This window comes from Echinococcus granulosus (genome assembly GCF_000524195.1).
Source record: "Echinococcus granulosus chromosome Unknown EG_S00011, whole genome shotgun sequence".
Lineage (NCBI taxonomy): Eukaryota > Metazoa > Platyhelminthes > Cestoda > Cyclophyllidea > Taeniidae > Echinococcus > Echinococcus granulosus.
Window position 1 is genome coordinate 437,445 of NW_020170391.1, and position 71,775 is coordinate 509,219.

Here is a 71,775-nt window from a genome sequence, read left to right on the forward strand (position 1 = left end):
GTATTTGCCTACAAACAACCAAAAGCATCGCATAAGACCAGCATACCTTAAGGTAAAACTCTAAAACAGCAGCTGTTTAAGCCTTTATTTAAGGTAACTCAGCAGATCGGTAAATAACGAATTTGCACCAAAAAATCTGAGGAGAATCTGCTTTTAAATGGAATGAGTGTAATAAAGTGAAAACTATACCAGAAGCAAGATAAATCCAACATTTCAAATATTAAAAGTGGAAAATTAGTTGACCTGGACCTAAAGAATGGCAAGGTGATTACCAGAGCTATTTTCAGAATAATTTTGAAATCGACTCCCTTTTTCAGAACTTTTATTGAGTAGCACAGATGATTAATAAAGTGGCTGCAAATTCTTCCCTTTATACGAATAGCCTATGGTATCGAGCTCTGCCAATAATAATGCGAGGTTGTCCAATAGGCGATTAGCAAGAGGTTATCATTGTTGAACTTATATAAATAAGAGGGGAATTCAAAGACTTATTGATGCTTAGTTCAAGGCTCCAGTCAGACTAATAGTGCATCAAGATCAGTGCGATTGAATTCCGGTTGAAATGAATTTCCTGTCATCTAGTATTACACATATCTCCATGAGTTTCCATCTGCATTTTTCACAAATGAGAACCCTCCCAAGCCTAAGCTCTTAGGTGACAAGTTGGCGGAGTAATTAACTTTAAGAGGTACAGTACTTGTGAGTGAGTGAGATTTAAGTGGAGATAAATTCAGCCAGTGTATGACTGCGCATGCGTGCGTGTGCTCTCCCTGTCCATTTGTGGTCAGCTAATTTAATGGTTTTCCGGTTACACCTTCGCAAACGTGCGATTTAATTATTTTAATCATCAAATTATCCGCCACCCTATTCCCCCTCTCTCCCCTCACTCTCTCTCCTCCCCTTCAACTTTCCATCTCTATGCTATAGCTGCCGTCGCCGTTTTGCGGGTTGGAGGGAGACAGGCAGGCAAGCAGGGGGAGGGGGACGAGATTAGCATCTCAACCGGGTGTTAATGGCCCACTCCCTATCACACCCTTACACTGCCTTAATTTGAAAATGGTTGTGCCATGCCGCTTGCTGCGCCCACAGCGCTGAGCTGGGGGTTGGCTGATGGGGTGGCGACCACAAGTGTAGGGAGAGGGAGTGAGTGAGAGACGGCAGCGAAATAATAATGTCTAATTGCGTGAATTCTCTTCTCAACATACACATAAACTGTGGGTGTGCGGATACGGTGTGGTGCGGGTGCGGTGCGCAGTTAGGTTAGCAGCCTCCTACTCCTTGCTGCCCCTTTCCCTCTCTTGCCTTCTCTACCTCCTCTGCTATCGAGCGACTTGAAAATTGACAGGCAGCGATTAATTTGGAACACGCGTGCGAAGCACACACATGCGGCGGTTAGACCAGATAATCGGACTTTCGCCCTGAGAGAGGTTGAGAGCTGGAGTGAGGGAAGAAATGAGTGAGAGGATGAGCGATGGGGACCATTTAAGCTAAATGAGATGCGCACGCGCGCACGCGTTTACGTGGACACACGCTCTCATCTAATAACGCATACTCAAATACACACAAACACCGACAGCGGTTCCACATCATTAATTAGTGGTGCAGGGTGCACGCGCGCACACACGGATACATACACACACGCACACATGCATACACGCCCAGAGCTATTAGGAATTAATTAAGGGTAAATGGGAGCAGGGACGAGAGAAACGCTGCCGCGACATCATCACGGCAGCTTGAAGAGCTAACGATGTTCCAAGGGGGTGGTTGCAGCTTATACTTTGTTTCTTTACTAATATACCGTCTCCGGTGTAAGTGGTCATTAATTAAAACAACAGTAATTGGAGGGAACGAGCCAATAAGTAATGGTGCTAGCAGAAGATTATGAATCAATACCTAAAATAGAGAGGTTTGTATGATCTTAACCTATTTTTACCCCTATTCTCAATGGAAGTTGGCCTTTTGCGGAATTTATGTTAATCCCAATTTGATATTCAAGTCAAAAATTCAGTGAATATGTTTGGGTAAAGACTATTCAATAAAACTAAGTGAAATGTTTTCTTCGTGGAAGTTAGAAAAGCGGAGGAAAAAACTACAAAGCCAGCTATAATGTCATTTAAAAGCTTTTAAGCTTATCTGAGGAAAAATCTAATGACGGAATACTATCCTCGCGCTGTGTTTGTCCACGCAAGCCGAGGGCTAACGCCACGTGCCCAGCACGCACAAAACACAACCCAAAACCAAAAGATTTGCATGTAGATAGCCTTGATTGCGTAATTTAAATTAGGCAATATAATTATTCAGCATGGGTATTTCGCATTATGTTATAATAGCATGCCAAGTGGTCAGTCCTGGGGCACTAGTTTGCGATGATAATCAGCATGCCATGTAGCACTACCCGTTTACTCGAATGCACCAATGGCACAGACGTCTGCTGACTGCGTCATTGGCACCGCTTTGCCTCTGGCACAACTCTAACTGCCACGACCAATGTCAAATTTTTGTCAAGTTAAAATAATCCTTTTACATTCTTGCGTTGTTTATTAACCAGCGACTAAGTCAAATCAATTTAGCAGCGTTTGATTGATGGATCATTCAGTTGAATTTTGTAAACTTTATGTAAACTCACAGGTTTCAGAAATGATGCAAATAAATACTCAGGCATTTCTAGCAATTAGTCCCTCTGATCTCAATAAATTTATGGAATTTCCTTCACCTGAAACTGCAGAGGACTCATATAGGTTATGAGCTTTAAATATGGACGCCATTTTTTTGGTTTTTACTGGAGACTTCAGAAATGCCAAGCGAATATGTGCTGAATTCGGCCACACTGCCTCAGCGACGCTATTTTTTCCTGTATATTACTAGAAAGAATGTAGGACCGTGTGATCGATGTAAATAACAGGATTACTCGTTAAAAAAACTAAATAGAAGCTGAGGTGCGTGGTCAATGCTAGAATCTGAACTAACACTTGGTAAGGACTAGCGGGAAATCGTATGGCTGCACCTAGAGAGCAGATTAAGTTGAGGATTTGTTTTACTTGTTAAAACGACAAAACATGGCTCTTTCTCATATGTCAAATGGTAAGTGTAGGGATCGCATGCTTCCCCTTACATCATGGAGGCTTCATCGTCGTCATAATCGCCCACCCGCCACACAACGCCGAAATCCTAAAAACGAACGCCCGCGCCAGCACACACACATGCAGCAACGGTGGTGGTGAAAAGCCGTACTTTTTCCTCTCAACCTGACAAAGTTGTATGAAGAAGTGCGATTACAGTGTTAAGTGGCTTTAAGTGTGAACAATCACCATCGGGTAAAAATTTTTGGTCTAAAATGTATGGGACGCATTCAAGTGAACAATAATTACGGTTGAGGAGTTGAATTATTATTACTATACTCCATTTTAAATAAAACCCCATACCTTTTTAGACAGTTAAGGGTCAACAGCTAGTAGCAATAATTTGTAGCTTTGTGGGGATCTCTGACCGATCAGATACTGAAATGCTTGTCATGAGTAAAGCAACACTGAAATTCGACACCCCAGTAAGCCCAAATATTCGGAATATTGATACTAGATGGATATGAAAGCCACCAATTAAAACTGTAATTTAGTTGTGGATCATACCCAGAGAGACCTACAATACGCTGAATTAACATAGCCCGGCAAATCAGAAACCGCATGCCAAGCGTAGGCCTGGCCCCTGTTCTGCCAAAGTTGATACCCACGACGACACCAAACCTACTATTAGCATTTCAGTAAAATAAGTGTTAGCTCCACGCAATTAAAGCGAGTGGCACCACTAAGTGAAATCGCACCTCCATTATGCGAGGAACCATCGTACCGTTGGATAACAGTGAATCTCCTCACTCGACTAGATAGTTGGATCAAAGACGTAACACCTCACAGGAGCTAACTTACACGCCTCAAACTACTCAAGCTTTTGGTGACCACTCAACTTGCATCACGTGCACCATCATTGAATTACCACTGAAGATAAGGTGTGCCGGGTCAAATGCGTATAACCCAACCTGCGGTATCTCGACGACCACATTTCACAAGATCAACGCCATTCAACTTGGCGGATGACTTGCACAAATATTTACTAGGAAGATTTTGTTAAAATTTTGCAATAAGTGACGGAACCTCGTGGGAGATACAACTAAAAGAAATAAACAATTCATCTGCCACCCTTACCAGCCAGACGACGGCTTTTTGGAGCTTTACCAACGTGCGTACGTTGAAATTTAGGCGAAACCAGGATATCGGTCACCGCAAATAAGATTTGGTGAGCAAGGGATCTAATTTGTAAATGAGAACACACGAGATGCATGAATTAACCAAACAAGGGAGAGGAGCGCAGGCATGGAGGACAGGGAAGATATGCAGAGAACGTTGAGCGTGTGAGCGGAGTTTACACAGCAGACGTAGTTCATTTTTCTGCTTGATACGATGAGCGACAGCGCAGACACGGATCGGCTTCCTTCGCAGATTCGAGATCCGAATAGGCGCCGCAACATTACACTGAGGATATGGAATATTACAGTCATTTTATGGAATTAATGGATGACACATCAAACAGATTTAGGCACTCCACTTAAACGAACAAAAATCTAGATTTAGCACAGCAATTAATGACTTACGAAAACGCCTAAAATGATGATAGAATACTAATTTTTGATCAGGCACAATGTTTCAAAAAGTAACTGAGGTCATGTATTGGCATCAGTGGGGGGAATGTTTGTTTTCAGGTCACATCCAGGCCAAAAGGATGTCAACACACCTCAAATGAAAGTAGACTGCAGAATGCAGATTACGTTGCCCAGTTGATCCGACTATTTGACAGTCATGCCAGCGCGTTAGGAAACTACAAGAGCGCTCACACTCCCAAAAGAAACAAGGGCATTGATCCACGATGTTTTGATCACGCTATTTCACTTGCTCATCTTCTCACACCCACGGAGTCCAGCCCTCGAACATGATCGAGAGGTGCTTGGGGTCCATGGCCGTGCGGATACAGAGATCTGCCTGATCTGTGAGACTCATTACCGGAGCGTCATATTTCTTTGTCAACAGATCATCCACGCCCTGCAGACGACGACAGAGTCGTCGCAACGCTTCAATCGCCTCAGGCGAAATCTGTTCTTGAGTCAGAGTATCGCTCGAAGAAGCAACGATCTACAGAATTCCAACAAAAGAGGATCCAACTCGAAAACTTTGCGATTGAGTTTACTACAACAGCCATCAAGTCCAGGTTTGTATGACAGCATGAATACAGGTAGTGGACGAACTTTCCAATGACAAAATGAATGAATACAGTCAGGTCAGTGTATGAAAGATAACGTGTACAAGAAATTGAAACGAAATTCACACTTTTGAGTTAAGCTGGCATTATGAACAGTAGATAAGACGTACTTTACGATCCTCAGAAAGAGCGGAATCAGATAACTTGGATTCAACGTCGGTTTCTCGGTTTTTCTCGCCAAATCCCAACTCTCGAATAGTTGCGACAATTGTTGCAGAATCCGACTTTTTCAAGGTAACCCAAATGCCTGTTTCAATAAGCTTCGTAAGGAGAGGTGTAAGATCATTGCGCAGATACAAGGAATCGTGAAGAATAAGCCTAACGGAGGAGAACACTGCCTCTTCCCTTTCATTTGAATCGGTGACCAAGTCAGTGAGCAAGTCAGAGAAGTTTTGAACCAATCGACCGGACGTCGCCAGCCAAGCGTCCTGATCTTCTAACCACCTAGACCAAATACGTTCACATTCGGCATCATTGTATAGCTGACTGAGGCGAAGTAATTGCTTAATGTATGGACGCATCTGGAAGGGAAGAAAATAAATTATCAAAAGCATTGACAAATCAACCATCTTTGTTCCCCTTACTAAATGCAGTGACTTCTTAAATAGTTTTAATCACACATAAAAATGACACACCTCCGACAAGAAATTTTTTTCAAAGTCGCAAAATAGCTGGCGAATCAATGCGACTTCAGCGATCTCCCCCTGACAATTTTGATTTTGGGACGTGGTGGAGTTGCTTTTCTTCTTCCTGGTGGCGAACGATTTGGAAGTAGTTGAGGCAGCGCCAGTGGTCGTGAGTGCCAACGTGAGTGAGTGCAGACGTTCGGCAGATTCTTCCAAAGCCTTCTGAGCTTTAACCAGGCGGGTGGATATTGCATCAACAAGCCTCATATTCGTTTCACTTGGACCGGGCACGTCAACTTGGGTCCACTCAGTTGCGGGCCAAGTGAGACCGTACTCCTTCTAAAAATAATCAAAAATTGCGCTAAAAGTAGTGATATGAGTAATGCCAAATAATATAAGATAATACTAAACACGCACATATGGTATAGTACGTACATCAATAAAGTGCATTTTTGATTTCATCGCCAAATTAGTGGGAAAAACCGTAATGGCGTCAAAAACCTTTACATGCCAATGTAAAGAACTTTATCAACAAACTCTGACAGAAAGGTCACATGAAAGTAGAGTACCTTCATATTGAGCATGATTGAATCAAGAACAGTAAGCTCGTCACCAAACCGAGTGTACGCTTCGCATCGAGAATCGTAATCGGCAAAGAGTGGAAGCAATTCGTCCATGCAAGATGACTCGCTAAAACACATAGGGATATATCGGCGCAAATAAACTTGAGCTAGTAAAGCAGACGGATCCTGCTTTATAAAAGGGAAAATGTGTACACGTCACACTATCATAGACATCGAGTTCAGTAATTAGGCACATAAATAGATCTGGAACGCGATCAATTATGTAAAAAAATGAATACGCATATCTAGGCAGCAGGAAATGAAGAATTACTTCTAGGGAGACCAACAATTACTTACCGAAGGCGATCATATTCAGCTGAACAAATGGCGTCCCCCAATTCACAAAGTTCCCTCGTCGAATCATTCAATTGTTCATTTTCTGTCCTCACTTTTGCTATAGACGTTTCAAGACGATTCAAAAAGCGCCGGAGGGATGTTTCTGACTCATCCTTGGAATCGTGCAGCCAATCAAAGACCTGTTTCAACCTCTGAATCAACTTGACATGTGCTTCATGGGCATCGATTTGCTTCGCAGCAACTGCTGTGTACATATGAGAACTGGTTGTGGTGAACATGCTCGCTAACACAGATCCTGTTGTGGCCGACAGTGCATGCACTTCGGGCGGTTGTACACTGAGGAAGTAGAGTTCTGCTGAATGGATCATCCTATCAACGAAAACAGTTGGTGGACCTCGAAGATGCGACAAAGGCACCATACGCTCAATTTCGAAAATCGCTTGTCTAACAGTGAAGCCGGATTCCTCTAAGAGGGACAAAAGCAGACGACTACAGGCCAGCACTGATTCACTCACAAGAGCCAATCGATCTGCCAAATGAGTGAAGAATTGGCTTTCCAAAATGGTGACATAAGGAATGGAGGGTATGGAATGCTGGACCTTTCCATCTCGAATATCCGTCCATAGTTGACTGATTTCGATAGCGACTTTTAGACTGGAGGCCATACCAGCTGCGTACACTTCATTAAGCCATGTAGTGACAGCGCCTTGTTCAGTGGCATGACGCCAACCCCAGAGACTTGTTGCGCCCTGTTCGACAGCACACCGGCTCTGGAGATTGGCGATTGCTCGAGAAATTACATCTACATGCACCCATGTTACCGCAGTGATTGGATAATCAATCAATCTCCGACACAGCTCCTCCATCTCCGAAGTGGCGTTCAAAAAGGCGAGATGAATTGCCAGAAATACTTCTGACAAGGGACCGTTATTATTTTCGGTTAGAAGACGATTCACTTCGTTCTGAATTTCCTCAGCTTCTCCACTGTCATGCATCACCTGTTGGAGGCAATCCAGAAGCTCTAATTCTGCGCGAGAAGCAACCTGAATGGCATCCTCCAGTTTTGGCAAAAGAAGGTTGCATAAATTGTCACGTAATTCAACCAATTTGGTGATCAACTGATAAATGGTGAGGAAAAACTGCAGTTCACAGTTAGCGTCAGCCTCGTGACCAGCCCAGAATGGTATTGCGGATGAATTCCCGGAAGGGTCCAGAACAGAGAAGGCGCAAGCAACAGCACTGACCCGTTGATGGAGAAAATCAATGTGCTCCAGAGGTTCCAATGTAAGAGTAGAATGGATCATAGCAGCGAGATTCTTTATCAATGCCCACTTGAAAGCCGGTAGAATCATCACAGCATCTTGTTCACTGATGAAAGTAGTCAAAGTGGCTTCGCTCTGAGTAAGAAGAGAGGGGAAGTCGTTTAGAGCAGACGAGGATGGAATGAAATGTTGCGACTTCAGAGCACTAAGATGCGTCTTAGCCTCCGTCAGTGCGCCCTGGAGACGTGTGTATCCAGATCTATTGAGCAAAGAACGTGGAGGGTGGAAGAATTGTGCGAAGGATGACTTGATATCGCTCTTGAAAATGGAATTATCAAGAGCCTTCCTGAGTGCGTGGATGAGTTGGCGTTTGGTGGAGAACCATAGGGTATTTTCGATGGTAAAATGAAGTGAAGAATCGTTTGGCACGATGTATGCTCCGGCAATATCTTGGTAATCATTAATAATCTTAGCAAGATCCTTATTGGCATCCTCGGGGAGGCTGAAAACTCCCGAGCCCTTAGCGAGCCATTTAGTTAGAAGATGTAGGGCGCTACCAATGTCGTACTCCATGTTATCTGCGAAATCAAGCAGACATTTCTTTGCTTCCAACACCTGATGCTTTGCCTGTTCGATATCACGCCAACGCGACTCGAACCCTGCGAGCTCCTTGCTTGAGTTACCTTTCAGAATGGCAAGTTGCTGCTTAAATTCTTCCACCTTTAATTGCTTTTCTCGGTAGGTTTCCCAAACTCTAAGATTGCTCTCAAGCACATTCATGGCCGAATACAAATGCTCACACAATCCCCTATTTGGAACTACGAGTTCTGCGAATCTGGCAGCCAATAGCCCTAAAGAGAAGAGACCACTCATTAAAACAACAGAGGCTAAATAGACGACTGCGTTGTCATAACTTACCCGAAGATCTCTGCAATTCCACAAGCAGCCTCTCAAACACACGTCGTCTCTTTGTAAAAGGCTCCCGGCCACTGGAAGATAAAGTGTCGGCGGAAGTTGATAAACATCCACCCCGATATGCGGCAAAGTATGTGAGATCAAAAGTGCTCCAGGCTGGCCCTTTAGCAGTTGCTCGCATCCAATCGGTGAGAGGATCAATTGCAAAACTTTGCAGTTGGATAAGGAAGAGTTCTTGAATTGATGCACAAGTACTAAGGGTTTCGAGAAAATTAGCTCCGAAAGTACCCCCACCACCCGAGCTAATAGAAGAGGGGTCACACAGCGGTCCCAGAGGATGTCGGAGGATTCGTGTGAAGCGGAAGGGAACTAGCTCAGGTACCCGCAAGGAACGACCCTCATCAAAACAGACGTTGAAGTCGATGTGGATGAGTGTCCCCGTTGTAAGATCAATTAGAAGGTTGTCCAAATGTCGATCGCCAAGACCGATGAGGTAGCCAAAAGCCGACGTGATTCCGAGAGAAGAGGCAAAGGTTTGCGAGGCTCGCCACCATGCAGACATGTTCGGACTTGCCGCCCACAGTTCACGGGTCAATAAGTCGGCCGGTGTCTCCGATTCCAGTGTATGGAAGACCTGAAATCCATTTCAGTTATCAGTTAGAAAAAAATTAGTAAATACAAACATTTTAGTAGCTAAGACAAATTTTGCCATTTACATACTGAAATAACGGTCATGTAAAATCGCTCTAGGTAGGAAGAATAGTATATAGGTAACTCAAAACCACCCTCACTGTCTTAAGAGTATGAAAACGAAAAATTACCTTAAGAAGGACGTCCTTAGGCCATGACGAGCGTGAGCTGGATGAAGTAAGAGGAGGTGGTAAAAACTCTTTCAATTTGTTGTAGAATAATTCAGAGGGTTTCGGCAGCGCCATTTTAAAGGACTCAGAAACTATGCCATAGGGAGCTGCATCGATTGCCTTCCTCTGTTGCCAGCGTTTGTAGAGAGTAAAAATAGGGATTGCGCCCTGCACCATCTGAATCAGACCTGCTTTTGGGCCAATGGGAGTTACGGAGTACGTGCGCGCTGTGGCGATAGCGCGCGCACGAGACCGAGACCGGAAGGCAGTGTTAGTCAGTCGCATGAGGCCCATTATGCGCGCGTCCAGGCGCAGATCCTCGAGGCACTTGAGAAGGTAGGGGAAGGACTGACCCTCCTCGGTCCAAAACACCACGCGCTTGGGACGCGTCTTCGTTGGGTATACGCTGATTTTAGATCCAACACGAGCGAGGTGAAGGTGAGCCCTACCAGGTAGTGGGATTTCCAGACTTCCATTGAGGGCAAAGAGATTAGGCGAGATTTGAAACAGACTCAGAAATCGGCTTGAAATAGTCAGATGGCGAGCCTTTTCATCATCACCTTTTTTGGTCTTCTGATTGAGCGTCTGGAAACGTGAGAGTAGTCGCTGCAGAGGTACAACGGGCGATGTTTTCCAGTTTGGTATTGATGGACTGCAGAACTTTTTCAGTGATACAACTGTTTCGTCGATATGCTAAGAAGGAATGAATACATATTTAGTAACGATATTAATAATATATGCAACTTTGCTCTGGTAGGAATATTCACTTTCATTATGAATTTCACTTTCATTAACGAAATCAGCTAAAGTAGAGACAAAACTGAGTAGTTACATTTTATCAAGAAAAGTAAGAGCAGTGCTAATAGATCAGTTGATTGACCACATACATACCATGACCAGAATTGGCGCGAAAAAAGCAAAGTTTTAAAGTATAGAACAGAGCAAGAATGATGTCAAGTAGACCGAGCCAATGATACAATGCGGTGTACGTAGTGAGGTAGAACTTACCTGCTTGAAGGTGCTCTGAAACCAAGCCTCGTGACTCGTCTGGGCAGGAGTATCGAGGGTCAGGGTGCGAAGCTGTTGGAAGATAGAAAAGGTAGGTGCCAAAAGAGCTTCGTAACGCAGTTTGTGGATATTATTTAGGCGGACCGCATCGTCCCCTAATTCAATCGGAGACTCGGCCACTTTAGCAGATGACATTGGAGCGTCTGTTGTGGTCGCAGTTTTGACTTGCTCAAGTGCATTCACCTAAATAGTGGGAAGGGTGGGGAAGGGGAATGGAAGAAAAAATAATGGAACAAAAGCAACAATAAAGTTAAAACCGGGCATAACATGATCGACAAAACCTATAATATTCACACAAACTCCTACATCAATGGCATTATTATGCAGATCATATTTCTATTTACGAAATAAAAATTGCGTATTCGAAATATCTTTAGAGCCTCTAGATTAAATAAATGCTAACGGTAAGAACAGTACAACATGCCTTCCTGTTCAAATCGTCAACATGCTGAATGAGAACACCAGACCAGAGTTCCTCCCAAAGGACCGCAATGCGGCGCATTTCCACGATAAACGAGGCCACCTGTTCCACCATGATTCCATAGCCAGCGTCACAAAGCGTCGAAACTAGCTTACCATGGCTTCGTGTACGTATATCCAGTTGTGCTGTTTGTGGAAGTACAAAAAATATTGTGCAATGTAGTACATCGGTAATGGAATTCACCGCAACAATCAAGGATTAGGCTGAGCATCAGTGAAATGGTGTAGAAACAGGAGAGCCATTCTACTCACCACAGTCCACTCCTTTGCTACCGACAATTGTAGGGAAGACTAGTCGATTTGCTAGAATTCGATCGGTACTGGGAGAGTCTCGATTCGTCATACGAATAAGACGACTGAGGAGATCCAAAAGGCACCGGCGAACTGTGGGGTCAGGGTGCCCTAAACGATCCAGGATCTGAGGGAGGCACCCCGTCCACACTAGCGGTCCCGAATGAATGGTGGTGAGTGGGGATGGTGGGGAGAGCAGGACCGAGTCGGTGGAACTGCCATGTACCACAAGGTTCTTTACCGTGATGCGCAAGAACCGACATGGTTCATCGAGTAAATGCAACAGTCGTAGAGTGGCTGAAAAAAAGAGAAAACAGAAATGACCCACGTGACTCTCATGATTTAAAGTGATATAGTACTTTCAGTGGCAAAACCTATAGACAATGGACAACCGATGAAATGCATCAAATCAAATAGCCAGAAGCTGCTGGACGAACAAAACCAGTTCTTTGGCGTATAACAGAGCAGGATATGCGATTACAAGGATTGAATATTACATAAATTACCTAACGTTGACTGGATTGGTTGAATGCGTTCACAAGGCTTTGAAACATCTAACGCATTGACATTATCGTTTATATGCTGACCAGCAACAGAGAGAAACGTTACGTAGGCCTGAGCAGCGAACGATTGCAGTGTGTAGAGTCGAGTAGTCAATAACGAGGCAAGTGATGCGCACCCCGACAATAGAGGACCATCCAAAGCAAGGGTCTCGCCAGTCAGATTCGTGCCATTCGATAGGTGATCGACAAACCGACACCTCAACTGAAGAAAGCTTGGTTGCCAAGACCATGTTGGGTAAGTCAACAAAGACTAGAGATTAAACTAAACTTACTGGATCATCGAATGGAATATCAGCATCAGAGAGGTCGTCGATACAATGGTGGTGCGATCTGAAATCGTCAGCATCGTCACTAAGAAAAGTGTACAGTTTGGCCAAAATTCGGGCCTCGACCGATTTATTCTTCTCAATAATATTGGATGGCAAAAGCTGAGAAAGTGATTCACATTCATCTGGAGTGAGTGCATCAAATAAAGTAGTCGTAATTGAATCTGATTGAGGGCATGCGAGGACTCTCATTGCCTCTGTTTTGGTCTGCTTGACCTAAAAATGGGAAGCAGTTACTGGCACTACAAAAAGTGCAGACTAAACCGAAAAATAATGGCTGAAGAAAGGATGAGCGGACAGGGTCTACGGCAGCGTAATGTGTTGCATTTAAATGAAGGTAAACATACATCGTGTTGACCTCTCTCGTAGCACCAGTGAGCCATTTGGAGCCAAGCCAGAGCAGAGGCATTGGTTGGTGAGAGGTGAGTGGCGAACATGAGGAGGCGCATTTGGAGTTCTGAGGGTGAAGAGGCCACAGTCGCTTCGGTTTCGTCACTAGGGGAAACGAGTGGAACACCATCCACCCACGGAGAGGACGCAAGGCGACCAAACTGAAGTAAATGCTGCACCAGGCGCTGTGCATCCCCCTGAGGGGTGACCTGTAAATGCGATTGTATAAAGGGTGAGTGCAAAATCCAACAGTATAAAAATTCCAGAACGACTATGCAAAACTGGAACCAAGCTCTTCACTACGCCGCAAGTGATGTAATGCCAGTAAATTTATGCACCCAAATATCACAATGCACACAGAAGAAACGCATTAAACAAGACTGCTGGATTTACAGTAATCAGCATTTGTTCTGAGTTAACATCAGCATGGTAAATCAAATTCAGAATTTTCTTCTCCTACGTTCAATATATATTTATATGTAGCTAGCCCTAACCACAATGGCTTCAAAGCGCATCTTTCGAAGAATCAAATAGACACAAAGATAAGAACATGCATTTTCAACTTCACAAACGCCAGCTTCGGAAGCGCAAGTGAAGAAGACTTCCTGACACATGGTTCTGATTTCTCCTGCCTGGGTCGAGGATGAGGCATAAGTCAGAAACTTGAATAACTGTAAAGCAACTGAGACGTTGAGTAAACATTGTTTCGCGTGCTCGATACGATCCGAAGTATTGGTGCCTAATACATTACGCAGAAGGCCTTGGGACAAGCAAGTCATAGCAGCAATTCGATCGTTGTTACCGCCATCTGACGTCCAGAGAAGATTTGCGATGTAGCGAATTAGGCGCATTCGGTCTAAACTTGAAAAGTCCGCTCTCGAATTGACGATGTCAACAAGTTTGATATAGTTTGTTATCTCCTCCTGTATATCAAGAGCAGTGAGCTGCTGCCTCAGCAAATTCAATGCGACACCCCTGGAGGAGTCGACCGGTAAGTAGTCATCGCTATGAGGAATGAGAAGAGGCTCACAGGCATCGAGGAATACTGAAAGATTTCCATTCTTTCTTGTCAACATACTCCAGGTACCAATACAGATATCACCGACAGCAGAGAGAGCCGTGGGTCGGTTGAAAAGAAGGTCGGCCTCAAGGGCCAGAGCTGGAAGAGATGGCTCTGGCTCCAAGCGGGGAATATCGCGACAATCTTGGTAGTTGCCAAAGTCGGCCAAAGAAACAACCGCATTGGCGGTTTGGCGTACAACATTTATGACCTCAGAAACCGAATCTGAGCCGAGAGATAGTAGTTTATCCTCTTGCTCCGTGAGTATTGAGGCAACAGAGTTGGAAGATGGTGACAATGCGGATATAGCATTGTCCCAGCTGTAAAAATTAACATAAATTGCGATTACAAAATTAATCTCAGTAAAGTTTTCATAAGACAATTTAGAGGTTTGCCTGCTAAACTCATCAATCGAGTTTCCAGCAATTCACGTAAAAAACGGGACGGGAGAGATTTCAAAGATAATTTGAAGAATCCGTTTAGGCTGGGTAATAAAGGCGGCTCTGTAATTAAGGTGTTCTTATAAGTTGATTTTCAGAAAATGATTACAGTCATACGGATGTAATAAACGTAGAATTTAACCTACGTAGAAAGCTTTTGCAAAGTTTGAAGTCGCTGATTAGCAATGGCGGAATAACGAAGAGGCAGCTCATCCATCGCTTTCTTTTTGCCATTATTAGCAAGGTTTTTACGCTTTGCCATTGGAGTATCACCTTGATTATTGCAAGCCACAGGCCTGTCAGGGAGGTCTTTCTTGCAACACAGCCGGAGAGTAGCCTCGCCGGAGTAACCCACACGCACGAGAAGAGCGGTAAAGAGACGCCGTGCAAATTCATAAGAGAGTGCACCGAATGAATCAGATGACAATGGAAGCGGATAGGATTCGAAAAAGGCAGAGAAACATGACAAGCCCGCATCCAAACCCCCTCCCAGTATGCAAACGAGACCATGCACCCAGCTATAGAGATGCACCCCTGACTTGGTCGAATTCACCGCAATGCGCTCAAGACACCTGGAAGGAGGACAAAGCGTTACCTTATATTTAATCAAAACACCAATCTTCAATTTAACTTGAAGCCACTTTATCACAGTAACAGTAGGTTGCTCTTTTCAATCGAAATCGCATCAATTTATTAATTTCTGACCATCACTGACCCATTAATCTCTTTACGTTGCTCCATGCTGTAAATAAAATTTGGTAACGGATTAAAAGTAGTGATAACGATGTTTGTTTCATATCATTACAGCAGAATGTTCACATTTAACACTCAGCAGAAGGTCACACCCCACATCGCGATCCAACATTAAGACCGGATGGAAAAATAGGCGCTAAAAAGGTTACGTACGCATAGACAAGGGCAAGTTCATCAGCTGCGCCGAGATGATGTAGTGCTTGAATGACGCAGAGAATGATTTTCTCAGGATTACCGAAAACCGAGATAGTGTTCAGCAGTTCCGGCGGATCGGATGTAAGAACCTGGTGAAAGAGACTGTAGACGTTCCAAATAACTGTTGCAGCCGCTTCAGATCCTTCCAGTGAGAGGGGAGCCAACCAGACAGCCAGAGTGGCCAAAGGCATCCGCACACGATTGAACCACTGATGACAAGTCATTGAATTCGCTTTGAAGAAGGCGTGTGCAGTGGGATGGACGGGTGGAATAACAACAGCAAATCCATCCACTGCATTTGTTGTAGCTTTTTCCAGCAGACGCATAAAATTAATCACAAGGGCTGACTGATTAATCTGCCACGCCAGTGATTGTCGAATTACTACAGTACTTGAAACACCAAGAAAAGATTGCAATTCCGGAACCAGTGAATGGGTACCCATTCGTTTTGTCAAGCTGGATAAAAGTGCGTGAATGATGGCTTCGATTGAGAGGAATGTTTTCACTGGGTTCGCCCAGGGAGCTACCTTCAGTTTGTAGTCGACCATAGACCAAGTGGTGAACAAGAAGACTAAACTCAAGGGAGAAGTGTCTGATGCATACCAATTGGTGCTACTATCTGACGGAAGGGGTGAAATCAAACAAGCAAGACGACGTAGCCAATCAGAGGAGCTGGTCAGAAGCTCCAATCGACTCGTTCGCTCCTCAGATAGATATGGTGCACCACGAGTGAGAATGCCCAACACACCAGCGGCTGCAGGCAGACTTGGGAACGCACCTTGTGCTCGCAACAAGCTACCACTTTCCTTAGCTGCACCAAAACTCACTGGATTAACTAATGAACAGGTAATAAGCGAGGTAGAAAGTTCGAGACTTGTGCTGAGATACCAATGGAGCATGAAATTAGCAGCCCGAGTGGATTCAAACTTGGCCAGCGATGGACCGAAAAGTAGAAGTAAGTCGGCTCCAGATGACTGAATGCGAGGAAGTGGGTGGCTTACACACAGGTAGGCGAGCTCTAATACCTCTGAAGATGCTGTCTTGCCCTTCCACACTCGAATCAAGAGCCTAACGGCTTCACAAAAATATGAACCATCATTTGCCCTAACGGGAGAGTAGGGATTTTGCAGGAGACGGAGCAAGTAAGTGCAGAAAGAATGAGAAAGCTGAATCGCCAAAGAATCGCTTATTGTTTGAAGTAGGTGTTTGCTTAAAATCAGCTCCTGTAAATTGTTTGACGCTGTCAATAGCAACTGCTGGATGACGAGTAGTAAATCTCCGCCGCATTCCGCGGTGCGGTCAATCCCGTAGTTCAATGTTGATATCAGTATCGTCCAAAAGGCGAGACGAATACGTTGAGAAATTCTAGAAAAGATGGCAAACTGACGATGCAGATCTGCAAGAATAAGAATTAACCTGCCATTGGCAGCATTTGCAAGGGCTACCCGTTCAGGTTCGTTAGATACAGACTTCCAGATGGTTGCAAATAGCGAAGCGCTGAAAAGAATAAGCAGATCATTTTCGACATCTATCGAACATTTGCCACTCGCCAGTTTGGTACATGCAAGCTGAAAATCAGCAATGCACATTTCTACTATCATGACCAGCATATCACAACTGGATAAGTGACGTTTGGATAAGTCACAAAGAAGATTAAAAACAGCCAAGGAGCCGCTGCTACTTGTTTTCAGTCGGTGTAGTAATGTATCATTCCCAAAAAGCACCTTGAAAGTAGATATGACCAAACTGGGTGAATTTTTTGGAGTCCTTTTAAGCAAACAATACGCAAGTTCGCATAAGATCTTAATATGACAAGGAGAGAGTTGAAGAATCGACTCATTTGGCGGTTGACTTAAATATGATCTGACTTTCTGTCCGAATTGATCGCCTTCAACTGGCATTGTGGATTCAGTAAAGAGGAGAATAGCGTGCACATGTTGTACTATATCGCCGTAAGTCAACAATGGAAGACAATAAGTCGGTGGTACGTAAGTTCGTGAGGCTGAAGACGGCTTCGACCTGAGAGCGACTGCAGGCGACATCAACTCAAGTCCATGAAGAATATTCAATAGCCGCTTGTTCCAACCAGAAAAGTCAAGAGAGACAAACTTTACGCAGCTAGACTGATGTGACTCTGAGAGGCACTTTTTAACTCCCAAACAGATGCCAGCCAAGACAGCGAAGTAGAGATTGGTCGCTATGAGTTTTTGCGATATTTCCGTTGAAACAAAGGGAGCTTGCGCATTGCGTCGAGGCACAAAACTTGAGCTGATCTGACGGTACTCACTGACAGCCTTTTGCAGAGATACGTCGGCATCCTCAAGCAGATGTCCAAGCATATCACAGGTGGATTCCGTGAGTAAGTGGCCGGTGTCTGGACTTGATAAATCAAACCACCATCGCCTCAGGTTGCAAGAAAGTTCGGACAAAAGTGTGCCGACAGCGACACCACGATAACCACTCGATGCATCTACACACCACCCAATAAGAATGTCTGCCAAGTCTGAAAATCTCTTGCTGAATTCCAGCTGATTATAAGCACCCACCAATGATATGAAACGGGCAAGACGTGAAACATTCCCAGCCTGATCAAGTGAATCCGTTAACGAAACAAGATCAGATATTAAATTAGCAGTTATCTGACAAACGCGTACATCGCAAACTGTATTTTGATGGCACCCAGTAGATGAACTGCAGCTAGACAGAATACGACTAATAAAGGAAAGTATGCCAGATCGATACTGTGAAGATGTGTTGCAAGACAGGCTTCGTAGCATTCTAGCAACGTAGGCTACTTTCAATTCATTGGAGCTGCCACTTAGATGAGACGACTCTGCTTGACTGCAGGATAATTCCGTATCCGACTCCAATTTGACGTCTTCCAATTTGTACAGTCCATAAAAAACAACTAAATGAATGCAAATATCCCCAATCAGAGAAATCAACCGGACCGGACAGTGCTTTTCACAGACGGTAATTTCCAAAACACGCAAATGAGTCTCAACGGACCGAAATCCATTAGCGGGAGCGCCACGCTTGTTAATCCTTGTAGATTTTGATGAAGATAATTCCAACGAATCAAGCAATTCAATCAACTGTTTTGCCGAAGATATACGAAATCTTTGCGATAAGTTGGCACTAATTATCCTTTTTACAAGCTGATTAAATCTGTTATAATGGCGACTGGGAAATGGGGGAGGAAGACTCTGCATTTGTGATGTGAGCTCCCATTTTTGTCGCGAAAGATCAAAGTCATAGCCGCAGCCTTGAAATTGTAGCAGTTTGATAAGTGAACTAGTATGCAAGTCAACGAGACCGCTGGAACTGGATATCGACATTTGTGCCATTTGTGCACCAATGGTGGCTTCGTTGAAGTTTTTGTGGTCAAATTTTGATGAGGAATTCTCCGAAAACTTTTTCCGTTTGGAATTAATATCGTTGGGTGGGCAACTTTTTTGAGCAGATTGAATCAAAATGGCCTATGGCATAAAACAACCAAAACAGTACAGCAGGTGAGAAAAATTAAGTGTCGATGCTAAATTACAAAAAATAGTACTCCAAGTGCTAACAAACAATTAACATTCAGGAGTAATGGATGCGTTATACAGTAAACGATCGATGAAAACTAGCACGGCAGCTCATGATCACCATAAAAACAGTTATATAACAGGACGCACCTCAGTTCTATCATCAAATGATGCCCCCAACTGTACCAATTTACGGACAGTATCCCACATATGCGCTGATTGAGCAAGAAGCAGAGGGGTTTCATTTTTCTAAAACACCGTTGACAGTAAACCCATAGTACCTTTGTGTAAACATCGACATCAGCTCCACTCGCGACAAGCATGTCAACTGTTGTAACATGGCCACGCGTCGCAGCGAAGTGAATTGGCCTCCAACCCAACTACAAGCACAAAATAATTTGCTGATCAGCTTACGTTAGTTGATGCGTTCGGATTGGCCTTGTTACTTAAAAACCAGCGAACAATCTCCTTATTTCCAATGTACGCGGCAAGGATCAAACCGGTGACATTTTTGTGCTATCCATCAGGCTAAGTAAAATTCGTGTACCTCCACTTCGTTGATAGAATGTGTTGCAAAGATATCAATGTCCTCAAGATTCCTTGATAACCTTTGAATAGTTGATAGTTTTGACCTTCTGATAGCTAAAAACCAGTCGTTCAAATCTCCCACCCATTTTTCCATAAAGTTAGATGACCCAGCTCTAAATACACAGACGAGAAATCAACGCACAGATAATCACACCGAGTCGTAAACAGAATGACCCGGGCCGACGTTTGTGGCGACTATAACAAAAAACGAACTCAATTGCTGCAACTCCTTTTGCCATAAAAACTACTTTTAATGTAAAAAATTTTAATTTAATATTTTTTTAGTTTTTTGAATCATTTATTAAAGGCTTTTATGATCTATAAAGGACGATTAGCCATGCAAAGTAGTTGAAGGGCAGAGGCGTTAATTAAAACTATTACCCCTGTATTAAAACCATTGCATCCCGTGGCTAAAATATATAAGATTTGCGGATTTTGGTCTCCTTGCCTAAAGGCGTACGCTCACGCAAAATGCACCCATATTCACACGAGACTTTTTTCCTCATTCAGTTCATGGATGCATAAATGCTGAGAGCTTAGAAGTCTCGAAGAAAGCGCCATTGGCAGAGCTTTTACTAAGGCTGATTACAAAGGTGTACATGGAGTCACTTTTTTTGCTATTTTAGCAACACTGCAATAAGTCAACAATCATTGAAAAAGTAAAGGGATGGTTAAAAAGTGGAATCAAAAAGTTGGTTGCATTTGCTAAAGTAATCTAATGCCGACCGAGACTTGTGAAAGCTCAGAACATTCAGTGTTATAATGTGTCGCGAATCTCTTTCGCGTCACATAGATAGGCGATGTAAGATTCAACAAGTTTGTATTTTATCAGACATGCAGAAGAGGTGCGTTAGCATCACCCGTGAAAAACCTGGAAACTGCTCCTACGTAAGGGCGAGTATCGCTACAGTATGACAGGAGCACCTTTCCATTTTCTTTGGGTTAAGCAATGCTAATCCGGAAGTAATCGATTTTGCCCGTCATAAGGGAAATAATTTTCGGTAGTGTCACAGTACTTCTAAATATTTGAAAAGTGCTTATGGACAAGTACCCTAATACCGGAGAAAAATTATGCTGGACTATTATTACCTCCTTTTAAAACGGCGACCATGGGCAGTAGTGACGGCCGGAAAGTAGGAAAGGGGCTGTAGCGTCCGGAGACTTCCCTGAAGACGAAAGAAGACACAATACTCTGGCAGAATATATATATTCAACACGGAGAAGGTGTCTGGGCTATTGGCATGGCCCAAAAGGCCAGCCCCACTCAGCGAGGTACAAGGGGGCTAATTCAAAGTCCAAAAGTGGCGCCTCACCAGAACCGAGGGATAAACCACTATCGTATTACATAGCCTCCCTCCTCTTTTGAGCGTCATCCCCGGCGCATCCGCAGGTCAACCTCCCGCGTCAGCCATTACAACGTAGCCGGTGCTGTAAAGAAACACCCGCGATCCGACCGTGCCAGTCACCAAATTCGCGTGCAACCGAGGAGATGCTTGACATCAACGTCACTGATCCCTCTGGGCAACTTAACTGGATCTGGGGTTTCATCTGATTTAGGAACGGCGACCATGGGCAGTGGTGACGACCAAAAAATAGGAAAGGGGCAATGTGGCATCCCACGTCACCAATAATTGCTTACGGAGGAAATTGTGGGCGGACACGTTGTATTGCAAAATAGGCTTCGTCATGACAGCAGAGTTTCTTATGAACTAATGCGTAAAATGCGACTCCGAGGACATCTATCTGGCCAGGAGACCTTAAATACGGTATGGCACGGCGGTCACAGTAAGACATTTAATTGAAGTAAACGCCTCGAAGGCTCCCGTTTGTCTGTTATTGACAGCCTCAGTCAGCCTTGCTAGACACTTCTACTAACCCGTGTAATCCTGTCATGATATTGCACATGAGATGAATACCCTCACGGAAAAGTTGGGCACGGGTATTTACGAACACTTGCAATTTCAAAAAGTTTGCGCACCTATGGCTTGGAAGACAGTTTTCTGCTAATATCCAGCCCAGAATAATTGAATACCTTAGCGAGATTGAAAAATGTCTCGTCAAGGGAGGCCGTGATTTTCGGTATTGCATTGCTGCGATGATGGAACCTGAGACGGCACTTCTACGCTGGTGACGAAGCTAAGCAGGATGTCCTAGGATGATTTACCTTTGTTGGTAAATCTACGCCAAAGCCTCCGCGGCATCACTTAAGCACTGGGACGAACATAGAGACGGAATGTGTATAAACTCAAGTTCAGCTTTGAATCGAGGGACCCGCTTAATATTTCCTGCAGGCATCCTGTAGAGAGGCCAATTGTAAAAGAAAAATGGATATCAACGGATTGGATTTAAGTTCTACACAAATCTGATAGGGGAAGGAGGACGAGTTAGACGAAGATGCCAAAGAAGTCTTCATTATGGCAGCACCAAGTTGTGCACTCAGAGTGGGCCAAGCTGTGATTGTGGTTACGCTTCACAGTGCACGCCACTTTGGGGACCATCGACAAAAGAACAAACCAAAAGAACCACAGCTGACAGTGCTTAGAATGTTAGTGATGTTGAGTTCGCAGATAACCTCGTGCGTAATACTTTGCACCGTATCATGATTTCCAGCCTAGGTCCCCTTACTTTCACAATATGATCGGCACAGCATAAGGCCAAAAAAGACTTCCCAACAACCCCCTTTTACACCTTCGCCTTATTTGAAATTTTTGACAGCCAAAGTAGTGTCAAAAAGGAACGTTTCACTGCAGCGTTTTATTTTCTTGAAAAAAATTAACAAAAGTTACTGATTGCACTATTCGTTGGTAAATAATGTTTAACAAACCTCTATATGGGTGACGGTGGATTTAAATTCACATATCATCCATGAAATCTTGCTCCAACCATGGGATTCCACGTGAAGCGAGTATTTCCATTCTGCGTTTGTGCGCCTCTCTCCGTTCAGCAACAAACTCTGCCTGCAAACGGAATATTTCTTCCTCGGGAACGCGTTCCAAAGAGGAGGAAACAACATAGTCGCTTCGCTAAGAAAAAGGATACAATGGTTAATCCCTGCAAAAGTCGAGGTTTCACTGAGATTTTTGTCTCAACCAAAAGGTCAGGGATGCCAAGTACAATAAAGATATCAAGTGCAAAAAATACAGCAAGTGGTCTAAAAACCAAAAGACAAGATCAGGAGATTCAAGAAACGCTTACAAGCTCCCCGATGAGAGATATGTTTTCACCACGAACCAACACGATACCCTGGCTTACGTCGGCATATTTATTTCCAACAAAAATTCGTTCAACCGCCTCACTCAAAACGATGTTGCCTCAAAAAAGTGATCAGTCGCAGACGCTTACCGAACTGGTCGACAGCTCTCAAGTACCCAATGTAACACTTGTGTCCACGGAGTTTGACCAGTAGACATTCTAAAATTCCTTAAGTTTAAGTAGACTTACTTCCTAAGTCGTTAAGTAAGCTTGCAGATCCTGGTAAATTAAGGAAACCCTGCCCACCGTCATTCAAAGACTGCATCTTCGGGTTAAGTGTCGATGGTCATTTAGGCGGACCTATTTGCACGGCTTAGAAACATAAGACCCAGTAACCTTGAAAAAGGGGTAACTTAACGAACAGGGATGCAAAAAATTGAGCATGGATTGATTTAACTACAACTATAGACAAATTTTCAAAATAACAAATTAAGCTTTTATTGACTTAAAGTCGAAGGCACCACATGGAAGGTTGGTAACGAGAAGTTTGTATGCCCTTACAATAATGCGCTAAATGGTCATTTAAGTGAAATTTGTTTGTAGCCTATTGTGTTCCTGTTCATTTTGTTAACCACAATTAATGGTTTGTGGCTTTTTTGGCTTTTATTGTTACCTATAAATAGCTAAAGTCAAAGAGCCTACTAGTGGCACTAAACAACAAGGAAATTTTACGTGATTTGGAGGATTTCATGCTTTTTTAAGAAAACCTCCATTGTATCACATGACTTTATCATCTGGAGGGGTTGTGTGCAGATTGTGTTTTATTTGAAGATGGCTCTCAGGTGGAAAGTGTTTCGTGAAAAATTTCCTGGGTAAAATAGTGTTCCCAATGTCTTTCCTTGGGATTTCCATAAATAAGAGAAAGCACTTCATACTTGGGCTAAATAAATGTATTTGACATAAAGCAGGGCTTTGAGTTACTGGCACAGCTCGAAGGCCAGTCCACCCAACCCTAAGTGGCTCGTCGGTAAACAGAGAGATAAACAAATAACCCATTACGTAGTCCTCTATCCCCCCATTTGAGCATCGTCCCCGACTCTCACCTTGATCAATCTCCCACGTCAGTCATCACAACACAATCTGTGTCAGCCGCCGCATTCGCGTACAACTGAGAAGATAATTGCACGCAACGTCACTGATCCCTCATGGCAATTCTACTGCATCTGAAGTTTTGTCCTATTTGGAATCTGCATTGGGAGACGGGGAAATGTGTTTGCTATTAAGTATAGCAACCGTTAGTTGTGGGAACACTGGCCTAAACCACAGCCATATGACAAAGAATGGGTTTTAAACAGTTTCTTGGTTTTGCCCCTGTTCCTTTTTTTATAGTTCTGCTTAGCCGTCTATCTATTTGAGTTCTATCCAACTATTAGAGAGATGAAGGAGATATCTTGTGTTTGCGTAATTGATATCTTTATGCAGGTACCGTTGACACCTCCGTAAAGAACTTTTCTAGATGGTTTGCGGCTAATGTCTTTTCAGCTTTTAATAGTAGTCCTGTACAACACGAGACTTGGGTAGTTACCTAAGACAAACGTCATTTTAGCCCTTTTAAGGTGATGTCAAAGTTTATCCCACCTGAAGCATATGTCCTTCTTCAGTCACGCTAAAGGTTACTCCCCAGCAATAGAAATCAGGATAGTTGTCTGTTAAGATGGGGTCTGCTTTCTGCTGATAACAATGTAGCCCCCCGTGACTTCCCTGAGGACGAAACTGGACAAAATTCTTGGGCGGAATATGTATTGTTGACGTACAGAGGGGCTGGGGGAGGAAAATCGTCTACCTGCATGGCTCGGAGGCCAGGCCCCTTTCCGGGTGCAGTGGTGAAGCCCTATGTGGCCCGTCACCAAAATAAAGATTTAGACAAACAATTAAAGTAATACAAACACATAACCCGTCAAGCTTATCATTTACGGACCAATCCAAAAAGACTACTTCAGACCGCTGTCGCACATGCGGTAATAACGGAAGAAATTGGTACCTGTAGTTCTTTTGGTAGGTACTTTTTTTGGGTTATTATCGCCCAAGAACTTCGTTTGTCACTCGAGGGAATTCAAATTTGCAACGATTACTCCGCCAGTACTTCCTTTTCCCATTCCTTGAACTCCATAACTTCTGATGGGAAATGAAGCTACCCCGAATTTCATGAAGCTATCAGTTGGCACTCCGCACCCCGACCCCCAGTCACCTAAACTACATGACCTTATTCGTCAATTATCCTTACCAGATGTCACGGTGCAGTTTTGTACTTGCTGGTAACTCTACCGAATGACAAAACAGTTGGATGCAAGGACAGCAGATGGCTGATTTGGTGTGGATTACGCATAAATCTCGGAATTTGTTGCGACTGTGAGCAGACGTGGATGACTTATATGCGAGTTTGCAAGTAGCGTGTATCTGGTTCATGGCTGTGCTCTAGTCGTCTAGCCATGCACAAGTCATCCGTAGTAAAGGAAGTCCCTAAAGTCTGCCAAGGCCAAAGACGTGTCAAACTCCATGTGTGAATGTACCGATCAACTTCGATCTGCGCTTTTTGCTCCAAACAGTGGAGGCAACAGCCAAAAAGACAAATGTTAGCTAACAAAGGCAGGAGTTGATTTTCACATAGCGCTAGATGCTATTTATAGGTCGAAGCTATTTACATTTTGTCACCAACTAATTTGATTTTAATATAACTTTTTGATGTGATAGAAAGTGTTTTTGAGATTGTAAACAAAAGGAAGGACAAGTGGTTAGCAAGGCATACCTATGCGGTAGAAAAATAAATTCTCTACCGCCAATAATGAGAATTTTATGCACATCTTATTACTTTCCATATCGAGTATAGTAGTTTAGGGATATTTTAAAAATAAGAGTCTAAAAATAAATGAGGAAAGAGTCCGATCAATTTGAAGGTCTCAACTTCTTTGTTGCATAAACACAAAGATTCCGAGGGTTCTACTGTTTGTTCTCAAATGACAATGCTTCAAGCTCATCCACTTCCGATATAGTGGAATTAGTGAATGAAACTGATGACAAGGCATCTGACATGTCGTGCATCTCCTGCTCCGCCTTGTACAGCTCCCTTAGGTGTGCGTGCTTCAATGGTCGCTCAATCCGTGCTGTAAATTGACTGTCAAAACTACTCGGATCGAAACGTTGACCAGGCCGCGGTGAAAATGTTGCCAGGTTCGACACCTCTATGGGTCGACGGGTCGTTTCGAGCAAAAGGAAGCGCAACGCTTCCTCGGCGTCCTGTGAACACGCAGAGATGTCTGGATTGGCCTGGCGCTGCACCTCTGCTACCGCTTTCAACTTGCGACGCACCGAGGGTGGCATGAGTAGCGAGCTGACGCCCCGGGTGCAACTCTTCGCCAGGGAATGCGAATACTGCGTCTCCCTTAAGCGTCTGTAGTCAGCCGAGGCTGCTGTACCACCAGCCAACGATTCGCCCACAGAGACGCCCGTCAGTTCACGAATCTCACCCTCCTCCGCGCGATGGGTGTGGGCGGTTAGCAAGTCCGAGTGTCCGCCCTCAATTACCGACGCGCGCTCCCTCGACACCGTGGTGGGACTCAAAGGAGACGCTCGAAACTCTTGCTGCTGCTGTTGTTGTTGGCGTTGGATGTTAAGCATTGCAAGATCTAAAAGTAGTTATAGCGGAAGTAGCTATGATGAAGAGGCTGAGGAATCAGGGGCTTCAAAGTGAATCGACTAACCTCCAGATTTGTTTTCAGCTTCCTTTTGCTTTTGAAGTTGGAACAAGTAACGTCTCATGATGTTACATTTCACCCGAGTGAGATGTGACTAAAACATATTGGGTGAAAAAATCACTTGTTCTGATTTATGTCAATTAAAAATAGGGATTGATGAAGCTTTTAGTCGTTTTGGCATTAGGTGATTGTGGATAAGTAGTTACTTGCAAGCGCATACTTAAAAAATACTAATATGTAAAGACGAGTGCTTAAAATTACACCCATTTGCTCAACAATCGCAGCCATTATTTTTTCGTACGAATAACGTTCAAAACCCAAATACTTGATCAGTTTAAAGCGCAATAGAATGATTGTGTACCTCAAGGTCTCTGCTCTTTTCAAGCAAGGAGGATCGGGCTGCGAGAATACTGCCTTCGTTTGATTTGAATTTTGACATCCGAACCATATTTGGGTCATCCGTTTTCAAATCCAGATCTTCTCCTTCGTCTAAGTATTTTTCTGTTTCATAATTTCTTAACTTGTGCCCTCCAGATCTCTCAACCCTGCAACCGAGAAGAGTTCTGCGGATTCGTCGAATGATCTTAGTAATGGCAACACGGGACGGAAGAAAATTTAAGGGAGCCGGTAGCACGCCCTCATGTTCAATGTAGACCAACCAGAGATTTGCACGAGCAAATTTCCATTCCTCCAAGCGATCGCCCTGATTTCGAAGAGAGTAGATAACACTTATCTCACTTCCTTCACAAATATTCCAAGTTTATTAAACAAGCATGCTAAGATATTGTTAAAGTTGCGCATTTTTACCCCATTAATACATTTTTAAAATTAGAACCTCTTTTTTTTTAGAAATTCTGTACGCTAACTAGCATTTATTTAGAAGGCATGATAATAACTCACCTCCAAATTACTGGAAGAATTATTTTGACCTACAAATGAGTTTTCGTCCATGAATGATGGAGATAAAAAAATGCGTCAAGCTTCTGAATGAGTTAAAGCGTTTACTTGGACTGGGCATTACCCAATAATGCTGCAACCAATTTCAGCCACTTGGTCTTAAGCTGCCAACAGAGGCCGATGACAAATGTGCCTTTGCCCTTTTTTTTCAAACCTACGGGTCGAACCATAAAGGACAACTAGTCTTTTTCGTTTCTAACTGGCCAACAAAAGAGCCCTCTAAAAGAGGTTACAGGATGTGTCCACTTTTTTTATTCCGAGTGGATGAACAAAGCGGCTTGACAACAGATTTTTGCTACATTAACATGCGTTAAGACAAAATGTTTGAACCCTGACTTTTTGTCACGGATCCAGTAAAAACTGCCAAGTCAGCCTAATGATTATATGATTAATTATTGTCTGTGGACTAAGACAAATCCAAAAATAGATTTAAAAAGAGCGGCAGAATTCAACAGATGTTAATGAATCCAACACAATGCATTTATGAGTTTATGCCGAAGGGCTGAGTGGTTGATCCAAGAGTCATGAGGTAGGAATGAAAAAGGCGGTAATTTCTATCCAGAAAACAACATTTGGGTAATTTGCTGTTAACCTTTCGTCCTGCTTCCTGTAATGCTATCTGATTCAATATTAGCAACCTAGTCCCACCATCTTAGAGTAACTATAAGAGTGGGGCATGGAATCGGACAGCAAATATTTTAGACAGAGAATAGCGTTCATTCTTCTTTGCGTGTTTGTTGCACGATCAGTTAACCTTGGAGGGATAGTGTTGGCAACAGTAGTATCGGTGAAGCGAGTGCCGGAACTAGTGGCTCTATGGGTGTTGCTCAGTGATGGAGCCGACAACGATTTCAACAACAGTAGCAAAAATTAAAGAAGGCAAGGACACAGGAAGCAACTACCGTTTGCAATGCGTAACACCTATATCATAATGGCCATCTGTTTCATAAGTTTATGGAAATAGACACGAAGACTAATGTAACACATCACTGTTTCACTCGAATTTTAATTACCGGGTGCTTACTTTGGCAAAATTTCGCTACCTTTTGAAGCAAGTCTATGAATAAACTACACCGGCGTGCACGAATACCTGAATCTCGTCGAATGATTTGCTCATCATGGCGATGAGCATGTTGAGAAGAATTATTATCATGCAGGCATTGTAGACGGCATAGAGGACCGAGCCCAGGCTCGATATCATAAAAGCGGCATTATTCACTCGAAGATGCTCATGCCCGGGATAGACGCTGGCCAATTCCTCCTCCACCATCGTCACGTTATTGGATGACATCCCGAATAACGCCCAGAACAGGGTGTGGAAGGTTGCAGTGGAACTGTAAAGTTTGGAGAAGGAAATTAAACATCCTGCAAATGAGTATTGAATCAGAGATAAACTTACCAAGTTTAATCAAGGCCTAATTACAATGCAAATTCAGGGTGAATCAAGAAGAAAAAGCAGTACTGCCATTTTGATGGTGATTTTCATTACAAAGTGATAACAAATGTTTCGAAAAACCGTGACCGCACCGAAGACTGTTCGTAAAGCGTAGGGCAAAAGCGTGTAGAATCCTGCCAAATGATGTCGATCGACCAGTGTAAGTAGACATTCCTTTCTATGTCATTCATTTCGAAATGAATTTGCTTAATTTATCTGCAACGCTACTGACTTCTCACTGTTTAGCTTTTTATGGAAACTTTTCTGCTGCCTTCTTAAAAGCAGAGGAAGTGATATCATTCAAGGCATGAAGCCTAAACGGCGATTAGAAGTAATACTTATAATTCTCTACCGTTGGACAAATAGACATGAGGACTTTCATTGCTAATTCATCATCTTAATTGCTGATCCCAAAAACTGAACATTTAAGCAATTTGAAAAGCAGGAGCATCGCACAGTGGGCGAAGGTGAAAGAGGAGGAGGCTCAGGGTTTGAAAACCCATATGAAACAGTGTCCAGTGGAAAAAGTGGATATGCACTGCACTAGGAATGCAACGAACTTTATGGAGTATCAGCCATAGTCTCTAGGTAACAACAACGTTAAAACTCATCTAGGGCGATAATTTGTTAAAACGCAGAGAAGAGATATGGTAACAAATATCAAATTTTGCAAACTCCGAAGGCATTAGGCAAATGGTCATAAATGAAAGGTGAATATTTTAAAGTAAGTAGCAATTAAATTTCTAAGGTGGTCCGCCAAAACTCCATTTTTAGCCACACCGTATTGAAAGTAGTGGAACAAACGCAATGAAAAACTGAGTACGTGAAATAATGTCTATGAATGTTGAGTTAGCTACGTATTTGGTGAGGAACCGCAGAACTAATTGGCTGCATTTGAGGTATTTTGTGAGCCAACCAACTTGCGTGAGCTCAAACCATGTGCGAGATCTGTGCGATGCTTCTTTGTGTCTGATGCTCACAGCCAGACAATGCAAGAAAATACTGGGTGGCACACAGTTAGTTAATTTCTTACAAACTCGCAATTCATTACCACCATTCTTGTTGGAATTTTATCGCTAAATTGCTACTTCACGATAGGCACCTTTTGGGGACAAATTTTTGGACACAGCATAAAGACACCGGATGTGGGGTTATGATTCTAAATGTAAGGACAAACCATTGATTTAAAATAATTTTGAAGGCACTCATAGGAAAACAGGAACTCTGTTTTCTTTGACAATTTTCGACACAGATTTTAATTTCAATGCCTAACTAATATCTGTTGAAGGACGGAATATGAATGAAGGAGGCAGGCAAGTGGTAAGAAAAACTTTGCATTAAAAGGATTTAACCCTGAACACTCATAAACTTGAGAAAGTCTGTGGTAAGACAGAAGAAGGAAATGTAATATTCCACTAATGCCATATAAATTTAATTTATTACTTTCGATAGAATGTTTATCACTTAGGAAGCCAGGTCAAACCATATATCAGGGTGTATGCCAAACAAAAGTGTGAAAGGCTTTGGGGAACAAAATAAGTTGTTCAAAGTCTTTCGGTTCTGAAATAGTACACCAGCAGCAAACAATTTGTAAATATGCAGTGGAAACCAGGTAAAGTAGGAGACGTCTTAAGGGTTAATTTCAAAGCCAGTAATATCAGAGCTAGTCAAGCACAAGTGTCTCAGCGTTCCATAGAAACGTGAGAGAGGAAAGTGAAAGTGGGCTTACCTCTGAAATGCGGGAACCCCGCTTGCATAGCGAACTGTTGCCGGTGTTGCAGCTGATGCTCCACTTTTAATATCTATGGCGATGATCATTTTGGCGAAATACCAGTACAGATTCGTTAGGCCGACAACAAATGCGATCAACATCTACAAGGAAGTGGGAGTTTATGAAACCGGTGACCCTTTTCCCTCTCCCCTTTATCTCATTTATGGTAACACATTAGCTGCTTAAGTTAACATTTTGACAAATAATTAAAGTATAAGGTAAACTAATGAGTATGGTCTGTTTATTGCAATACAAATAAGATGAATCGCAAATCTAGAAACTTTTGTTGAAACAATTGCCTAGTTTCACGAATAGGGGAGGAACATATAAAGTGAAGTGAATGGGAATGGGATGACGAATGGGGTAGTGTGCTGCCTTATAAGAATAACACTTTCTTCCAATCAATTGACGAATGCTATTTCTGAAGAAGTTTTTAGCACACATCTGATTTACATCGAATTTTATCACGATCTCAGTCGCAATTGTTCTACGTTTAACAAAAACTTATCGGCCAATTCTGTCTGCAGTCGACCACTGACAAACCACGCCAGGTCTTCCGAGGAGTCCAGGTGGGGTAGCGGGAGTAATAAAAATTCTCGATTAATCAAAGATATGTTCTTTTGCTTTAAAGTCGGAATAGAAAAGGCAATTTCTCATAAAAGGTCAATCACCAAACAATCCTTTCTCAACAGAGTTTTTTCGAGGAGTAAAAAAAATTTAAAAACTAAGTCTTAAAGGCTTTGTATTCGTTACCTATTGACGCGTTTGGGTGGGACCCACTTGCCTGGCTTTCATTACTTTTATTTTCATTTGACATAAGTAGAATTTAGTTTTTTGTATTAATTACGTCACACGTTACAAAAAGTTATTCTTGGTAAGCCAGTCTTTAGTTATGTTGGTCAAAAGCGATACCTCATTCGCCATCGTGATAAAGAATTGGTCTTCTTTATCGAGTTGTACCAATCCTTGCGTTATTTGCCCTTGGAATCCAATTTTGAACAATTTCTGAGAGGTGTATTCTACTATCACAGCTCCTCTGCATGTCAAGAAGGAGCTTCTGCAGCTATAAAACCTATTTACGTTCTCCTCGTAAAGTAAGCCAATCTAAACAATTTTCATCGAGGTGCAAAAGAACATGAAAACGGTGCAGAGCATAATAAAGTGTAAAATGGACCGGCGGGTGACAGATCTTTATAATAAATATAGGTAACCGCACCCTGCAAGTCCCCGAAAGTTACGATAAAACATTTCTGCCAGCTACGGTGAAAAGCACAACGATTCCACCACATGGTAAAAAGAGCTTAAAGTGCTGATGGGGTTGCTTACAAAAAACCTTATTTTGTGGTTTTTATTCGTATATTTTGTAGTGGTATGAGTACTTTCAAGACCTGGAACAATTTTAGGCTTCCCTGCACCAAGTAGCTTCATGTGAGTGTAACGATTACCATTCTCTGGTAGTGATGACGATATGGAAAATTCTAAAGTCAACTTTTTCATAAGAAGAACACCTAATTGCAGATATGGGATGACAATGTTAACTGGACAAAAGTTGATGGAGCCAGAGCATATAAAGTGTTTGTTTCAGAACACAACAAATATAACGTACGTCCGTATTTTTTTTCTAGTATTTTGTAGAAACGAAATGAAAATGTTTTAAATTGGGGATGCACGAGTTTTTAAATGCTTACCACCGAAAAAAGCGCCATGAATCGAATGATATCGGAAACCATTTGTGCCAGCGAGATTTGTAGAGGTCCGAGAAGTTCCCAGGCCGGCATCAAGTAGCTTACTCGCGCAAAGGAAAGAACATTGGCCAGTGCAAATAGACAGTCTGAGACGTATTCGGGGTCGTCAGGTGCCCACCAAAGCCTACCTAAAAGGGGATAACAGTGCCATGTTAAAGCACGGGAAGGAAAAGTAGTGAAGCCAAGGTCTACTCAACAGCTTAAAGTTTATTCACTTCCATCAGATTAACGTGCTTATTGCGGGCGAGCTGGTTTTCATTATGTCCAGATAAAAGCAAAAACTCGACGATTTGCTGGTCGTATTCTCCGGCGACTCATGGGATTCGGATGTTCAAAGTTTAAAAAAACCTCATTTTTTGGGACAGAAGCATTTTTGCGGCATGATCCAAATTTGGCTAAACTTACTATTGGTTGGAAAAATCAGTGCTGACTTTCCCGTGAAATTGGTCTAAAGGCAAAATATTTTGTGATTTAAGTTGTTCAGACATAGGCTAAGTGGCAATCGACGATTTTCACTGTATGTCAAGAGTGAATTTCAGGCAACAAAGACATTTCTTCAGTAAGTGTTGAATTTTAAGAGTGGATGTAGGGTAGTTCCCAGAATAACTCACAAATGGCCAAACTTTATTTCATTCTGATCCATCTCACAGCTTTCCTCATAACATTTTTGAAAATACAGTAGCATAATGTTCGGTCACTTATTAACTAAAATTTTATTGCCCAAAATATAGGCTGGAATGTTTCTGAACCCCAGTTAGCATAATTTCATCTAAAATTGGACGCAAAAGAAGCAGTACATAAAAACTCGACTCTAGGACGACTAATGACTACACGTATAGGGAATACAGTAGAGTTCTGTAAACAATCCGAATGGTATTGCAAGTGATGCCATTTGGAATGAAACGGGACATTTAAGTCAAACCACGAATCTTAGATTTATACACATTAAAAGGGGGTAGTGCCGTGATGGTAAAATGCTGGGCTCATATTTTAGCACCAATGACTTGATGATGCAAGCTGGCCTACGATTGTCAAGCTAAACAGATAGATCTTTTGTTTCAGACGCTAGTTTTATGCCACAAGCAGTGCATAGGCACAGCAAGAGACAGTGTGGAAAAGGGCCTACAATTTTTACACTCCAAATATTTTTCCTTGTTTCTTAAACTAAAAAAATCTGGTTTGAATTAAGCGGCCCCAGTAGGTTTCTTAGCAAACGCACCACTTTATTATCGTAAAAGGCTTTATGCTTACACCCTCGGAGCCAATACGCAGTGTCCTCAGAAAGCAAATAATTGCGGTAGGCGACGTAGTTGGTTTTCGAATCGGTTCCTATTTTGATCTCGAATACAGATGCGTCGTTGTCCACAATTACTGTGCTAGCATTCAGCAATAGGCTCTGGGCATACGCGAGTTGATGTAGGAAGATTTTCTGGGTCGCCTGCACTCTGAGGTCCACGAAAATACGCAGTGCGAATGCACCCAAATATAGCGACACTGAAACCCAGTCCATGATGTTGTAGTAGCTGCGGAAGTAATCTTGCAGGCCATAATGGTAGACCTGTTTGGATTCGCCAAAGAGTTGTCCTAGAAGAATACACACCTACGAGTTGTAAAAATTATACGTGAAGAAGTGTGTAATGCACATAAAATATACCAAAACAATTATAGCAGCACCTTTAGCAGCATTAAATGATAAGGGAAATCTTCGGTGCTCATTTGATTCACTTCATTAAAGTGGCAAAATACTTATTCAGTGTAATTTTACGAATTGGTGATTACGGCCACTGCAAGATCCCCCTTTTGCAGTTAAATTGGTGTTAGGCGGGAATAAAAAGGTCTTTAATTATCCCATCGTTTACTTTTTTGTAGATTAACCCCAAAAAACTATGTAATTTGCGAAAATGCGGTACTTATTTTAACTTTTGACTGGGATTATGCATCCTTGATGAAGCAGATCAATACGAATCATTTGGTTCGAGACAAATCCATAGGAACAACTCATGTTGCACTACTCTCCTGAGATTTGCCGGTCTTAATCCCTCTTTTGTTTACAAGGGATCCCAGGAGCGATGAAAATAATCGAAAAGCTTTCTAGGATATTTCATTCTTTTGCTCACCGAAAAAGCAACTTTCGACCTAATAAGCCGAAATTTTCAGTTGATAACGTAGGAAGTCATAACATGGTCTTTTCAAATGCATACACTTGACAAATATTTTAAGCTTCTGCAAGAAGCGTCATGAGATGTGCCTTCAGCACCATCTACTACGCTTACTCAAACGCTTTCTGTATTTATATTAGATTAATACTTTACAAAAAAACATCAACTACACTCAAACCACAATTTGAGGAACATTAACGAGCGCCTTTATGATCTACGAAATAGTGTGGGGTAGCAAATATCCCAGTTTCATCCGACCTTAATTGTTGAGCTGATTGTTTATTGTTTTCGTCTTATTTGCCACAGAGAGAGGTAAAGGTGAGGGAGAAGTTAAAATGGTAATTGGACATAAGTGAAGAGAATAAAGAAAGAGCGAAGGACACCGACATTTCGGCACCAGGAGGTCATCATTGCAATGAGTGCAGCCAACCGAATGCCATCGCTTGCGTGCATGCACAGAGAGACTCTCAGGGAGGTAACCTGGTTCTCAGATTGGGAATGTTAACTATAAAACACGCACTCAAAATCACTCACCCATTTTGGCATGCTTTGAAAGTAAAGCGGCTCTCATTTCACTAGATTTCTCCGTATAGAATTCTAAATTGAACCCTCAATGCCATTTTTCAGGATTACGTTGCCTTCTAAATCGAAACTAGATGGAGCAAAAACATGACTAGTGCACCTCACGACTCGGTCAACATTTAAAAGTCGGCTTGTGGTTACCTCTTTCTTTTGAGAGTTTTATTAAATTACATTTTAGTTATGAATACGTTACTAAAGAGCGGTACTTAATGACTCAATTCCCAGTTAATTTTAAGGATAAAAAAGGTAGTATCTTGGAAAATTACACGATGATTATGGGCCACCGAATAGCCAAAGTTTTTGCAGAAAGGAAAAAGAGTGGTCTTTTCAAGTTGCCATATTTGTTTTAAACGATATAGTGTAAACTATATTAGGATCCTCAAACACTGATTTTCAAAGTGATTCTTTGCCTTTGTAACGTTACCTCACCACTTTATCATCAAAACTACAAGCTTGATAGTACTTTGTCGGAAATGATCAATTAGCAGTTAATATGAAATGACAGTTCCCCTTTCGTAATACTTTCTCAAGGGCCAATATTATTTATAAAAGTTGGATGCATGGCTGAACAGGGAAATTTACTAGATTTACTAGATTCTCATAACGCAGCTGGCAATTTAGACGTAGTCTTTAGTAAGCATCCTTGGTAAGCACTTTATTCGGATTTTAATGAGTAGCTAGCAAAAGTCCCTGAGGCATAATAAAGTCAAATCCAGCACTTTTAGTCACCAAAGTTAGGGCAAAAGTTGCGCAAACCCATTTAAAAGTTCTTGATATAAGCCCAAGAACGCCTTACTAAGGTCCCAAATAAGGTTCGAATGCCCTATTGAAAAAATAATTTGGGCCATAGTTATAGGGGGTCTTTTTAGATAAATGATGATATTTGTAATACATATTTGTTTGAATGTACCTTTTAGGCTAGGAGCGGTCAGTAAATAGGAACCTCGTGTTGGATCAGACGTCCTCGGTCTCCGAGGCGGAGGAACCACACCTTGAACATACTTAAACCGTGATTTCCATACCCACTTATGTACTACTATTCAGAAAAGCATACACTTGTCCAACTTGTCTACTCTTTCCAAGTGAATGGAGGCGGAGGTGGACGAGAGAAACATCGAGTCTATTGTCATGGCTATAACAATTCATTTTCGTGTTTACGATTTTCTGAATAATCGAACGCAACAACGTAGTTAATCAAGGGGGATTATCCTGAAATGGACATTTTATTTCGCAATTTTTTCGACATGCTACGCCATGGCATATTTTCTATATTTGTGAAACCCTTGCGCTCACCCAATATCCAAAAGAGCAAAAGAATGTGGATTTTCGTCATGACTTGTTGGCTGCTGCGGAAGTCATAGCTCCAAATCTGAAAGGCGCGCACCTTCCAGAGGTCGGGGTTCTCAACTTCATCATTGTCTTTGTCTAGTCGGAAGGTTGCCACCGTTATGAGCAGCAGGAAGATGAAGTAGGAGAGCATGTGGCCGATGAATTTTACGATGGGACAGCGCAACAACTGACACACCTATCAACAAAATAAAAAGTAAATCCGCATCATCATCCAACATTTATGGTAAATCTGACACCAAAATGTAATTCTGCATAACTCATACTTAAACTTTTTTCAGCATTTAAAATGCACATTCGAAATAATAAAATGCGTAATCTGTTTACTTGTTTCGACCAGAATAATATTAAAATAATAGGTGTAAATTTATGCGGCAAAATAAAAGTAGTCGTTTGGTTACTAGGATTAATATTTACCCATAAGTGGGACGAACACACATTTGGGGCTTTTTCTAAGTAGACATCTACATGGCTTTATTGTTTGTTGGGTGAAAGTTGCCCAACAAAATGAGAGGAAGAAGCAACTAGGTAAGTTGACAGTCCGGCCAATTAAAGTTTTTGCTTTTCTAGCACTGAAATGGAATTTTAGGAGGTTTTAAAGCCACAAGATATGTCGAAGAGAAAGATTGCCACCATTTGCTGGATTGAAAGTGACATTCCGAGAAATAACTGGAACCCAATGTAGCACGCCATTGCAAATAATTTTTAGGAGTTTTCGTCTCTCATTTATAAACAAGTACATTTCGTTTATTCAGTAATGTGACATCTGAAGTAAATCATTAATAACCGTGGCTGCTGATTTGGTTCAAATTTGGTAAATAAGAGTGTCTTTCTTAATACGGGAATATCGTGTTCTCCCGCACTGGAAATGCCCAAAACTTCAGGTCAAGTAATAAGTATGATTTTGTGACAGATGTCGTTAATAACTGCATCTTCCGACGTCCAAAATGGCCCTTACAAGCCAACGCCCATTTTCCAGTTGAATTATTAATTAAAAACTAGAACAAAATAGATTACAATGGAATGATCAAAATGAAAACTCACTTTCAGTTTCCTGGTAATTGTTTGTCTGGACATCAGACTTTGAGGCGTGGGAACCTACGAAGTGGAAGCATCGACAATTACAATACTCAACTACAATGGCGTCTCTCAGGTGGAAGGGACTGCTCATTTCGTCCATTGTTAGTTATATCATAATGTCCAAAATAAAGACGTTCTGTATAACAAAACATGAATCATGGCTCAACTTTTACGATTTTGTTCTGTCAGGAGAAAGACGTGAAATTTGTGCATACAACAATGCAATTGAAAAATCCTTTCGTGACACAATACCAGTCTGCGACCCCTACCACAGTATTAATGAGCTGAAAAGCGTAGATTTTGGCACCCTTTTGACCAAAGGCGACAGGCAATTATTTTCAGTATGGATAAAATTAATGTACTCTTATTCCAGTGATAATATTCCCAGTTCTAAGATGTGCGGGAAGAAAGGAAAACATTCCTCTCATTTCACGTCTATGCAACATAAAGGAGTTTCACCTAATTATTGAACTACAGAATGGGGGCATTTCCTAGCTATTGTAATAAATCGTCAATCTGAAATATTAGGAGGAAATTTAGAACCAGTCCAATTAACAGGACTACTAAGGATTCATTTCCTACTGCTAAAAGACATTGATAAGACCAATTAACTTTGTGACCCCACAGTCGTTTGTTTGAATGGAAAAGGTTCGTTCTTGCATGTGAATCCCGAAACGCGATCGAGGCTGGCAACCCTTTTGGGTGTTAGTGGGATGTGTGAAACTTTTGAGAAGACCATACTGTCATATGGTCACTTCCTCGTTGGCACAGACATTATTTTTTTGAATTTTATGGTTAATGTCAACTAAACCCCAGAATTCCAACTGACGCTATTGCATGAGGTTGGAGTATCTTTTATTAAATTTAATTGGCCTACTGTGGGTGAAGTGGCCACCCCGGTGGTAGGGAAATTTTATTTCAACAATAACTTCTGTGCCAAAATAATTTGTTATCCAAGCCAAAGGAGAAAGTGAGGTAAGGGAACAGTTGCATGATTAACTGGCTGCAGTGGAATTTTCTTTGCAAATTATTTACTTATTTAATAAAATCCAGTTTTGACAAGATGTATAATGGAACAAAATGTGAGGAGATTCATATTTGAAAAGCTTGCTACTAAATTAACCCCTGGAATTGTGAGCTCTATCGCCTTAACTGTTAACTATCAGGTAAAGTGCAATTGTAGTTTCTAAGCTGATTATGAATATGCTATGCTATCAAATCGGCCTCACTGATAAAGGGAATTTTAGATGCCTAGTTGTTGATAAAAATTCTCTGTCCATTTGAAGAATAAATAATGCATTTGGCTAGTATTTTCAGCAACCGCAGGCAACAAATATGGTTTATTATGTATTCACAAATTCAACTTGTATCTCTTTACAAAGAATGCTGATTTAGATGTTATCCGTGAGGCCAAAAAACCTACCTCATTTGTAGTGAATGTTTTATAGGTGTAAATGCATTGAAATTACTGAAGACATTCCACCACCTTCCATTAGCTCTCCCTCCACTCAAAAAGCAATTAAATAATATTTTTCACCCTACTAGTTTTAGGTCTGATTTGTTCAAACGAATCGCCAAAGTATAAAAATCCATCTCAAGTTTTGAACAACAACGAGGATTCCAATAAAGGATCAAATTCAGAGCTCAAATAGTCGCATTTCCATGACCTATATTACATCTTTACTCATTACTGCAAGTTTATTTGCAGATACGAGCCGCCACTTTATGATTATCTGATAAAAATCTACCAGATACCTATTTATTCACTTTAAACCTTCTCAAAAGCAAAACACTTGGTCTCTTTATTGTTTAAAAGACTAAATACGCCATCAAAATTTCTAAGAAGCTGGCGGAAGAACACTAATTTCATTTTATGAAAGAAACGATTTAGCGTCAAAGGATAGCGGAACACGAAATATAAAAGGCCAACACATTGGGGAAAGAAGTCCGAATCCAAGATGGTTTGAGCTTAAATTAGCTAGAAATAGAGAGCAAGGTGTGGGGTGGAGAGAGATAGAGAGAATGCGAAAGGGAGGGCATGTCGCCTAATGTGCTGTAACACGAAGGGAACGAGTTCGCTGCAATCTAAATCATGTAGCAACCTTGACATCAGCTGGAATATTCTTTCCTATGAATGTCACCTTTTGCGCGTTAGTCCTAACTACATTTCTTCCAAAAATGCATGTGTCCCACAATTAAATACACAATGTGTCAAAAAAAGACCACTGATGAAAAAACACGTTATGTCCAGCTTTAGCTACCCGAGAACCATTTGAGTAGACCCAATTTACAAATTTTAAATATTTTTTTCTAGTCTACCTGCAGCTGAGCATTGCCAAATGTAACATACCCAACTATTTAAACCTTCAACAATGGTGGCAGTGTGGTACGTGCAAAAAATTAGGTGAATTGGTCAAATGAATTAAGACGTCAGTCTTATGCTTTTTTTTTCTCCTATTATGCCTTCCTATCGCTTGTGAAGCCATAGTTCACTTAGTTCCCGTGGCAGGCAGTTTGCAATGCAAATAAAAACCCAGTTTATTTTCCTTGAGAAATGAAGGGAAATAAACAATAAGTTATCAGATGTATTTTATATGGGCACGTTTAAAGAGTTGCCAGGGCAACATATTTGCAAAAAGGTAAAAATCAGGCAGTTTTCATAGCTGTACGTAGATTACATTTCAAAAATGTAGCTCCTTTTTGTTTGTATGAAAAACTATACTAGCAAAAATGAAGTACAAAGATCCTTCGTATTATTTTAATAAATTTAAGGCAGAAAAACCAAACCTAGATGTATTGTTTGCTCACTGCAATATTTTCGTTGGTCTTAATTGGGAGTCATTTAAAATGCCCATCCTAATTAGCATTAAAAAGATAACGGGGAGTGTCTTTCTTCTGTTTTTGTTCTAAGTTTACATAGGATTTTTTAACGATCTTTGCTGTTATTTAGAATGCTAAATGAAACCACAGTGAGCTATTAATTTTCGCATTACATCGTATAGACAGCTTTTCAGGCGTAACAAATTCAGCTCAGTAGCGCCTAGTTTCGCATCTGCCGGACACGAGCAATTTTTTTGCATTTATTTGCTGTGAAAGTTCCTGTTTGCAAATCAATCTCTCCCTTAAAATATTCAAAAGTGACCCATCAAAGCAAAGCAAACTCATCAAGCATTGCGAGGGGGACAGAGGTGTCATTCCACCGCACGAGATAGAATATAGAATAGATCCTGGCCGAGACAAGGAGCTTTGCGGTAATTGGGAGAAATTTTATTCATGTGCTGACCTTTAGGCACAGTGATAACAAAAAACACTCACAGTAGAGCTTAATCCTTTGCATGAAGGAGTTCAACAATTTCTTATTCAACTTGCCTCACTTTCTATGTGCTAACTGTACTAGATTAAAATAGGCCATTTGCCGTAATTACGACTCATGAATAAAATATGTATGGCAATTTTTCTTATTCTTCGAAAGAGTTTAGTTGGCCAGATGACACTTAGGAGTGCGTTAACTTCAAATACGACTCATAAATAAGTTATAACTACTTTCTGTGATGCGGATAAGGACTCCGAAAAGGAAACCATAAGTCATCTTATTTAGTTAGTTAGAAGCAGCACAACTGAGGTACAGCCAAAAGTAAAAGAAAATACCTGAAATTCCAACGTGAAATGGGGCATTTTGACAAATTACAGGCATATCAGTAAAAGCTCTGCGCCTCTACAAATTTATAGGAGAAATTCAATTCCGTTTGCTGAAACTGTTACTAAATATTTGAGATATTATGATCCTGCACTAAAAGTGCGCATCATTTCGTGAACTCATGCACTTTTATTAGTGCTAGTATTTTTCCTTGATCACTTGTCATTGTCATTGTGGCTCCTGGATGCGAATTATGCGTTCATCAGCAGTTGACACAACTTCAGATTTGGAAATAGGTTTTAAAGTAAGACTGTGAAAATAATTTATAGAGGAAGTAAATTTCCGTACTGGTGTCTCCTGCACTTTATCTCGCCAATCTCTCTGTGATGAAATATTCCAGCAAGGCAAAAATTTTGTCCAGAAGTCCTCTGACGTACAATCTCCCCACGGATAATCTCTTAGAGTATTTGCTGCGAGTCAAATTTGCAGCTCATACTAATCTATTTGTAAGTCTAATTCATTCGATCTACCTGCAAAAAGGGTGCATGACTTTAAATGGGGTTAGTCTACAAATATCCCACAAATAAAGCACTAGAACAAAGTTTTTTCTACATAGTCAATGTCCTCCTTATTTATTTAGGTAATCTGGAAAATGACGTTTTCGAAACAAATTGAGAAAACGGTGGTTAAGTCAACTTTTCCTCGCCTCTTATTTTTGCAAATAGGGAACTAGTTTCCACAACCTAGATACAATTAGAAAATTATCAGAGTGTTTCCACAGCGTGCCATTTCATAAATAGAATAGTAAAAGTTATTTTCCCCTAAAGTTAATTGCAGGGGTTAACTTAGAAAGTTGGGACAGGAGCAAACGATTCGGGAGATAGTGGATTCCTTTTGCCTGTTTGTTTTAATTTAAACTTGCTCTTTGAACATGCACCTACATTTGAATGCCTTATTTTACAATATAACGCTTTTGCATCAAAGTGCCCCCCTTCGTATGTACGCATAAGAAGATGTGATGACTTCTTTGAGAACGACCTTTTAATAGTGTAAAAATAAGACGGCTGTTCGACATCTGCAATTAAGAGAAAAAGAACCTTCGCATGTTTCTATGCCTATGACAGTTTTTCATAAATAAATTTAAAATAAAATAAGCACTATCCTACTCGATTTATTCACTAAATAATCAAATAACCCAACATTTCGAACGGTTTCTCCTATCCGCACTAGCATTATTGCGGCAAAGAAGTTTCACCCAGAAACGCGTACTATGGCTAGTTTGATTGATGAGTCTGGGTGAGATGTCGCACGTTACACTTTATACTACTCCCTTTAGGAAAACGCTTGACTTGCTCAAAACACCTTACCTTTAGATTTGGCAGAAATAAGTAGGTTATGTAGAGAATGGGCAGGAGGGGCGTGAAGATGAGGAAGAACTGCAGGCGTTGCCATCCCTCAAAATCACGAATGCAGAACATGTTGCCGTAGAAGGTGTTCTCTAGTTGATGCTGACAATTTGAGTGGGCGACAAACTACAAAGCATAGCAAGAGGTTGATGCACAAATATATGTGGATTATAGCATGCAAAAAATCGAACTTGTCTTCTGATCCCCTGAAACTGCTACCTGCTACAATCTTTGCACAAGTGAACCATCCAGTTAATGCAAAATTCTACTCTCGTTATTCTAATGCTAAAGCATTATTCAGCATTGGAGCATTTCTTTAGACAAACTTTTAATTTAGTCAAGAAATCGAGTAGATTACATAAAGATTATCCATTTTCAGGAAAATATTGTCAATTTTGTTTTCAAAAGGTCACTTAAATCTACAGCGCTGTAAATCTTTGTCTTATTATGACGTTTTCCAGGTTTTATTTCCAAGGAACAGCCGGTTTTACTTAACCTGATAAGTCAAAATCGCTGTTAATTGATGTGGCACTCAATAGATTTACGAAAACACGGAAGGAGAGCACTTACCACTGCTCCTCACTGCGCACCAGTAATTACCAAAGCGACAATTCAAAAGAGAGTACTCGGTAAAAGCAATGCTTGAAAAAGTGTTGGATGGCACATAACTAGGAACAAGACCATGCATTTTATAAAAAAAACCAGTTAGCTACCTTGAAGACAATTATAGGGTGTCGAGCCAATGCGATACTTGCTCAATTTTGAACGTTGCTGTCTTAGGCGGAAGGGCGGAAGCCGCGAAAAGAACAACTTTAATGTCCTCAAATCGTTCGTTGCGTCTCTTTTTATTGTAAATTATTTTTAAGCCGTAGATGGGCATTTGAGACTAATTGCACTTCCGTTTTGGAGAAAAGCGCAAGAAATATGTAGGGTTTAGGTACCATGTTGTAACCTTGATTACGAAACTGGTCTAGCTAAAAGGGGACTGCATTCTATAACTCATTAAATGCATTGTTTAGTGGCTTTTAATAACAAATGATCTTTAATGGCAAACGGGTGGCCCAAAATACTGCGATTGTTTGCTTAATTCTTCGCTGTAGTTACTCAAACGCTGTCGTACAGTGTCGTACAGTATACCTTCAGCCAATCTGCATGTCACCGATACATATTCTATCGGAGCATGGCGTCTTATTTCGCTTATAGAGAAGTCTCGGAGTGCTGTACCTTCTCTTGACCATCACGCTGTTAAGCACCAATTTAGGATTCCCCATTCATTTGCATTCAGTTTTAAGCTGGCAAACCATGTTCAGTGGACGTTGGAATGCACGCCTGCTAACCCTCACTCCTTTTTACTATGATCTCTGAATAAACATGCCGTTGGCTAAGCAGCAAAGCATGGACCATAAATTGTCAGTGGCTGAGCTAAAGTTCAACACAATATATCCTCGTTATTTCCTACTCTTTCGACTTCTAGTTTTTGAACAAACTGTGTGCATTTTTCAGAAATCTGATATTCAGTTCTATCTAACCGATTTTACTCTTAAAACTTAATTAATGACCCCATTCAATATATTTATATAAAGATGAGATCGTTTTTGCTTTTATTATCTTTTAACACCATAAACATATTTTAATAAACTGATTAAACGTTTTTGTGCTCATTAATATAAGCAATGATAACCCGTGATCGAGAACAAGTGAGGTGCAGCAGTAAGCAGATGCAATCTCGGGCTATTCTAATGGGACTACCTCAGCGAAAGATGTATTGACATACAATTGGCATATTTTCATCCAGATAAGTGACATGCTACAGCAAGTTTTATTTTCAACGTATTTTTAGAGTTCAGCCGTAATTGCTACTGATTCGTTTCTTCAGTCTCGTTACATTTAAATGCGCACCAACCTGTCTAAGCTTTTCTTCTTGTTCCTGGACCGCTTCAGAGGCATAAAACTGTGTACAGCGTATCATCTGAGGCCTGTCACAGTGGCACTGATAGCTGACGTCCAGCTAGCAAAGCATTACGAGTACTTCGAACATCTGATCCTGTGCATGAATGTAAATATTTGCATCACAAATATACACTTGACCTATTCCTGTCCTACGTGACGCATGCGGGGAGGGGGGGCACTGATTGTCTGGGAGACTTAAGACTTACTTCCTGTGTTTGCGGAACCCGGGGCTAGTTAAACTGGGTATGATTGCATATGGGTGGAAACGTGTTAGCATAATAATAACAGTAAGAAACCGGCTTTGTAATCAGTAAAACAATAGTGCGTGATTAAAATAGGTTTTAAAAAGAAAAGTGCTGTCAATTCCATACTGGTCAATTCCTCAATTATACCGTATGTACTGACGATAAAAAAAGAGAGAAAATTACAAGGGATGGGTGAAACCTGCCTTTTTTTCTCGACACTGAACCGCATGCTTAATTGTGGCAAGATGATACTGAGTGTCCCCGTCCGGAGTGATGTCGTTGGCGGTGAGCAGAGAGTGCACCTCGTCCGAGGTCCGGCACAAGTCCAGGCAGCTAACCGCAAAGTCCATTGACTGAACAGCTAACCGAGAATATTCCTCCTAAAGAAAAAGTTATCAACAACCTTGATAGAGTCGCACATTTAATATATCGCAGTAAAGCCAAGTTAGGCAATGAATCTGCTGAATTCATACTTTTTCCATATTATTCTTCATCCAAAAGAATTTAACAACGTATGCATGCGCTTCGCTAACATTAAAGACGCAAAATTGCATAAATAATGAAAGAGTACACAGGATGCTCTATTCATTGTTTTATGGAAAGTCGACCTAAAAATAGTATTCAAGGAACGTACTATTGCAATCAACTTAACGGTTAGTGCATCAAGAGGTGCAAGTTTTCTGGATTTTAATCAAGTGGATAGTGTAGAATTTTCCGAGGAAATTTTAATGGGAGAGACCACAACGGTGGCTAAATGCTCGCCTTAAACTGCTTTTCTTGCGAGGCGAGTTGATAGAGTTCTCCTCGGAGGATGAAGGCGGAGGATACGGGGTCACAAGTGGTGAGGGCCAGGTAGGCCGAGCTAGTCAGCGCCTGGTAGGTGTGCAGTCGCTGCATCTCCAGGATTAGGGAGTCCTGTGCACACACATATGAAAGGACAGGAAAAAAATACGTCCTTTTGCCTTCACTGAGCACTCACGCAATCCTCTACTTTTCAGTAAAACCGTTTTACAACTTTGTGTCTGAGCACTTGAGTCCAACGCATCCGTTATGGACTTATTTTAAGGGAAAAAGTGGTGTACTAAGCGTTACTATTAATGGTTGGTGTTATATACCCTTTTTTGATGACCCTAATTTCTTAATAGACTTGACAGTAAATGTTATTATGAGGAGAAATAAAATAAACAGTTGGCTTGAGTAAATTGGTGAAATTAGGATTGCATTCTCACAAAAGAGTTCGTGGGAAGTTTTATCAAATCTCAACGTAGTAGACCTTTACAGAATCGGCTCTTGTGGGGAGCTGTACAACATCAGCTAAAAGTACAGCATTACTGGCGTCTTTTGAGATATTCGCATGCACAAATCTCAGAACAAAGGTGGGTGTTTTTGAAGGGATTAATGAGGCATCGTGGCTTTGGAACTCCAGTATTTGGCTTAAATGACGTTCTGTTCATTTTTAAGCCGCTACACAGGATGCATTTTACATTTATCTACTGTGTGACCTAAAACAGTAAAAATGTACTTAATTACTTCAAAAAACTATATCTTTTCCAATGCAACAAAACCATTTTTATTCCTAAGCTATCTGTGCAAGAACAAAAACGGTTATGAAATTCAGCAGCTTGAAAGTTATTCGGTCTGACTCTTGGTTGCCATATTTTAAATGCGTTGCTTGACAAACTCATCAAGACTTTTGGAACATTCAGGATCATTGTTTGTGTAACTTGACACCCTGCCCATGCACGATCTCGGAGTCGACCAGTAATTGGGGAGGCTCAGAGCAGCACAAAGATCCGTCCCATTGCTCCATTCGATTGAACGCGGTTTCAACTTCACGGAGTCATCGGGAAAATTACACTAACGAAATATGCAAATACCTCAATGCTGTTCAGTGGCATCATTATTCATCAGAAAATAGTTTTTGCATTTTACAAATGCTTTTTTACGTAAACGTGTAATATTTCAGCCATTTACTACACATTAAGACTGAAATCACGACAGCAGTTTGCACCTGAAAAGGCTAAACTTGTTTGTATTCTTCACTTGGGTTTGTCCACACAACAATTATCTACAGTGTAGTAATATTAGGCACCGCAAAATTTGGAGTCGGCACTATCAGGATTATGAAAAAGTAGATCTCCCAACGCAGTCGCGCTTTTTCAGCATCCTAATTCGTGCCTTCAACCACCGTCTGCGCTAATTGGAGGAGAGGGCGGATAGAGATGCGGTCTTACTGGTTTATCGTCTACCGTTGAGCCATTAGCACCGGCAGAATACATAATTATTACGGTTAGAAGTGATATTATCTAAGATATACCCTCAATTTGACAGTCTCCTTGGGCACAATAAAATTGATGCCTTTGGAACTCGTTGACTGAAGGGTAGTTTTGGCATTATTTAATCGGAAGTTCTAACATCAGTTGAGGTGAAAACTGATTTTCGTGGATAAAACAGGAAGATCAAGTAAATGTTACAGGGCGCTGATAAGGAATTGGAAATCAAGAAGTGGGAGTTCCCTATAAACTTCCTCCTTAGGTAAAACTGTACGCATAATTTTCGTGCGTTCTTAAGTGACATTCTTCCTTGTTGTTCTGTTTATATCAACATTTTGGAAGTCACCTAGAAAAGTTACATTTGCATAATCTTATGGTAAGATTTGCGACAGATTTGGATTGCATGTGTATTATGCAACACAAAGGAGTTCAAGTTTCGTATTACACATCCCTATGGTTACAAGATATTTTTCCTGAATTAGGTAAGCCAGGAAATAGCCTGGACTTACAGCCATACACGCTGAAAACTATTCGGACAGCAGCTTTCGCTAATCAGGCCACTTTCAGCTAAAATCGTTTCAAGGATTTTACTTTACGTATCCGTTATTCACAAAGGTGTTGCCAGAGCTTTGATGGAGATCGGTGAGCCTCATACTTAGTCGGACCCATGTCGCCATTGCAACTACTCTGCGTTGAAAATCCATCGATTACCCATTATTTAAGAATTTCAAACAACTATTGCTGGTTTGATTCCTCTAAGAGAAGATATTACGATTCTATTCCATAAAACTTTCAAGTCACTTGTCCTACTTAAATATGAGTCATTATTCAAGGGCCAAGGACATGAGCCTTATTAAAACACTGGACGTAGTTGCCCATCCAGGCGCCAGTCATTCAGTGGGTGCGTACTGAAACCGCTGGGTGGGTTGAGTTGAGTGTCCTTTGAATCCGAATTACATAGGTCAGTAATTCTCTGACGAAAATGAACTGGGCTCTGAAATGAGCACCAATTCTAGCGACTTATAGAGATTATTAGCCAAGCATTTTAAAGAGGTACCCAAAAGCCTCTGGTTCTATCACGCAATTTCCATTTTTTCTGTTGCGGATGTAAATTCGGCAATCATTCAACAATGAAGTATGGGAGTGGAGGAGGGTTTTGCAATCCAATGAAAGGTAAATAAACACAAATTTCTAGTTGGTCAGAAAACTGAGTTTTTCGGTGCCCAAATTAAGTGGACTTCACGTGCCTTATAAATAATTGAGAGGAATTTGGTCTTTCATCTAGAGGCGCTACAGTTATACTAGCCTGGCATGGAAAGCAAAAAAGGCCGCTGCTTCCTCTACAGGATAGAAAACAATTAAGCAAATGGAATTCCGCATGTATTCCGCTTCGAGTTTTTGCGAGACACATTACTGGATAATTCTGAGTAAATGAATGAGGCATCGTTGTCCATTAAATGCCGAAGACTTCTTTCTGCTGACTCATTGTATTTCCACTTTCTCTCGAAAATCGCCATCTACTACTTATTGTTTGCTTGTGCCTTTCCATCTCGTAAACTTACAAATTGCATTTTCTCTTGATTTCTTTTTCCTCCGAATTAGACATGTAAATAATGCAATGAAAAAAGGCGCACTTTTCATTGCGGAACTATCAACGATCTGTTGGGTTGGGGTTGTAAGCATGTTTAATTTACGCCATAACAGCATAAAGTCATACCATATGGAGGGATTTGTCAGGGATATAAGTAATTGCCTACGAATTTCGCATTCATTGCAAAAATAATCTGACAGGTCAGTTGGTGTTTTCAATCCCAATTAAACGGGGTTTACTTCATTCGAAAAAATTTTTCACAAAGAATCATTATCTGAGACGCCAACAAATGGTGTAATTAGCGGCATGGCTAGGTTACATAAAAGTAAAAATAAGCGTCTACTTAACCAAATTTTGCTTTTAAGGCTTTATAAATAAATTAATCTCTTTCCCCAATCAATACTACTGCATCACTTTTTGATGATGCTATGAATTTTCTTTTGAGAATATGGCATTGCATGGATTCATTATAAATTGAAACAGAACGTATCATTGCCTCCATCAAAGCACATTTGCATATACAGGTAGTGTCAATAGGAAATGTTCCATTCTTATCACTGAATTACTCTGTATTTAAGATTTTATAAAATAGCGAAGGCTTACCTTAGCCCTGATGGATTCGCAATCCAAACAGAGGCAACTCCTGTCGTGCGGCATTTCGAGTTTGAAACCGCGGTCGAGAAGGAGCTGAATGATCTCATGATTGTTCGTATGTGCAGCCAGCATGAGAGGTGTTATGTCGGCAGAGAACTGGGATCGCTCGATGCACTTGCCAATCAACCCAGCGTGCTGACCTCGAGGAGCCATGACCTTTTCCATGCGAATGTACTGGGGATGGTCAATGATAAGTTTCACTATATGGATTTTCTCCTGGCTGATGGCATTCAGAAGGGCATCTTCAACTGCATAAAAATTTAATTTTCCAACTAAAGCGCCGATTAATTCAATGTTTTCAGTCTTCATTGCAAGTAGAACCGCGTTTCTCCCCATGTAGTCCACGCAGTTAACATTCAAAGTAGGATCGTTAAGCAATTCTCGAACGATTTCAACCTCACCAAACTCGGCAGCATTGAGAAAAACGTACTCCTTGTCCTGCAGGTGGCTCTTAAAAACAAGCCCATTTCCAGACGCTAACTTTAGCCCTGCCACAGTGTCCTTTTTTGCCTTACCCATCTGCGCCGCTGAGCCCATTTGCTCGGTCAGGATAGGCGCCAAGGTGGTGGTGATCTTGGAAGATTCCTTTCGCATCTGCACCCTCGATTGTCCCCCAGTATTTTGTGTACTTTTGCACGTGGAGGGCTTCATGTCAGTCCTTGTGCCATTCTCCACCCCCGATATCTCACCATCACCTCCACCGCTAATAGAAAGGCTGGCAAATAGCACTTGGGTGGCCGGCGTTGAGAGAAGCACACCAGTACTGACACCCTTGGGCAACTTTTCGCATTTTCTTTTAATTCTTTCGTTAATTAGCTCCGTGAATATGCGCGTATTCTCGTCAACGCGTTTGTCATCATCCTCCAGTGGAGTAATATTTGTTTGAACAGAGCTGGAAGAAGGGAGAGAGGAGGGTGCTGCAAATGCAGGAGCAGTTTCGACTTGATAGGAGCTAATAAAAGTTCCGGTAGCATCTCTACTTTTCCTGATATTAGTATTACCTGTGTTAGAAGATGCATTATTCTCTGTTGACCTATAGGTTAAGTCGGTGGGTGATCGCGCGTTTGAGTGGTGCATCGTATTTGTCGTTTCAATGCATGCTTGCTGTTGTTGCTCCGGCTGAGGAGCGAAAGCAACCGATTTATGAGCGATTGTCTGTAGTGACAATGATGGATTTAAGGAATCAGCTTGTAATGGTGACGTTGTTGCATTGCCGGTCTCCACTGGCCCATCAGGCACCGCCTTGGCTTTACGCAATTTATTCTGCCATTGGCCATCGCATTTTTTGACAGTCTCAGAGGCTGGAGCTGTATGTGTGAGCAACGAGGTAGATTTTCGGCTCGGATTGCGAGATTGCTTGGAGCTTTTTTGCTCCACGGTGATCAGAGGTTCGGTGCTTGCGCCCCCTTGAGAGAGCCTATACATCCTTACTGAACTCATTTGTGACTGGTGACTCCTGTGCGTGGAGGATCAGCAAAAGACTAGAAATGCACACACACGGCAAAACATCGAAAGCTCAAGTGGCCAATGGCTTGTAGTTAACGGTATGGCCAACCCGTTCCCCTCAAATGCGCTCTTTGTTCATCACGCAAATACAGCTGTCACAACGGTGTTTTAGTTGGCCTAGCATAGCCATATACTTATTAACGAGCGTGCTAGATGGTATTCTGAATTGTTTCCTTTTAGATTTAAAATTAGCTATTTTGCAGCGTTTATTTAATATTTTTTGCGTGTTAACGACAATTCTAGCGAGTCCCCCGATTTTTGCATTATTTGGTAAGACTCTCACACAAAATGCTTGTTTTTTTGCGATACCAAGGAAAAAATTTACATAAACACTTCATATTTCAGTTAACCCACCAGTTCTGACAATGCAGTGTTACTCTCACTATATACTTCCTTCGTTCTAACCTACACCTGGACAAAAATTATACCCTTTAGCTAGGAGGGGGATGAGCACCTTCTTATAGCAAACCCAAACATTCCGCAGCATACATAAAATCATCGAAGGTGCACTTGCCTGTGAATTATTTGTAATCCTGTCAGGGCCGGTCCCTGCTTGTTGACCCGAAACTAGAAGTCATTTTATAGGGTTTAACGACTCAAACCAAATCTGGTGAAATTAGTCCACATGTAATAGCCACAAATTTTGCTGTAGGATATTTCGACGAATGGAGTACAACCAGGTTTATAGGATAAATTCCTTAAGCAAATCAATTCAACGCAGTTATGTACAATAAGCATAACTCTTCAAAGGTAGGTGTTGTGGTGTAGACAACGCTACTCATACTTATCAGCACATAGTTGTGCTGGACAATATTCATACCCTTTCATCTGTGTGGCGTTTTCCATCCCTATACACCAATGTCCTGTTCTAAATATGATACTGTAATGCTTTGACAGCTTGATTAACTCTGGATTTGATTAGACGGGCACTTATGTCTCCGGGGATTGTATTTCCGTTCAGTGGCACCACCTCCGGACCATGTCAGCAGCTTCCCATCTCGTTAATACGTAAGTAGTACATTTTCTACCATGCTGCTTTGATTTCTTACGGCCTCAGGGAAGACTCGGGGCATGGTATTACAATACATTTATGGGGATTATTTTGCTACCTATCTGAACAAGGGGCCGTAAAAATTTCATAGAAATTGTGTTGCGAATTTTCTCCATATTAGCTATTTTAGCTCTAAGAGGGATGAATATTTTATTGTAATGGTTAAACATTTTCAACGTTTCTTTTGATTTAAAAGTGGTTCGTATACTTTAACTGCATATACGCATTCAAGAATTTGGTTTTTGTGGAGTAAACCTATGTTATGTAATGCACACCACGGATGTATAAATACCCACAATGGCGACTTTCCTCTTCAAAGCTGAATGATGATCCTAAACCATTCTCCTTATGTGTTGAGCATGTCTGATTTTATTTCATTGTCCAAAGTTTGTGGTCTGCCTTATATTGCGACCTTTCGAAGATTTTATTTAATCGTCTTTATTTTTATTTCGGTGTTCAAAACTAACGACCTTTGCTTCTCAATCATGCAGTAATTTCGGAGACATTATATGCAAAGCGTGATTAAAGATAAAACACAATTTGAATGACGAAATACTTTTTTTTCGGGCTTCATTTAGGGTCTTGCGCACAGGTTGCTACTGTACTATTTTCATTGTTCCCATTTCCTACCGCCGGTTTTAGGGTCTCGCATCGAGAAGATTAATTGAAGAAAGAAATTTCAAACTTGGATACCATGAAAGCTTGTCGAGATTATCACGATTTTGTTAAATACTAGTTTCCGTCTCCCCTTTAGGAAAATTGGTGACGTCCGCTGGGGTACGAGGTTGGTGTAAACTGGGTCTATGCAAGCGAGCTGGCAGTGCGTTGTAGTGAATGTGATTATTGAGACTCACAATATGCTCTAGTTGAATACCACTTTAATTTTTGACGGAGGTCTGGATTGTCGGCATAAATGAAAGTGATTTAATAGTGAATTTGACAGCATTCTACGGTGTTCAACGTGCTCAAAGTATTTTAACACCCTTTAGCGATCATTTCTAATGAGTGAACTAAAGAACAAAATAGCCTTCATTGTACCCCTTTTATACCCTCAAGAAAATATCCCTTTCTAATCCTTTTGCCGTAGTAAAATGCTTTTCGTCACTAGTTGTCGGTTTAAACTCCCCATTTGAGAGTAGCTTCTTTTAAAAGAACACCTTACTTGCTGATCCTTTTTGCTTTTAACCAGCGCTCGGTTCTTTTCTACTTGTACATTTGTCTAATTAGATGGAATAGATGAGTGGTTTCAACCACGATCGGGACTCTGAGCTAAAACCAAGCATAATAAACCACCAGGATAATATCTAATTTAAGCATAGACAATACTCCACTTGCAGCAGGTAAGAAGAACTAAAACACAATCTTTTGACAGTGAATATGGAATGTTTCCTTAGGAGCGATAAGCGGCAATCCCAGTTCCTGATAATTAATTTCATTAACAAACCTAAACAAGAACATTAAATGTCTTTTTGATAGATTATAAGCTATAAAAGCTCGTTAAAACTTAGAGCTTCTTATAATTTATGCATTGGCGAAGCTCGCATCTCGACGTTAGTACGCTCCGTGGAGTGATTCGGAACTACTTTATACTCACAATTTCACCAGTTTTGGTCAAAAATTAAATAAAATCAAATTTACTTAGTGAATAACGCTATCGAAAAGATGCTACATATGAATACTGGAAAAAAAGTGTTCCACGGACATCTTTTTGCTCTGGGAAAGGGATTTGAGATGGTGTCCTTAGTATCTGCGCTGCGGCAAATACTCTCATTTCAAAAGAGCCTTTCGAATCTTAAAAAAGTGGGTAAATTTGTGGTATTTCATCAATGGCCCTCATCAGTTTATTTCTATTTCACTTCTGCTTCAATTTTCGGGTGCTTTGCTTCACAACGAAACCCATTTATGAAGGAGGTGTGGCTGTCATCTTAACTCGGTCCATAAAGTGGGTGAATTTGGTAAGCGAAAAGCTAGCATTTTCAACAACTTGATATGTTACACTAGCAAAGTACTCCGCTCTAGAACTCGCTGAATCATTTTCAAATGACTCTGCTTTAACCGAAATACGTGTCAAAATGGGTTAATGCGTTAAAACCCCACTTGGTTAGCTAGATGAATTTCCATCTGCGCCAAATACTGCTCACAGTATTTTTTCAGTTTTAAACTTTAAAGCTCAAAATTACTCTTTTAGTCGTTTTACTATCTTATAGTCCTACTGCAAACTGCAGTCAGCGATCTCTATTTTTGCCAGATTAAAGTAGTAAAAACTGGCGGGTTAAAGTAAATCAAATCAAGATTCACGCCCTAGCATCGTATTACAGAGCTGAAGACTCCCCTAATGTAAACCCGAAAATCAGAAGAACATGTCAAATTGCCGGAGGGAATTGTGCTTGCCACTGTACGATTAGTGAGCGAATTAAATGCGATTTCCTTTTGCAGGCAAGTCCACGGACGACAAAAATGGCAGTGCGACCATCATAATTACACTTTAAATAGAATTTTAGCAGTTATCACGTAGCTTTGCCTAAATTTCATGGGTTGGAGTTACAGTAGTGCGTTATTTCCCGTTCATAGGTATCCAGTAACTCGCAGACAACTAGGTGTCTTAGGGTCATTGTTAAGGAACTTTTAGAAATACTTCGCTTTGAGTCATTTTCTACTTGTTTGCCCCTTAATTAGCTTGTAAGTTTAGTAATCTATTTCGATTTTAGGGTCGCTAAACCATGGGGCTGCGATTCCATTTAATTTGCATCACTGTTTAACAGGGATTTTGAAACCCTTTTTCTAAAGATGGATCGGTTTTGGTATCGTGCCAGAGCTCATTCATGCTAAAACAACTGTAATACTTAAGAATGGAGAAATCTAGCTGCCTTCAAACCACCGTGACGGAGCATCAACCTCATATTCATGTACTCCACTGGCCACATCTACGGGCTCTCCGCCCACTGACAGCGATCAGCACTACCGCACTGCTATCAAAAGGCAGTCATAATGATGAACTGTAAGAGACATTTTCTTATTACATTAAAATTCGTAGATACTTCCTTGAGAAAGGTTTTTGAGAGCTTACACTGAAGTGCGCTTGCATATGCGTGACTTCTTTCCAATTTTTAGGCAAATTTAAATCAAGTCGCTTGCCTTTGAATCAATTGAAATCTCATGAGGTGAGCATTCCTAAAAGATCATAATGGAAAATATAATTTCGTATTTGATCCCTTTGCTTTGCTCAAAATGACTTTCGGACGCACAAGATGATCTGGAGGCTCGAGTTTAATATTTGAAGTATTTAACCCCTTATGGCCTAACTGGTATTTATTGCGCAGAAATGAAATGTATGCCCTATTTGTACCCAAAAACTGCTTGAATGGAATGTTTATCCATTCACTATGCAAAAGTGATCCGGTATTTACATAAAAACTCATCTGTATTCCTCCTCTACCGGAATGCGCATTACCATTTCCTCATTTCTTATTTGATAACACCACCGTAGTTGCTGCACCGACTGCTTGGATATAGCGGGCGTAAATTGTCGATGGAGATTTCACTATAACGCTGTTATTTTGAGCCTTTCATATTGTTCTTTGAACGGCCAAGAAGAGTTCACGATGTAAACTACATCCTTTGCCACACACTACTGCTTTGACACTCAATTTTTCTTAAAATTATTTTGTCAAAAAAAACGTATTTTGAACAAACCCAATGCGTTACAAGAAGATTGGCCAACTTCGGGGAGCACATGACCAGAGAAATACTGGTTGCCCTAAAACGGGGCTTGTGAGTGGGCGGACCTCATGAGTTGCATAACACCTCAGGGCCCACAACAATTAGCATTTACCGGCAGTAAAATCATCTTGCTACCACATGGATGATATATAATTGTGTATATTGTGTTAATTTTAACAATTTGTGAAAACACGAATATTTAGTCTTGTTTGTACCTTCTAGCTCTGGTTCCATACCCACGGAAAGAGGTTGAGTAGGGTGGACATCTTTTATTCGAGGTGAAGGGTAAAAGTTTCTGCTGAGTCAGGTAGTTGACATTACCAGATCACTTATTTTGGCTTCTCCATTCACTGCTAGAAATTTTAGCCATTAAAGTAATTTATTTTGACTTGCCAAAGGTGATTATTTTGTTGATTCCTCTACGGCTCGTCGAAATGTATTGTTGCGTTAGGGCTTCATCGTTTGTAAGACCAGAACACCATTCTTCTCAATCTAATGGTATCATTCTGTCTTCCTTCCTTTTACGTAACATTCTTTACTATCATAATTCGAAGACATACGAGCATAAAGCATCACTAGTACGAATAAGATGTTCCTTTAAAACACCGACATATCACTCAAGTCTTATCATTTCTTCATAAAGCAGCAGATCTGTTAGATTATTTTCATAATGAAAAGTCCCGAAAATAAGACACCAGTAAACTAAAAAATCCACAGATTAAAGTTAACTCATCTGTAATTGATGGGAGCCGTACTGCAGCCCCTCCAGCCATACCCGAAGTCGTAAAATTGTATTGTATTACTAACATTTCGAGGACCTGGGAGACTACCAGCATAGCTGGAAGATCATGCTGTGAAGCGGAAGGGAGACTTGAGCAGAATAAAGTGCCTAGGTAGTTTAGTATACAGATAAATAAAATACCAAATTACCACAACTTTGCTACTCCGTGGATTGGAAGATATGGAACTGATAAAGTACACACTAATGCATTTTATACGATTTCTCAGTTGTTCCATGTACTATTACTTATAGAGTGGAAAAAGTGCTCGCCCTTATCTACTCATTGGCAGAAACAGGTGTCCATGCGCTTTAGAGGATACAATATGGAGCTAATACTACATAACGGCATTTTATTAGCAAAATTTCCTCTTTGAGGAGCCTGTGAAATTCCAAATCAGGGTTGAAATTTACACCCGTCCAATTATCTATGCTCTTATTTTATCTTCTCTATTTGTACACACTAAGTCCCACTTATGGGTCATTTAAGGTGGTTTTTTAACACAAATGACTTCTCTGGCCAAAATTTTGCATGATTTTGGAACATAGCTTTTGAACTCAATAGTGCGCTATCCGCTGTTCAGCCGTTCAAAGGGAAATCGAGCACATAAAGCCCACTTTATCTCAGGGAATTACGGGAAAGGTCGGCTTGTAGATTTCTTGCTAATAGGATGTTGCAAATGAATGAAATTTGCATTTCGGCGTATCCTATAGGAATCCACTGTATTATGCTCACGAATGATATCCTGCCATGTTACTTCCATACTCTTGCCTATCGATACTAAAACAGCGAAACCGAATTAAAAATTCTTCTCGCTTTATTTAGGTAGTGCCGTCCATGGCGAAAAAGAATGCAAGACAAGCTCTCAACGAGACCGAGAGCATCTTATTTGTAATCATTAAAATGTTCAAATAGATATTGCTACTTTTAAAGGGAAGGATTTACTACTCATTGTGGGTGAACAATGACTTCATTAGCACGAGTAGATCATCCTGATTTCCCGATGATACTAATATCTCCAAGCAAGCCTAATCCATTAATTCCATTTGAACAATAGTTATTTCCAGTCAAAAAAATGAGGAGCAAGAGGTTTGGACTTTGCATAAAATGATACTAATTGCAGCAACGTAGGACATTTGAGGCAGTGATCAAAACAAAATTATATTACGCCAACTAGTCGACTCGGCCAATAAAGTTTGATATGAGAGTGTGGGGAGGCCGTGTATTGCTAAAAGTTCTTCCCAATATGAGCAAAATACATCGGAAAATTGCCATTTTTTGTTTTACTGACTAAACTTTTAAGCTGCACTACATGAAGAACATAGCGTGCAAAGACCCAGGTTTTGCAAGAACAAATTGGAGATGTTATTTCAAGACGTCGTTTAAACCACATTATTCTGATTTTGAGAGTCTCCATCATCAGAAGTTTGAAATATACTAATAAATGGAAGTTATACTAAGAATTGAAAGCGGTGTTGATTTTATAAAAAATGCTATCAAAGTTGAGTTCAACTTTAGGGATTGGAATGACAAATTTACAAACTTTGACTGCTACTGGTTTGCATACTTATTTGGATAATTACTTCAAAACAATAACAAAGTCGCCCAATTTGGGGTATCACAAAAAAAATCTGCAAAAGATAAAGAGATTTTGATTGTCACCCTTATAAACAAAGACTTTCTTACGCCTTAAACACTTTTTGAGTTAACTTTAAAAGGAATAAACCTCATTTTAGCCATGAAACTAGCCGAGTGCCTTTGTAGCGTGAGATGCAGTCATTATTGACGATGATGGTTCCCTTTGTGGGTGTCCACTTGCACGCCAGTCCATCTCCTTCTCATTGTCGTCCTGCCTCCATCTCGTCACCTCGTCGGATCAAATGCACAATGGAGGTGTGATTATTTTTCACCCTCATACTTTAGTGACACGCGCTTGTGTTCCCTCGCAGGAATCCCGCAAAGGACCATGAGCTATTACTCTCACTCTCAGAAATTTCTTTCTGTTTGGAGTCATTAAAAACGACAGTTGGATAGCATTGGAACTCGAATGAATGTTGTCAAAGATGGCAAAGGTGGTTCAGTTGAATTGGAATATGTTTAGCACATTCCCACCTTATCATGGTGTTTAGTGCACCACATCCGAGATTTTTTCTACAAAAGCTACAACGCACAATAAAGCTTGGGGGCTAAACATTTTTCGCTGTTGTTTGAGGGGCTTGCAAAGAATTTTATTCGTTTTGTACATAAAAATAAATGCTAGGTGTTTGAACTTCTCTGTTAACTCAAGGGCTACCTCTGAACTTCACTTGAATACAAAAGTTCATAAACTGTTTCTTCTCATTAAAACTTAATAGGCAACAAAAAATAATCCTGACTCCACGACAAAGTGAAATAATGAGCATTTATTTCCGCGAAACCTATGCATGTTGTAATTCTTGGGCAATGTAATAATCTATGGCATGATTTAGCACCATTTCGGGAGTTTTACAGAAAACGATTTACAAGCCCGTCTCAAAGGAGATGTAGCCGCATCAGTGCTATTCATAATGGTACATAGATCATAGTCACCCACTAACCTTTTTTGGTGTTTCCGCACGTTGTTAGTTGACCGATGGTAGGCTATATTGTAAAATTTTAGCGACAAGACACAATTATCACGACCACTCTAGCTTTCTATTCTTTTTCATTGGGATAATTACGAAATTATGCCTTTTTATTTACTATGTACAACTAATTCAGCACCGGCTGGTAAAGATAACGATGACGTGAAACAAAATTCCTGTCGTTAGGATATTTTTGACTGTATCAAAAGCCACTATCTTGAGTGATCTCCGCCACGGAATGAGTGGATGGCAATAGTCATTTTTTTCATATGGCTTCTACTCAAAGCCGCCGACGCTTATCACCCACCTTACATATCATATTCCGCTTCTATGGTTCAAGGCCAAAACTCATGCAACACAACACAAAGTTTTCCTGACATAATAAACAAATCTTCCCATTTTTGCATTAGTTTCTCAAGGTAGCTAAATTTTTCTTACAAGTTACCAATTCGTATTTATGTAAATTTGCTGAAAACTTGCTGACCAAATAAGTGAAAATGGATGTCCTCCGTTCCTTCCAGTCAGTAATAAAATTTTGCCACAAGAATACAAGAAGCGGAAACAGTTGTAGTAATTCCTATGCTATTTTTCAGGCATGGCTGGTATCGCGATAACTTCGAAGACACTCCCACCATAAAACAGGTCACTGCGTAACAGAATGGGCTAAAAGAAATGGAATTAATCTAAGCCCTTTATTAGGAAATTGAGCGAAACCAATTGGTATTATGTTTTAGCTCCCATAAGTTTTAGTGAGCACCTAAAACTGATAGTATTTTTCTAGGTTATAATTTCCAAGCTTCCACAATTAAAGTAAATTTGCAAAAACACGAGATGATTGCTAAAATAAAGTTAATCTCACTGATAAGCCACCTAATTTGTTGTTTTATTATGCACAAATAATAGCACAAAAATTCAACTGCAACAATCGCTTTGCCGCCAACACACGTCTAGTGATATATCAGAAAAATTAGTTTGATCCACTATCGTAAATCTATCTTATTAATTCAATCACCCATGAATTTGTGAACTTAAAAGGCCACAATTCCAGATGATTATTGAGGAGTAAGTGTTTACTGTTTACTACAAAATGTCACCATTTAAGTTTTGTAAATTCTTGTTATTTAAGATCTTTTGACATTATTTAACCTGGCGATGGGGTTACTCCTCGTTGCGAGCATTTTTTATTCTGAAAATAGGTAATCTCAGTCATTTTTTAAATAGTCAGTAGGCGTCGTTCTCCCTCGTGGCACAAATTACTTGGAATGTTTAAGGAGGTAGTTAATACAAGTTAATGACCTACAGCTCATTTGCAAAAGTCAAAAAAAATTATTTTAAAATGTAGATTTATAAAAACTTGATACCCAGCTCAGGCTGGAGGAAAATTTTTAGCAGTGTTGAAATTTATGACGGAAACTTCTGGAGACATCTACAACCTTAGAAGCATTTAGTTGTGGTTTCTCAGAGGTTCTTGCCTAAGGATTGAATTCCCTTCTTCCCGACGCATTCACGAAAATATCTCTTAAAATTTCTTCTTGGTGGTCAATACGACATCGAGACACTTTATTTGTACTCGGAATCACTTTACGGTCAAGGCTATTCAAAAAAGGCTTGAATATGTGAGAGTGGTGGTAACCCGTGTACCGCAGGACAGCAGGGGCGTAAATATGCCCTGCACTCCCAGTGTTCGGAGATGTCGGCAGTTAAGACCTCCGTTATGAAGTTTTCATCTTTGATTGCCTGCTTGAGAACGCCAGTGTCCGTGCTCACATACACATTTAAAGTTCATAGCAAAATTCCGATATTTTAACAAAAAAAAAAAAAAACGAAAATTATGAACTCTGCCAGTGCAAAAGATCACCGCTTCCGAAGCTCACTAATCCCTATCACATATATCGTAAACCTACAAGATTCAGGAATCTCTCATAATCTTTTACGCTCACTGTGACCCTGTTTTCGATTGAGGAGTTGCAAATGTAGATCGGATGGTGAACTTTTTCTAGTCAGTCGTCATCCGCACTAGTGTCTGACTGGTTTACTTTAAAGTGGTATAATAACGATGCATTAGTTTTAAAATTATTTTGTCAAGGAGGCAGCATTTTGATTAATGCAAAAATAGGAGCTGATCGTCGGATATGATGCGCCAAATAAATCAGTCACCGTTACTATGAATTATGTGAAATAGTCCTAGGTAATCAAGTTAATGCACTTTATTGAGTCAAATATGGGAAAATTTTTGAGCCTGTTTAATATGCCTGAAGGAATTTTTAATCTGGTTGGACTCTCCTCTTCCTTCATAAAACATCCCGTCGGAAGAATTAATATCATTTGCAATTGGGTTTTATGAGCAGACCTCATGGAATTCAATGAAGAATTATGCAGCAGATGAGGGGGTAGTAGCAATACTGGACAACTTCCACCGACTTCTTCCAAATGGGACTTTGCAGCCGAATTGAGACAGGGAACCAGAGCTAAGATGTTATAAGAATTCTTAAAATCATTACACGAGTATTCACATTAGTGATTAGGAAAGTGGGTTTATTATAGGGAATGATTAAACCAACATCATGCACCCCATGTTTTTGTATTTGGTAAAAAAGAGTGGTCGACAGTTTAAAAAATGCTATTCATTTATAAGCTGGTCATGCAAATTAGCCAACACTTACGTAGGAGAATCCGAAAAAGTTTATCTCTCCTCACACCCGAAAGTTCTGTCACTAAAGTCATTTAAGTAACTGGAAGGAGCTCCACAAAATGCATTTTCGTCCTTCTGAAAGAAACTTATTTAATGATTTTTCATTTGCTCCTCGAGGAAATAGTCATATTAATTCTTTAAGATTAAAATCGATCTCATTTTTACTCCTGTTAACAAACGATATCTGGTTAATTTCTTCCAAACCGTAGACACTAAACTGAAGAACTGGTAATATATTCACATGTTGACGTAGCGTAATTTGGCAGATGGGTATTTGATCAGGTGGGAAGGTGGGTAGGCAGGCAATCGGGCAGGCATGTGCATTTTCGGAGCATAACTTTGAAACACGCCTATTACCAGCAAATGGTAATGATTAGAACTGCAGTACACGTTTGTTTGGCCATATGTTTTGAGCGACAAGCCTTTGGTCTACACCAACCGCATGGCTGAGCCGAGGACATCAGTCTCAGGAAGAAAATCATCTCTAATGCTCTGTAAACTTCTGTGTTCTGTAAACATTCCTCATGCCATTCAAATACAAGATGTCCTCACCTATTCACTCTTTTAGACCAAGGTTCTAGAACTGGAGGCAGAAAAGAGAACCGTTGCATTCATCACAGGGATACCCAATTTTGACTTCATCTGAATATAGTCATTAGGAAGGAATAGAATAACTGCCAATGAATATTACCACAGTGCAAGTCAAATAGCATCCCAATTAGTTATTTTAATTATTGTGTCGCATTGAGTTTGAGAAGGGGCATTCAGAGTTAGCACTTAAAGAAAAAACCTACGTGTACTTACTTTTGCTCTTCCAAAGGAAGTAGAATTGAAACATTTGGATACTTCTTTTAGTTACATGTTTGATTAGGGGAGCAATTAGGTCGCCATAGATTGTAATTCCACTCCACAACATGGCATCCGCGTCAGGTCAGTTTTAATGGTTGGTTGTTTGTTTAATGGCCAGTTTTGGTGAAGGGCTATTTTGTGTCATGGCCACTGTACCTTCGCCAGGCGAGCTAGCCGCTGGGCCATGACAGCAGCCCATGCCCCTTCTGTATGTCGAATAAGCATATTCTGCGCTAATATTACGGCTTCTTTTGTCATCAGTGAAGGCTCAAAACGATAGGCTATTATACTAATATGACTTAATGCAGCTTAAAGGAAGAACTGGAAAATACCTAATAAGTTTTAAAAAATAGTTTTAAGTAATATTGCACAAGTTTAAAAATTTAAAGTTGCATTACTCATATTGTTTATATGTACCTTTCAGAGGAGAAGTAGACGGTTGACGCAAGCTTCGTGACTGAAATGTGGTCAACATCTCCCGAACCAGAGAAGAGCTCCGTGTCCAGGTCTCCTCAAAGTTGTATCTATCCTCATTGACAATAGATAGTAAACTTGTCCCATTCCATTCAGTCGCGCCGATCTTTTGGTTTTAAGGCCAAAGAAAAAAAAAGGAGACGTGTTACAGTGGTATTATTTAACATAAAATGTTTCGTTTCGAACAAGTTATTTACATAATGGAAACTGGAGAACAATATCTTATAAGGTGCTCATTTGAAAATATGTTTGCCTTTTAAATTCCAATTACAACTAAATTACTTTAAAAGATTTTAAAGGCAAAATTTTGGGCATAAAGTCATCATTAATTTCCAACACTCATATGTTGTTTAAGTTGATCCCCCGAATGCGGTGGTGCTTTCGGAATACAGCTTAAGTGCCCAATGGACGTTTTGGTCGCAGAAATAGCCCGTAAGCGCAAGTCGCTTCAGGAGAATGAACTCATAGTAATTTTGTATTTCTGATCCCAATAATTAAGACCACGGAAAAAAAATATTTCAAGCGCTCAGAACTAGCAAAAGTGGAAGAGCGCGAATATAAAACTAAGTGCAAATACAGAACTAATATCGTTCTGGCAGAAGACGATGCAAATTATTCCAGTCTTCTACAGTCGGTAAGGCTCTTTTACAAATCCACCATTCGCATCAGACACCAGAAGAAAATTTGCTTCTTAAGAGAATGGAAAGAGAACGCGAAGAAAAGGCGAAAGGAAAACTGATGCCGAGGAGGGAGGTTCGATCTGCATTTATTGATTTCATCCGGAATGTCTAGGTTATCAAGCTACTTCGAGAAAGAAACCAACCAATTAGGCTTTTTGGGGAGTCGGACTTCGACACGTTTCAGCGTCTGAAGAGAATTCAACTGCTTGAGCCAGAGTCGAAGGGCTTGCGGAACGACTTGCTTGCTGCCATGGATAAGGTAGATGAGGATGAGGACGAAGCTGTTTTTGGCGAAGTTCGGAATAATGCAGCAACGGCCGCCACCTCTGATGGAGGTGCGAATCTGGAAGTTGCCATCAAAAGGGACTATATTTCTCCAGAGGAAATGGGGGTTTTGAAGGTTACGTTGTCCTCGTATGTCATGATGCGTGAACCAAACGCTACTGATGATGCAACGGCAGTTGCTGCGAGTTTTGCTCGAGCAACAGATATGCATCATGTCAATAAAACAAGTGACCGTGCCGCCAGGGAAGAGGTTTCTGACCATGTTCTGCGATATTTAAAGGTGTGTTTTTGTTACACAATTTGGTATCTATGCACTGGCAACTCTACAAAAACCAGTAATCATTTTGCACAACTCTATTTTAAATAGCACAATTCTTGACTAATAGGTTAAAGTCGAATGTTCTTTTATCGGGTTCAAGTTCTTATCAGTTCTAGACGCCTTTTACATTGTTCGGGTTTTCTACTATGCACTATTGTTCGATGTTATTTTCAATTTAATTGCCATTTAAATTGCAAATTCGATTTAGTTTCTTCTTTCACAATGGGGAACGCACTTGAATCAGCGTTCCAGAGAAGTTAAACAATCATACTCCGGCAAGATGGCTAGTGCAACATACAACCAGACCTTGGAATACATAAAACCCTTATTTAAACTACTGAAAACGAAGGTATGCCTCTCTGCAGTAGCCTCCAAATTTCTGCTTATGTTTAGCGTTGTCAAGATGATATCCTCGACTCTCTTGTCAAGGTGGTTGTTTTGCTCATGGACAGAAATTACTTGAAGGTAGGTTAGTTTTGTTAGGAGGTGAATGGTACTGGTAATAGGCAAACGACGCCTACTTGGATTTGGCGATAGGCAAAGCACCTTGGCCTTTGGGTGTCACTAATCACGGCATCCACCAGCGTACAGCGCAGGACAAGATTCACGCCAAGAACGTCGCTCACGTGCTCAACGACGAGACGCAGCGAAAATTCATTCAAGGCATCAAGCGATTGATGACCCGTGCTCAAGAATTCTTCCCAACAGACCCCTCCAGATGCGTCAACTACATGAAACGGCCTTCAAGTGCTTTTGATGCCGTGGCTTAGAGACTGTATGGCCACATGTTTGCCTCGTGTACAGTCCCTTTTAAATTGTTTTAAAATGTAGTCTCTTGTAAGTGTATCTGACTTCAAACTCGTTTGGTACATCACATTAAACTGCTGTCAAATAATTTCCTTATGCTCAAAAAGACAATTTTCCACAGAATTCTACTGTGCTAGCTTCTGCCGCATATCATAGGAAGAAAAATAACCATGTTAATAATATGCTTTATTTCTTTAAGTGGCGATAGATTTTGTGGTCTAGGTTTATGTCTTTGATTCAGATCATAAGTCGGTTGAGTTTTTGGATTCCCTGTCGTAAGATTGCTGAAATGTTGAAAAAGTTTGTTAAATTCTTCGCTACGTTCGTAGGTAGGCGTGGTAAAGGTTAAACTGACATTATCTTTTGGGAGTGCTCTACTAGCGTAACGCGAGGGCAATCTTCCTGCTCGCTTCGGTCTTGCCTGCAGCAGGAAAGCAGATTTTGCTATTAAAAAGTACGAAAGCCACCAGCTGAGAATAGAAAATGGTTTTGTAAGCGGCGAGTACCTTTAGGACACATGGCAGAATGTGGCTGAGATCATTGCTTAAATTGGTGGGGAGGGATACGAGGCCCTGAACGTCATCGAGGCTTTTTTCCATCTTCGGGAGGACAGTTTGGTCAGTTTGCAACGCTGATTGCGGTTGGTGCATGGGCTCCGGCTCCATGTATGAGGCACCGTGTTTCTTTCTAAATCGATCCTTCATTTCCTGAATCAATTTTGGACCTATAGGAAAGAGTTTGATGCGATGTATGGTAAATTGATGCTTTTGAGTCCATGATTCATCATTTTTGAATCCAGTAATATGCCTAAAAGTGGTTAGCAGCTGACATGCTATCGGAAATGCAAGGAGTCATGCCCTTCGTCAGGCAATTTGCAGTCAATTTGGGAAGAGGGAAGCAAAGTTAAAGCAATAATCCAATTTGTGAAAGCAGTTACCTTGGGTGGTGTAAATGTCGATTCCACCGACTGGTCGGTAATGCTGTGGTGGGGTCAATCTTTCGTCATCAAATGTGGGCGGCTACAGATTATGAAGGAAACGATTTTTTGGCTTAACTCATTTCCATCATGTCTAAGAGCACAATTTCGACATAACTAAGTATGACACCTTTTAACAAAGCTCTAACCGCCAAAAAAATAGATTCATTACCTTTCTTCAGTAACCTTTATCATTCTGCTATTATTGCACATCTATACTTCCCCATTGCGTTAGTTCACGATTATCAAAATTAGTTGAATACAGAACAGTAACACCACTGAGTGCAAAAACTAGTAAATAATGGGACCTTTCCAGTTGGGGTAGATGAAGCGACCTTGTTGACATGTAGAAGGCGCACAAAGACCGCTCACTGCGTACTTATGCATGCATTGTTTGGATTCGCGAGCACTGACACCAACTAATTATTTTGCACGAAGACAAGGCGCTCAACAATGGCAGTAGATTAGCCAGAAAGTGGATTCGATTTCAAGTGAATACCTTCGCCATCCTCTGAGAGGAATTCGAATCTACATGTCTATTCGCCCCTTCCTCTTGGTCCTCCTCTCCTTGGGTTCGTCTTGCGTGAAGATCCGCGGCTAAATTCAAGGACTGGAAAAGAATCAAATTCCAAAGTAACCTTTTTTTTTCAAATCTTCAGAGAAGAAATTGTAGCAAATTAAAAGCTCCTAATTTTAAAGATTTGTTGTACATACGCTCCATGCATTAACAGCTCTGATCCAAAATAAAATTCATCGTTAGATAAAATTTTAGTCTGGTATGCTTAGATTAATTAGTTAATATAGTTTAGTTTAGTTAATTGCGATACTCTGATTGGCATAAAAATTGGGATCTTTATGATGTGTTAAAAATACTGGCACCAGGCTAAATCGAATCAAAGCCATGCATTCAGAGTCGGAAGGCAAATCACTGAAAGGTTCCAAACCTCAACAATCCTTGTCACTGGGCTTATTCTACAGGTGTCCGCTGCCAAAAAGGGCATCAGGATGGATGTACCATATCGCCTCCTCATTCAAAAGATAAACTCACATGTGTCGAAAGAGGTTGGGAAGCGAGTTTGCTTTCCTCAGTCCAGCTCTCTGTAACGTGTGGAATATGACGATCAACTGCATTCTCCCTCAAAATACCCATCCTCTTTTTCGGCGGCAGAATCGGCTGTGAATAAGAATATAATTTGCATGGGTGAAGAGGAGTGTTTTCTTAAAATTTACACAATTAGACATTGACCAGTGACAGAATCGCGGGTGACTATGCATCTGGAAAAAACAAAGTTGTTTATTGCTTTGCTCAACACATACTAGTATCTGGGATCGTTTGATTGTAGTTTGTAATGATCCAACCGTCAAAAACTAGAGAACAAGACAAATTTAAAACAAATTACTCACAACTGGTTTTGAATTTGTTGACTTTGAATGGCCCTCAGTGTTTGCCTCAAACTGTTTTACTGCATCCATAACCCTTCGATAGCCTGACTTCCTTAGTGGAGCTAGAAAAAAAAAAACATAATGTGGTGTTTTCCTTATTCCCTGGCTCCGTTTGTGGCCCTTCCAGATTTAAGGCCATTCCCTTTCCTGGCTTTTCAAAGTCCATTTGATTCGCAAACATATGATATGCAAAATCTTGGCATGAACGACGGGATAATGACATGGGACCCGATTGAGAAAATAACGAACGCTCTTAAGTATTTTGCCTACCGATTCCATTACATGAACGGAAAGCTTCGAGACATGAAACAGTGCACTCGTAACCATTCCAAAGATTTATGAGTAAAACTACTCTTAGCTTGATGGTAAAACTAAGAGGACAGTAGTGGTATTTTTTCTATTGGCTAAGTACCTCAAACGGAAAAATATCATATCATGAAAGCAGAAAGGCCAACGTAACACGTACATAAATCTTTTATCTCGCTTTCGATGACATGAGAAGGGAGATCCGCTCCCTGAAAAATAGCGATTTTGATTAAGCAAATTAGCCCCGCAATAAATATTCTATAATAAAACATTACCTTGCCACTGTGATTAGAGCTGAAATCATTTGGATTTTTAGCTGACAAGTCCACTTCTAAAATAGTGGGCAGTACAAAGGTTTTTTATCATAGTCTCAACGCTTATATTTATTTACCCTCAAAGGTGAAGCAAACTAACCCTCGGGTACTTTTGAAGAAGACCTAGGGATTTCCAAGTAAACCTAAAAAATAGGAATAATTAGTCACTTGGGGAAACTGATTTAGTATTGTCTATGTTAAACAAACCACTATTTTATCTGCAGCTTGCAATCGCTCCTTGACTACCAAAACGATAGAATAGTCATATCCATAAAGCTCCATTTTAAGGGCACTGTGTTATATTTTGGCAGGCCTATCACTTCTCATCCTGCCTTTCGATGGCAATAAAGCAGCCGCTTTTTAGTGAATGCTAAATTGACTCGAGTGCAAAATTCGCAATTTGGATTGTGTTGTCGATTTATTTCCATAAAAGGCCAATTACCGAGTTAAACGAAGGTAACTTTTTGTTCCTCGAGTTGATAGAAGCTTCTTTTTGCTTGGCTATCGGATAATAACAAATAGAAAAGGCTTAGTTGGAAAGGAATGCCTAGCAAAATGAAAGAGATATAAAAACGCACAAACTTTACCAGGGTTCGCCTCTTGGATGGTCACTGACCGATTCAAAGCGCTCTACAAATGCACAGGGCTCCACTTACCATCAGCAAATAAACCCGACTCCTCAGCTGTCATCTTACTTACAGTAGGGGTTTGACACCGGCGTCTCACTTGGGGCACCGGCTTTTCTCCTCCTTGCCAAGCAGCTGAGGCCTTCATTTTCCACTTCCACTCAGCACAAGTCGAATCTGTGGCATCGGCTATCATTACATGCTTTACCTGTGGAATCCGTTTGTCTTTCTTTCGTAACTGCATTCTACAAACCAAAACGATTTTAAAAGCATAAGTGATTACAAACATATGGTAGTGCCAAAACTCCAAAGTCATTTTAAGAGTCAAATATTACCACTAAATTTAATTTAAAGATTTCGGTTGGAATTGTGGAAATACAACTCACCTGTTTTCCTTCACGGTGCTCTTTAAATCTCGTCCAAGGGGGTTCCACGCTATCAACTCTGGTGTCTCCACCGGAATTTGACGATTCTACAGACTCATCTGAAAAAAAATACGTAGATTTAAAATCTTATTAATAGTGTGGGTGTAGTAGTTCCCTATTTCAAGGCCATAACCCATGCTAATACGGCATGGTTCGATCTTACCCTCGATTTTTGCTAATGATCGCTACAAAAGAGTGGAAAAAGTGTGACTTTGCTAAATTGCGAAAGGAATTTCAGTTGTACAAGTTTGAAGCACTGAAACTCACTTGATATTCACTCTTCTTTGTCTGCATAATTGGCCAGTAGGCCTTCTTCGAGTGGCCATGCACCTTCTGCTTCTCCTGGCAACACCGATCTGCCTTCGCGTCACTCGATCCAGCTTTCAGAAATCATAGGTTTGGGGAGACGGTTAGAAAAGTATGACAATTTAATAAACTGGAAGCAAAAATGTTTAGTTTGATTGCATTATAAGTAGCAATTCCTAAGGCTGAACAGTGGTAAAACGATAATTGTTCAAAAGTGTTATCAGAAAAAAACATCCTAGAAGACAAGATATTACAAAAGGCCTTAGCAACCACGAATTCATACATTAAGGGGATTCAAAATCATGCCGCTCACCTTCATCAGTAGTTTTGTGCCTGTCTTTGAAGTGTGATTCGGATTCATCAAACAGTTTCTTCGAAAAAATGAAGAGAAAACTAGGATTATTTGCCTGTTACTCGTACTTTTTTATACCCTTTGGCAACGTCATACTTTAGAAGTTGTATCAAAAGCGAGCTCATAAGATTTAGAGAAAAGAAACTGAGAGGCACACAAAACCACTGTATGCGGATGCTTCTCAAATAAATAGATGCCATAAGATACGGAGATTGAGGTTTTATACCATCTGGTGGCAGAGTACGCAACGTGTTCACATCGCACTTGAATGCATCTCATTTCTAAGCAATCGGTCAATGGCTTATTTGAAAAATAAATTTTGCTTAACGCTTTGTCAAAGTCGCTCGCCAAACTGCGCGTTTAAAGATTAAGCTTAACCGTACCGGAGTTTGTATTTTTTATTGCTCAAAAAACCTTGTGATTTATGGCTATGTTAGGCGTGTCTATGGTGTTATATTCCACTTGGCGTTGGGTGCCAGTAGAACAAATTCGACCTTGGGCAAACAATAAAGTGGCTCGGCTGTTTCCATAAAACGATCTACAGCACATTTAGGTAAACTTCTAGACTCCTTATGTGCAATAAAAAAAGCCGCAGATAGATGCTGATTACACTTGATTACATTTTTAAAGGATGAAACTGTTCACGTGTTTTAGCCTTCTTTCTGTGTGACCTTTGCTTTGTTGAACGCTTTCAAACGCATGAACTATGGCCAACTGCCATGTAAACAGTGCTTTCGCAGGCCCCTCGTGATCGTAATGCTTTATCACTAGGTTTTATCTGCTAAAGCAAATGCCGTAATGACGAAATGTATCCTGTTTAGCAAACACTATCTTGTATAATATGGGACATCGCTAACAAGGGGGATTCCTAAGAGAAGCTTTAGGCAGTACTATAATTCATATTCATATGAAGCCCTTATAGTGACCTACTATTTACTCATAGTAGCATAGCCGTATCTGTTACGACTATTCCACTTAAACTGCGATCATTTACAAAATCGTGCCACTGTAATGCCTGGGACGGACTCACTCGAATAGCCAAAAGTTGTATTTGATGAAGGGGACGGTGAGAATCCACTCTCGATCGACAAATAGCATCGTTCACCTCATCATGACCAGCAGCATCACTGTTGTGAGGTGGGTGCTCCACGGGCATTGCCTCAAGGTGCCGAGCATGCCTTGAGTGTGGGCCCGAAGGTGGCATCACTAGGGTCGGGATGCGTGGTAGGGGCTCTAGTTCAGTCACATGATCATTGTTAGCACTCCACAATCTCTAGCTTATTATCATAAGTCCGGTAACCAAAAGACTACTCCTAGCATAAGGCAGTTGTTTGCTGTACAATATTTTTCACGGCGTACCATTACCGTCACAAATTCACCAACTGAAAGCCCTTTTTGTCTCATTGAAATAGCTCTGGTATACACAGTGGTAAGAGGGTTGTATAGGTTAACTTGACTGTCATCTTACTGTATATCTGCTCAACACTTTCTGAGTCCGTGTGAAAGATTAAGGTGTATATGAAGTGACAACTAACTTTTATGAATTTACCTAAAACACTCTAGATTAACCTTGATAAAATGGAAAAGACTGTGCGTAACAGTTTTGCGCAGTCATTTTAGCATGAAAATTGGTAATATATGAGCCACCAGACGGAGTGGTGGTTTAGAACCAAGAGAAGAGGGACAATTTTTCGGCAGAGAAGTGAAAGTACTACCACAATGCATGAAGAAGAATGAAGTCGAATTTCTCTGTTTTAGTAGCATGTCAGGTTCTTAATAGTGATTAACCATATGATTTAGAGCATATGAAGTTGAGATCCTTTAACTAGAAACCGTGCGCAAATACCAAACTAGATTGTGAAAATTCCCGTGTTTGAAATGGCCAATATAGATTTCAAAAAAAAGTTGCATTAAA

At 40.8% G+C, this 71,775-nt stretch overlaps 7 protein-coding genes across 7 annotated transcripts; 2 read left to right on the forward strand and 5 right to left on the reverse strand. All coding sequences in view use genetic code 11, as the record gives it.

The window, feature by feature from the left end:
- Positions 1-3,116: 3,116 nt before the first annotated feature.
- Positions 3,117-19,306, reverse strand: EGR_02427 (Serine/threonine-protein kinase SMG1; the record flags this gene model as incomplete). The annotated part of the gene is made up of 21 exons (XM_024491676.1): positions 3,117-3,248; positions 4,344-4,526; positions 4,959-5,180; positions 5,418-5,828; positions 5,943-6,272; positions 6,503-6,623; positions 6,854-8,966; positions 9,034-9,664; positions 9,852-10,583; positions 10,899-11,141; positions 11,362-11,564; positions 11,691-12,026; positions 12,236-12,494; positions 12,565-12,834; positions 12,966-13,217; positions 13,503-14,388; positions 14,655-15,080; positions 15,415-17,024; positions 17,325-18,935; positions 19,134-19,232; positions 19,265-19,306. 21 exons carry the CDS (start codon positions 19,304-19,306, stop codon positions 3,117-3,119), a joined length of 11,112 nt encoding a protein of 3,703 aa, XP_024353827.1.
- Positions 19,307-22,423: 3,117 nt separating this feature from the next.
- EGR_02428 (U6 snRNA-associated Sm-like protein LSm1) lies at positions 22,424-23,088 on the reverse strand (the record flags this gene model as incomplete). Its single annotated transcript, XM_024491677.1, has 3 exons — positions 22,424-22,594; positions 22,767-22,882; positions 23,013-23,088. 3 exons carry the CDS (start codon positions 23,086-23,088, stop codon positions 22,424-22,426), a joined length of 363 nt encoding a protein of 120 aa, XP_024353828.1.
- A 2,672-nt stretch (positions 23,089-25,760) lies between these two features.
- EGR_02429 (transient receptor potential channel) lies at positions 25,761-26,438 on the reverse strand (the record flags this gene model as incomplete). Its single annotated transcript, XM_024491678.1, has 1 exon — positions 25,761-26,438. One exon carries the CDS (start codon positions 26,436-26,438, stop codon positions 25,761-25,763), a length of 678 nt encoding a protein of 225 aa, XP_024353829.1.
- A 2,091-nt stretch (positions 26,439-28,529) lies between these two features.
- Positions 28,530-50,772, reverse strand: EGR_02430 (Short transient receptor potential channel; the record flags this gene model as incomplete). Its single annotated transcript, XM_024491679.1, has 12 exons — positions 28,530-28,806; positions 30,637-30,779; positions 32,367-32,551; positions 33,675-34,007; positions 36,458-36,689; positions 37,556-37,609; positions 42,596-42,760; positions 44,538-44,610; positions 45,013-45,162; positions 45,599-45,744; positions 46,507-46,686; positions 49,297-50,772. The coding sequence occupies 12 exons, from the start codon at positions 50,770-50,772 to the stop codon at positions 28,530-28,532; spliced, it is 3,414 nt and encodes a 1,137-aa protein (XP_024353830.1).
- Positions 50,773-54,892: 4,120 nt separating this feature from the next.
- Positions 54,893-59,982, forward strand: EGR_02431 (hypothetical protein; the record flags this gene model as incomplete). The annotated part of the gene is made up of 6 exons (XM_024491680.1): positions 54,893-54,902; positions 55,016-55,065; positions 57,906-58,018; positions 58,758-58,789; positions 59,788-59,854; positions 59,910-59,982. The coding sequence occupies 6 exons, from the start codon at positions 54,893-54,895 to the stop codon at positions 59,980-59,982; spliced, it is 345 nt and encodes a 114-aa protein (XP_024353831.1).
- A 3,443-nt stretch (positions 59,983-63,425) lies between these two features.
- Positions 63,426-65,075, forward strand: EGR_02432 (Pre-mRNA-splicing factor; the record flags this gene model as incomplete). The annotated part of the gene is made up of 7 exons (XM_024491681.1): positions 63,426-63,488; positions 63,521-63,655; positions 63,691-63,774; positions 63,814-64,266; positions 64,514-64,654; positions 64,699-64,770; positions 64,812-65,075. The coding sequence occupies 7 exons, from the start codon at positions 63,426-63,428 to the stop codon at positions 65,073-65,075; spliced, it is 1,212 nt and encodes a 403-aa protein (XP_024353832.1).
- A 279-nt stretch (positions 65,076-65,354) lies between these two features.
- Positions 65,355-71,064, reverse strand: EGR_02433 (hypothetical protein; the record flags this gene model as incomplete). Its single annotated transcript, XM_024491682.1, has 13 exons — positions 65,355-65,396; positions 65,468-65,533; positions 65,619-65,836; positions 66,050-66,131; positions 66,588-66,698; positions 67,137-67,262; positions 67,493-67,593; positions 68,808-68,985; positions 69,164-69,261; positions 69,366-69,387; positions 69,470-69,582; positions 69,822-69,879; positions 70,891-71,064. 13 exons carry the CDS (start codon positions 71,062-71,064, stop codon positions 65,355-65,357), a joined length of 1,389 nt encoding a protein of 462 aa, XP_024353833.1.
- Positions 71,065-71,775: the final 711 nt, after the last annotated feature.